Here is a 63,498-nt window from a genome sequence, read left to right as displayed (position 1 = left end):
AGCCTATTTTACACTAGACAAAATTAGCATTAGCATTATTATCACAGCCTATAGACTGTAAATGCACCATGCTAACCAAGCAGATAGCATTAAGGTCAGTTCCACTCTCTAGTCCAAATATGGTCACTCCTGGCTCCAAAAATCAAAGATGGCGAGAATCAAAATGCTTCATAATGGGAGTCCATGAAGCAAGGAGAAGGTGGGTAGTAAGTTGTTGTAACAATTCATAATAAAGTTATTCTTTATTTCTTACTGACAAAGAGTGGCAGAGGTTACAATGATGGGGTTGTTTACTCGCCCATAGGTTTGCCTTTACAATGACATGTGTACAGACATTCAGGGACCACTCAGCAGGATATAGACACAATGAGGCCACAGCCACATGTCTAACCCTAACCCTAACCCTGGAGTCAAAAGACCAAAAGATGAATTTTTCAGAATTATTTTTCAACAGGTATGTCCATGCGTTTTCCTCAGGTCCTTTTTGGAGACTCCAAATGGACACTTGGTTACCAAAGCTGTATAACCGCAATCAAACACCTATAACTTCACATCCCCTTTGCCTACAATCAAACGACGCCATGTTATTATTATTATTATTATTATTATTATTATTACATATAACCATATGTTTTTGTTTGGCCATATCTATCTATCTATCAATCTATCTGTTTATTTTGGTATAAGTCATATGTTAAGTCGAAGAAGAACCAACCGTGTACCAAAATGCCGAGTGCGTTATGATATATGGTTCAACTCTTTTACGCACAGGGCGCACGCCGGTTACGCTTGGAGTTTGTTTATGGACAGCCAAACATGCTAGTTTAGTGTCATACACCGTTGGAAACCTCCGACTATTGGCTAAAAGGTTATCTTCATTTCACCGAATATTTCCATAGGCTAGAACAGCAGTCAATCAAAGCCATGTCGTCATTGTTGTCGGTCACATGTCCTCATTGGCTTTGGAGACATGTACTGCCTAATCCTAAACACCGATTGGCTTGTGTGTGGTGTCGTCAGAAGCAGAAGAGGCTCACGGTCGTAAACATCTAGTCACGTGTACTCTGAGATGGACGCGCAGGTCAGGAAATGACGTAAACGGACCGTATATGGTTTGTTATTTGTGTTATTACATTACGTGTTGGACTAAATACATGTTGACATATTGAGGAAAGTATTTCGGTTTTATGGAAACGGATTTCATATTTCACAAGAATGGATATTTGGCGAGCTGTACAGAAAGTCCTGAGTCATAAGATGATCGTTGTGGATAAAGGGAAGACTTTGAAGGTATGTAGGCATTATAGCTGTTCTCACTTAGCTCAGGGGCTAGCCGAGCTAATCGCTAATACTATTACGGCTGTGAGCAACCATACAAATCGTGAGTGGTCTTGAATGAATCAGGACAATCTAAGCTTTCCAACGATGTACGGCATGAATATATATGTTTAAGGGTTGGTGTTTAAAACATCCAGAAGAACTTGTGGCTACCTCCTAACATCCGTCCCGTCCCATAGACGGAACAGCGTGCGTTAAGTGGTTAAAACTAGAAAAAGATCCAGTCAGTGCCCACAGAGATGATATTGTAGACTATATCAGCTAGAAAAAGTGAACATTTCTGATTTATATGTTTTCTTCGTTATAAGAAATTGAGCAAATATATTTTTGTCACATATCTGAGTCCATGTTACAAACTGAGGGTGTGGAGCTTGAAAGAAATGGACATTTACCATCATCTAAAACACTGTCTGTCTATTCAGTTGCATACAGTTGGATCCATGAATTTTGGGGGACTCATCCTACTAAAATCAAGATATCTCAGCCACTGCTGCTTCGATTTCAATCATCCTGTTTTAAAACTGTAGTACTCCTTTAACATAGTATTTTACTGTATCTGTACAACTCACCTGAAGACAATTCATGATCTCAAATAGCTGGTTGTTTACAGTCAAGTCTTCTTCTACCTACTGAATCCATCCTCGTAGTCGATTGGAAGCAGTCTACTAGGAGGATTACCAGCTCACTAACATGTTTCCAGACAAAGAAATCCCTCCCAGTTTTTCCATTAGTCCACAGTTTAAAGTTATGGCATGTTAATGGAAGAAGCAAGGCGTTAACAAAGACTCACGTCAGATAATCTGTGTTCACCTCTGAGCTGTACATGTGGGTGGCATCTTTTGACCATTGTTTGGCCTACAAAAAAACATGTAGTAATTTGTTCCAGTATACAGTAGTGTGCAGTTTGTCACACACACGCCAGTTGAGAGGAAAAGGCTTTCATTATTAAACAAAGCCCCCCGGCGCCGAACGACTGTATCGTTAGCACTAATTAACAATGCACTTTCCTTCAGGATAAACAGTTTAATAAAGAAATGGAGAGCAGCTGAGTTGGTAGCTCTTGACATAAGGTGAGCATTTAGAGCAGATTTACAACAAGTCTTCCTGTAAAACTCAAACGAGGAAAACTGATGGAGGAGGTTTGCCTTTTTTATGAGCAGTATTTCCTCAATCCACATCTCACGTTAAAGTTTTATGTATCTGTCAGTTTCTGAGAGGTATCGCAGAGTCTGAGCAAATTGAACATTCATCCCGAGGGAATATAAATATCACATCAAAGAATCAGATCCTTTTTATTAAGAATACGTACACTGCCAACTGACAAAGGCATCAATTGTCCCCTGATGGACTTGGAGTTCATGGATTTATGATTTAAAAATGAGCTTTTATATGAAACTTGGCAGGCAGGTGTTTCCCCTGAAACCTCCTGCTGAGTTTTGACATGAAGAAGATAATATGAACGAACCTGTGCTGCTTCTCATTTCCTATTTACCTTTTTCCTTCATTGCTTCCCCTTTCATTAAGCTTTTCCTCTCATATGCTATGTGACATGTTTGCCATTTATTCTTTGATGGTGCAACAGATAAATCTTGAAGTGCATTTTCAAAGCAGGCAGTGTGGGCTCATTGGCCCAGATTTAAATCATAACTAATGGGTGCTTCAAGGTTAAGTGTTCAATCAGATTCTCCACCTTCACCTTGTCTTGTCCTTGTATAGAAATAATTACACAATTGTGCCTCAGTTTCTCATGATAAACCTCTCCAATCAATCACCTGGATTACCTTTGAATACCTATCAGACCGGCAAATAGTAAGACAGAGATCAATCGGTAAATGAATGTGTCACATCACTCAAATGCGGTGGGGATCATCTCTGCTCGTGGTGGACAAATAACTGTCCATTATTTTTCCATCGCTACACTTTCTTCGACAGACTTATTGGCATCATGACCTTCCACAGCCAAAGCAGGCAACCAAAGCCAAAATCACTGTATTCATTTCCGTTTTATTCATTTAAATTCAATTGAACTCTTAAAATGATTACTTATTTGACATAATTCTTTGTAATTTATTCTTAATTGGCTTTTAGAAAGATTGCATTCAGCAGATGCAATAGCACGGTGGTGTTGTGAGTAGAAATGGGCTGAAATGACTCCCTCATTCACTCGCTTACTGCTCTATATAATTGACACTCAATATAAAGCAGTAAAATGAGATTTCAAAGATTTACTAATAATCACCATTTTGGGTAATCAATGTCAGCTGTGGAGTTACACAACAGTAGTTTTCCCATCAATACGATGCGGCACATTGCATAGCAGGATTGTTAGTATAAAAGTAGTGAACATAGGCATAGTGGACACATTTATGCACATTAGACACTCAAATAAAATAGCATACAGTAAATATGATGCACTCTGCAGTTAATAAGGAGTTAAGTTTTTTTTGCTTTATTCCCTCAGTAGTCCTAGGTGCAAATATTTAAACTTGCATTAACTGAAGGAAGGGAAAATAAACTTATATAAGCTTTATTCAAACAATAAAACAATAAAAACATATCACACACTTCCTGTCAACGAGTGGTACAAGTGTTTTACTGTGGCACCATAATACTGATAGCGGTTTTTGAGGACACATTTTTTGGATGCAGGGACTTCAAAAGGTGGACTCTGTTGTCCGTTAAAAGCTTTTTCTGATGACCTTGTACTACCATTAGGAGCTGGTGATGGAGGCCACCTAATTGGGGGGGTGATGTGACGCATAGATTTAAGGTCCATGGTCAATACTCTTATTTTAATTCAGCCCACAATGCAAAAAAATCAATAGAGAATTACAGTGTCTACATTGGCTTCTCCTCAAAGACCACCACTGACTTTATAGGCATCCTCAGACATTTTTAACTTTGCAATTTGCTCTCTGGTGAAGAAAAATATCCAAATAAAACATGAAACTTCAACGTGTCTCTTTAAACATGACATCACCTTTTCTCCGGATTGAGGTATTTATGTATTTAACCATGGAAACAGGAAAAAAACAAACATCCGTTCAGCGCACAATGTTTTGTTTTGGATTCTGGTTTTGGGGCATTCCCTGTCTTATGTGTTTGTCAATGCAAGCATAGCTGCAGCTTCCATGCATGTAGGAACAGGTTAGCGTGCTGCGCTGCTGTCACAGGAGGAAGCTCCCAAATTATGTATCATGATCTCAAATGAAATTATGCATGTGAGTTATGACACATTGGACATGTTTGAGCAATTTTCATTCCTCTCAGGGAGTTGTGTTTACATCTATATCTGATGACATCTGGAGTGTAATGAGGAAAAAAATCCTTTGTTTGCATGCACAGATTCTGTTCAGAATATTGGACAGGTGTTTCCAAGAAGTGGGACTGTTCTCCTTATTGGCCATACTGTGCACACACATGTAAGTCCCTGATGGTTTCCCTCAGGTCTGGTGAATCTCACATAGAGCAGACAGTAATGAGAAAAAGGATAACTGTGTTCCATCAACAGCTGAGCCCTACAGCGCCTGTCAGCATTAAATGCACATATATAGCTGTTGGCCATGCAGTTGCTAAGGAAATGTTGGTATCCAAGCAGGAGTTGGCAGGGAAACATCCCCAAAGTTGATTCAAGAGATTGGATGCCGCTGGAGTTGATTTGGAGCTGCATCCATATTTCATTTATGTATAGCGGCTCTCTAAAGGGAAGCAGGAAAATTACCTGGGCATCTGTAAAAAGGCTGCAGCGTTAAGTGTAGCAGGTCCAACATAAACTCTGGGAACGTCATTACAGGCTTGTAGACATTAAACAACAACTATAGTGGTAGCACAGGACAGTAGCAAGAGTTATGGTCCTGAATGCCCCCAGCTCAAACTTAACTAACAGGTTTCCACATTAATCTAAGTCTACAGGGTCTGCGATTGACCAGAGGGAGGGAAAAAAAATCAGTGACCACCATGACAGTGTTGTTTCCACACCCGGTTACTGCTCTCCAGTTAAAAGCTCTTGAAACCAGACATCCAGTCCTCAGCAGAAGTGCCCCAAAAGTACACTGTAAAACATCGCACAGAAATGTAGTGGAATAAGCTATTATTTATTGAAGGGGACACATTGTGCTCTTTGTGACTTTCTATTAAATTTTATACCATTATGATGTTAGATGTCATAGTCAAAACTTGAGGTGAACATACTCTGAACACTTTGTTTGTTACCTCTAATTCCTCCACACGATGACATCAGAGTTATCAGATTATAATTGTTTCGGTAGCTTCTTTCTTTTTTTGTCTTTCAGAAAGCTTTTAGCCAAATAATACTATTATGGCTGATCTGACAATGGTGTTAGGTGAAGCTCCACTGCTAAAAGCTACTGATGTGTTCAGTGATAAAAGTGTTTCACTGTAGTCAGCTTAAGAACTGTAAAAGTGGTTCCTCCTATACTTACCGAACACCCTTGTTTCTCTCGTTTTAAATTTTAACCAGCTGACAAAGTTTTACAGTGTAATGGCCCACAATGCCTCAATCCAAAGATCATAACTCATTTTCAAAATCTTTTATATCCCACAGTTCCACCTCCCAAGTCTCCCAGACCAGAAATTGTGTCTGGTCTGGACCAATAACCACAGATCTCCATGCTTATACTGCACATGCAACCACAGTCCTCTGACAGAAGAAGCTGCTGATGCCTTATCAAAATATTCATAGAGGCCCACCTACAGCAGCTGAATGAATGTAAGAAATAAATCTGCAGAATTAAAAAGAATGCGTTAGCTGAGGTGAAGAACACCCCCAAATGAAACTGAAGAGGAGAGAAATTCTGGGTGACAGAAGAATGGATCATTCCCTCCTCGTGAATCAGATTTCTGGAGAAGGAGGAGGAGTAGGTGGAGGAGGGGATGCAGCGGTGGCTCCCCTGGCCTACTTTCGTGCATTCACCAACCAGTTCATTCTCCTGGGAACACTGGGAGGTACATTATATTCAGGGAGTTCAGCCACGCTTGGCCTGTCACTGCAAGACAGCGGAGGGTTTGGGGGGAGGAGAGAGAGAGTCAGCACACTTACTGTACATAAAGATGGAGCAAGGGCAAAAATGGTCCAGTCACTCCTTGTTTCCATCTTTACACTCTCCATTTACTCTCGCCCAACAGCCTCGGTGCCACGTGTGTGTGTGTGTGTGTGTGTGTATTTTTTCACTGCCTTGGTTTAAGCCCAGACCCAGCAGATGTTTCTGTTTGTGTGGTATTCCTGTAAAGAATTATCTGGCCAGATTGACACACATCGCTCCTCCACTTTCCCTCCCACTCACCCTCCCGCGCTCATATCTCATATCCTCAGGCTCCTGTCATCAACTGAGCAGCAGCAGGTAGACATCCGTAATTATTAAGGTGGAGGAAAACCTCACACTATTGCCTACAGGTGTTTTTTTTAATGCAGAGGTATGCACACAGAGACAGAATAAAAGTACAAATGAGACAGCGCATAAAGCATAAAAGACACTTCTATAGTGTCCTAAAAGCTTTCTAATTTCAGATTCAGCATGTTAATCCTCTGATTTTCTACTTTACGCCTCTTCTAACTGACTTGTCCAATTACTCCTCTAAACAGCGTTGGAGGCTTGTTGCTAGGTTACAGCCAGGTAACACACACTAATACCAAAGGAGTTGTTAACATGAAAGTGTTTCCAAATAAAGATGATTCATTACCTTTCAGCTTAAAGAGTGAGCCTGTCATGTCTATTGTCGCTGCTTTCCTTTCCACTCTTTCCTTAACTTGGCTATGTGACAGTCGCAGGCTAAGCCAGATGGAGATGCTTGAATTCACTGATGACTTTCTATGAAAACACACTAATTTTAAACGGTGTCTCAAAGAAATTCTTGGGGGAACTTTTTTTTTAAAGGAAGGTTTCTGCTTAAATATCTAGGTTAAGCAAAATACCTTTTCCAAAAGAGGAAGAAAGGTTTTTGTGAAGACAAATCATGCTGAAATTAAACTCTGGAAAACCAAATTATGACTCAGACAATGAAATGGAACATTTAAGGCAAGCCTATTTAGCAGCAGTGTGTAACTGAATGTATGTGGTTTCCCTACAGGGCATCAAGGAGTCTGATGAGTCTTGCCCGTCTACACCCCGTTTCACAATTTGATCCTGGTCCTGGAGTCGTGGAGAGGGCAGGAAGCCATGACGAATGGCACATTTCCCCTGAGCACAGTCTGATGCCCCCTGACAGATTGAGGCTGCAAGGTTGTGTTCAATGTCTCTGTGTGCATCCGCGTTTATGTACGTAGACTGTGTGGCAGAGATGTTACCGTTATCAAAATAATGGGAATCAAAATGGGTATAAGTTGAGGTAAATGTCTCTTTATTGTTTGTTCAGGAAGATAAAATAAAAAATTAAATAAAACAATCATAAGCACTATCATCAATGTTTTGTATCTGATCCTCACACAGTGAGTGAGGATGCCTAATCACTTTCTAATTGCCTTTCTGTGAATGTGAGCCTAATCGAAACAGTGTACAATTAGTCACTGGATCTGCTTCTGATAAATGTAAATTTAAAGCAATATCTTTTAAAATGATAGTTATTTTCTTTCACTCTCATATTAATAAGAAAAGAAATAAGAAATAAATAAATAAGAATCTACAGTCAGCAGCTGGTTAGTTTCATGAAACCAGACAATTAGAGATCTCCACTGATAGAAGTCTGGGGATTTAAATGTACAGTTGCTTGAACAGAGAATGACTACTAACAAACGGCCCTTATATTGTATCAAGAACATGCCTTAGCTTAAGGATAAGGATACATTTATTGATCCCACAGTGGGGAAAATTCATTGTTACAGAAGCTTAAAAAATAGTGATATAGAAAAAAACAAAAAACAAATGTATACAACAATAAAATTAAAAACTAAATGCAATTATAACATTGACTGTAGTTGGAATGAATGACCTGCGGAAACGCCCCCTCTTACACCTGGGGTGTTGGTCTGTCGCTGAAGGAGCTGCTTAAGGCCCTCACAGTCAGATGCTAGACTTGATAGCTTAAAGACTGGTGCCTGAATTTGTGTAGTTTTTTAAAATTATTTACCTGATTGTATAATTTTTGATGTGTCTAGCAGTCAGTTAGCTTAGCTTAGATGACTTTGTTGTGATTTGGCGCTATACAAATAAAGATTGAGATAGAGATTGCTTAAAGTAAAGACTTGAAGAAGGAAAAAACAGCTAGCCTGAGTCTGGGCAAAGATGGGAAAATCCACCTATCAACACTTTAAAGCTCACCAATTAACACCTTCTATCTTGTTTTGTGTAATCCACTTAAAATCCATGTGTAAAAATGATGATTCGCGCCATGTTTAAACTGGGCTATTTCCGGGTTGGAAGAAGTTGCCAGGCAACCAAGCAGAAACTCCAGGACACTACTGGCTGCTCTCAGCCAATAAATAGTCTGACATACATACCCCCTATAAGTCAATGTGTTGTATTATATAAAAGAAATGCAACATGTTAATATGTGAGCTTTAGAGTTGCTGGTATAGGCAGATATTTTTGTTTCCTCTTGTTTCCAGTTTTTATTGATAAGCTCCAAATTTTGAGTAATTCTCAGCAAGAAAGCGAATATGCACTTCCCACAATTTCAAACTATTCCTTTAACAAACGTACACCGCACACTCTGCACGTCTATCAGTAGAAAAGAAGCTGCATTGTTTAAACGGAAGCTTTGATGTCATTTTAAAATTGCACAAAGCCGAGAACCTAAACCATATCTCAACATGAGGGAGAGAGACAGTTTTATCTCTCTGCAACAACCACAGAATGGTGAAATTACTCCTCATGTTTACATGGACTCAATATTTACATATTAAAAAAAACATTTAGAGACAAAACAATCCAGCATCACATTACCACAAATGCAATATTAAATTACAAGCATGCTGTTGCTGGGGAAATTCCTTTAGACTACATCCCCTGTGTGTATGTGTGCGGGTGTGTGTGCACAACAATAAGGCCTAGATTGTGAGAGCTTGTCAAGCATGGCCGTGGCCTGTTTAATGAGATAGCACATGGTATGATGCTATGTGTGAAACTGAAGCGCGGGCTGTGTAAATTGAATTAAATAGGTTTGTGTGCGATAAGAATGTGCATGTGAGGAAACGGCCTGTAAGCTTTCATAGTCCGCCTATCATTGGGTGTATGTGTGTGTGTGTGTGTGTGTGTGTGTGTGCGTGTGTGTGCGTGCGTGTGTTATATGATTAACATGGACACAAGAGTAAATTTGTATTGCCAGCAGCATGGATGGAAGAGGAACAAGTAGACTGAACAGAACACAAAGTCATGCCAGAAAAAAATGGGTTTCAAAGGTTTTTTGTCCACGTAATTCACACAGTGTGCAATCCAGATTCACTATGGTTTAGTTGGAAACTTTTCACTGAAACGTGTTTCCTGTAGCAAAAAAAAAAAAACTTCCATCACCTCATCTGAGTCATTTCAAATGTCATCAATTTTAAAAAATTGCTGGTTTTCTTTTGTGTTTTCTTTTCTTGAATGAATTTAAAATCTCTGAGTCATTCTAAAATGTTCCCTTGAATCAATCTGTTGATTGATGTGGACCATCACCAAAAGGTCAAAACCTGAGGCTGTAAGCAGATTTTGGTTGTCTGTATTGATAGTATTAGTGTACCACATCCTGGGGGGCACTGATCACTACATTTGTTGATCAATCACTGATTAGCCAAGGAAAACAAATAATCAGACCATTGCTTCACTGATCTGTGAGAGTGCTCCACAACACCAGTGAACCATTTGAGCGCTCAAAGAAAGCAGGAGGGGGAGGAGGCTGTTTAGCCAGTGATTCACCTCAGCCTTTCTTTACTCTCTGAGCCCTCTGAAAATACCCAAGAAGCCAAAAAGAAAATACCTCACAGCTGTTCTCTCTGCAGCCAAGTCATTCCTGTGATACTTCTCTTACACAGGAGGCGGCCCGTGTCTGAACCGAGCTCCTGATGAGTCTTTGAAGCCAACCTTTCTATACTCTAATCTCCGACTTGTTTTAAACTTCAATTTAAAGCCGCTGCTTGTCATTTATTCTTGACTTCAAAAATGCACTTAAAATTGCAGCATGGTCCTGAGCGCCAATAAGAAAGGGATCAGGAGAGAACACAAGGAGACCGGGGGTTTGGAGGTATCACGTATGCCACTGGGAATGTCAGTGTCACGACCTCAGAGGAGAAGGCAAAAAGATCAGTCTCCGGAGTGCTTATCTTGCTCTCCATCTGTAGTAGATTTTGTGACACAGAGGGATAGAAACACTTCAGGCCCCCAGTTCGCCCCCTCCAACCCGTAACAAAAGCACTTCTCTTGTTTTCTGGCTGTGAGAGGGGCACACAGCATGAATAATTAACAAGGCACAAACAATAACTATCAGCTGCCTATCTGAGAGTTGCTGTTTTATCTGTTGCTGGCATCAAAAACAGTGTTGAGCTTGTTTTTCAAAGACTCGATACTCATTCTTACAAAAGTAGCTTTGACCCTTAGGATACTCTCAATTATTCATTGTATGATGTACATGTCGGAGAACTGTTGCATTACTTTCACGACTGACTGCATCTTGTATCATCTGTTGGCTTTAAATCAAAATGATAATGATGATGATAATGATGCTGGTATTGACCTTGTCTCTGTGTGTAAATGATCATCAAGACAGATTGTATTATGCCCATGTTTTGCAATCGCTTTTTGACATATATCCTGCTGCCAAGTTTCCACTGAAACTTCAAATAAATGATTGTAAAGGAAAAGAGACTCGTGGGAAAAGAAAGAGATTAGTATCTGAGATTAAAGGGGAATACCACCAAATTCAGAAAGTTCAGTTCAGTCTGCATTAGGAGATCTACTTATCTTGTGAAAAGAGTTGTATTGTAGTGTGTCCTGTAGCACTGTACAATAACAAGATAAAGGATGCAATGTAAAGACGCAGATAAGAAATTAGAGGAGATTAAAACACAAGGAAATATTCATACAATTGCAAAAGATGTGCAGGTAGAGCCAAAAAGCCATCATGTTTTTGGAGAAAAATATCTGCAATCATCACTCGTGTGCTCATCTGTGAACACTAGAATCTGTAAATTGTACAAAATAGAAAGGTAGCCGACTAAAAGTTAAAGGCATTTACTTAAAAAGACATGTAGCAGGCAAAGAGGCTCAAATGGAGAGACCTTGTTAATCCCATTAGAGTAAATGTAGGCTCTAGCATTTTTGGAGCTCGGGCCAATTAAAATGAAGTTATCTAATTTTCTGCTGTTTTGATTTTGACCATTTATCTTTTTAATCTGATTCTGCAAATGTAAATCACTGGGACATCTCTTTAATCTCAGAATACTGCAGATCACAATAGGCCTACTGCAACACTGCAATCAATGAATGAGTTTTAAAATCAAAATTCTGCAATAAAAATAATTATCATGATATTGAAGTCAGATTTTTGAATTCTGAAATCAACAAAATACTTTATTCTCATAATTTTGTCTTTTTGTTTTATAGTAATTTTACTCTCGTGTAGCATTCTGAGATGAATTAATAAACACCATACAGCTTAAAAGTGAAAGATATAGTCTAAATAAACATTTTTAGAAAATTCACAAATAAAAGGTTTTATTTCATCTGCACTGAGTTCATGTTTACCTCTCCAGATAATGCAGGAGAGATAAACCGGAGGCGTGTATGTGGAAGAAGAGTCTCCGCCCTCCGGAGCAGAGCAGCCTGCTGGATGAGCCGCTCAGCTTTCAGTGAGTTCACCAAAGTGTTTGCATACCAATCTCCTCTAACACTGCATGCTTGTCCAAATTGGGATCGCAAATCTCGGAGCGCTGGATTTTACTAGCTGGACGCTGCCGGGCACAATTCACCTCCGCGGACATCCCATCTGAACGGTGTTGTTTGTGGTTTTGTCTGAGTAGGCTACTTCCATCCAGTAGTGCTCACACAGACAGTTTAGTGATATTTTTTCGCCGGGAAACATCTTGTCACAGCCAGAGGTTTCGGGACTGAGCAGCGCTCTGAGGTAAGAAACCGCAAAGTCTTAAAACTTAAATGTTCGGTGTTGGAAATGAGAGATGAATGATCATAATTTAAGTCTCCCTCGCTTGTTTTCGTGACTGCCTTGTTGTTATTGAACGGGTTTATTATTTACAACAGCGCGTCTAATGGGGGGGGGGGGGGGGGGGGGTGTTGTGCGCAGTGTTTGATTCTCTGCTCACTTTGTTGCTGCAAGTTACATTTTCTCCTGAGACGAGCTGAACATGTTGAAAAATCCCTACAAATGCCAAAGGTGCAAATGTCATCCTAATTGTTGAAGTCGTTTTTTTTTTTTTTTGTTTTTTTTTTTGGCTGTTACACCATGTAGACTTGTGTTAACCTCAGGTCAGCTCGCTAATTTCTCCTTTAGGAATAAATCAGACTCATACAGACACACTAAATAGCCTCTGCTGATCTAAATCAATCAGTGAAATGCGGTTCAAATGTATTTTTTTTTAATATAATGTGGTGTGATAGAATATATGGGAAACCTGACAGCAGGGGGGATCCGGAGCGATGTGTGTCAGTCTCCCAAGCTGGCATCCTTCCCACGGGGGTCCAGCCATAACCGAGGACGCTGTCTGCAGAGATGTATGGGGGTCACCAGATGGATGTCTCTGACGGCGCTACCTTTGCTGTAGGGCAGGAGTTCACTGTCAGTTTGCATTTATCAGAGGCATGCATCATCCCAAACCACCTCATCCCTCTGCCTCTGTCTGATTTCCACTGGAGCCAACATGACACATTCAAGAGCTCCGCAAAAAAAAAGAAAAACTCTTTTAAGGACACAAAGAACATGCTTTATAACAATGAATGTAGATTGTGTGTGTGGCTTTTTTTTTACACCAGCAGCTGAAAGAAAGTGCAGATTTTGACTAAGAAAAAAAAAAGTAGTTTCCACTCAGAGACGTGGCTAAAACATTCTTATAGTTACTGCTGGAAATCAGGTCGTAATCAGGTTTCGCCTGAGGAGATTCGCTCTCAGGGACCCATTAACACAAACCAGAGTCCAGGTGAGCGTGCGGTGCTGGACTGCTTTGCCTCAAGTTAAAGTCTCAACCGCTCGCTCTCCGTCTTTCTGTCTCTCCTTGAGGCCAGCACAGTGTGTCAGGAAAGGAAAGGAAAGGAAAGGAAAGGGGAGAGAAGAATCATATCACACCCCACCAGCTCCAACAGACTGACAAATCAGCTCCTGTCATGATTAATGAGCTGAATTACTATACTGCTGCATCATGTAACGATTTCTCTCTTTCTGTGTCTCTTTGTTCTACCCTCTTCTTTTTTTTTATTACCTCAGAATCAAATGATTGGGAGTTAACAATTTGTAAAGAGAGGAGCACACAAACTGGAAACAGAGGCGTGTTTGTTCACCCTGTTGCGGGTGAACATTTGCCTTGTCAAAAAAAAAAAGAAGAAGGGGAAAAAAAAAAAAGAAACAGTAGTATTGATGCTTCTGGAGCAGCTGCCAACACGAATGACTAAACTCCGCCTGAAGCAGCTTTTTTCTCTTCAGCTTGATTCACATGAGTGTTGGGAAATAGTTTTGTTGCTCAGACACAGAAGTGATGTCTGCAGGATAAGTGCAAATGCAAACAATAGGGTTTGTAAACCTACAGTGTAATTTATACAGGGAATAAAGGTTACAAGCAACAATGTATTCGGCTTCCTCGGTGGACTGTGGACGATAGCAATTAGGAGGGAGCATGTTTGAGAGGATTCAAATCTCCACCAAGCCAAGCTGGTATTTATTCCGCCTACAGACACAGAACACCTGGTGTGAAACTTGCCGCTGGTGATCAGTGCATTCATTTTAATAGTGCCTCTAATAATGTGTTGCTCTTAATCACACGTCCATGGTGCCAGTGATGAACAGCAAAAACAACTGAATAGAAAAGAAGAGTGTTAATGTGTGTGTGTGGTGAGTTCACTGCTCTACTGTCATCTAGTCCTTGGCAGAGATAGAAAAGTGTGAATTGCAGTGTATGGCAGCTCCTGCTGAGAGGGCTGGGGTGACTGACTTGGTGCCGCCTGGCCTGGCAGAGCACCGCTCATTAAAAGGCCTGAAATTAATCAATCTGTGCTTCCACATGGTTGGGTGCCTCTGATTTCTGTCTCTCCCCTCCTTCCCTCTCACTCTCACACTTGCACTCTTTCTCTCTTTTCTGAACGTTGGCTGATGTGCTTGTAAATGAGGCGGCTGCCTGTTTTGGCCAGTCATTTGATCACTGGCCCTGATTCACAACAGCCTCCCTCCACCTTCTCTATCCGCCTGCTTCTATATCATCTCATCTGTTGTCATCTGCTTCTTCTTGTCCACATCCATTCTCGGTTCTTCTTTCTTTTCTCCATTTCCTTCCTCATCCAGCCTGCGGAGCACGTCTGTATCCATATCGATGGGTTCAGAGCAGCAAGGCAGAGGGAAAACGAGGTTGGGTCATCACTCTACACTCGCTTTCTCCTGTATCAGCCCCGCTACAGCAGCAGCAGCCCGTAGAGAGCCCGGAACTAAATGGAGTATCTATTGGCTCAATGAGAAAATTGTTTTTTTCGATTGCTAGAGGACCCTTCATTTAATGTGTGTGATGCAGAGGCCTCAGCCAGTAATGGGTTCAGCATCTTTGTTGTCAGGAGACATGAGAAAATGAAATTTGCTTTTTCAGCTGGCAGAAATAATTTACTCTTCATAAAGTGTATTTTTCATCAGCTGTTTAAAAGCCATGAAGGTCTGTGTTATTATATGTCTTCACTGTGTTTTATGAGCAACGGATGTCCTAACACTGTGGTTTGATGTAGTCTGCTGAAGGCGGTTTTTACCGCTAAAGGTCATGTCATATCAAAACCCTGCTTCCTTATAAAACAGCTTGCTGTGGTGTCTGCCTAAAGCTGGATTTATAGTTGTTCTTTAAGGAGTTGCAGTGTAGCTATAAAGCCTATACGCACCAAGCTGTTGGAGGTATGCCGCCGTATGCTACACAATCGTTAAGTTTTGAGTGGTCAGCATGGGCTTTTTTGTTTTCTATTACAATTTTTGATGGCTGTATAGCTTGTTGAGAGGAAAGACAATGTGAGTTGAAGAAAGGCTTGGTTCCCCTTTTGTCAGTAAACCACCATCCTCATTGCAAAACTCCTGATCACCTCAGTCATTACTCTGTCACAGAGGATGAAATAACAAAAAGTAGCAATTACACAAAATAGAACAGCATTACTGTTACTGTGGGGAAAATACTTAAAGCATGATATGGTCTGATCATCTACAATGTAATCCATCTCATGTTGCCGTGAAATGTTACTCCAAAACTATAAATCAAAACATACTCCCCTTGTGTTACTTGTAAACTCAGTTTTAGAGTTTTCTGTGGGTTTAGGGTTGCTTTCCTGCATGAAAATGCTGCATAATCCACTATTATTCACACATTCATGCATTCTTTGGTCCTTGCATGCCTTCATATGTGCCAGGAAGTAGTGACTGACCAAAGCGAGGGGCAGCTGGCAGCCCCAGAGTTCACAGAGAGCAGGAAGCTGAGGGGCCTCTACACTGACGCTTCCTTTTTATCAGGAGGAAGCAGGCCGGCTGTTTGTGCTCAACCCAAGAATTCTTTGTGCTTATCTTGCATTCACCCTATTTCCCTCAATAATGGCTTTGCTGAGCAGGTAATGAGGTAAAAGGTATGTATTTGACAAGCTGGGCCCGGCAGATAGCGGACTCTCCAACGTGCTCACGGCTTGGTAGGCGCTTAGTTGAGGATATACTCAGCCCCGTCTCGGGATGTTCAAATCACATCTATCTCAAAATCCCCCCAGCCATCTATTCCTCCACATAATGTTTTTCAGAACTAATAAAGCGTGTCACTCAGGTGTCCATTAAAGGCTGCTGGTGAGGACCCACTGGTCATTACAGAGAGCGAGCACACTCACTAAATCCCTGTGCTTTCGCCCGGAGGTTTCTTCATCACCCTGTGCTCTTTTCATCCTTCAGATGTAGTCAAAGCTCAGAGAGGGGCTTAGGCTGGCCAGGGAGTCTGGCACTGATAGGTATGTGACACGGGGCAAACGTGTGGGGAGATTACCTGCCTGACTTCAGAGAGACTGGAGCACAGTGCTGATCCACTGAAAGATGCTGAAGTATAAGCACTCTGCTGCCTGAGAGAACAAGGAACAAAAGATATCTCACAGCTTTCTGTGCATAAAATGGAGTAATTTATTTGCCGGATGAACAACTAGTTCTTTGGGTAAATCCACACAATGCTGATGTGTTGACTCACTTTAAGTTCAGTGTTGGCACACTGGGCAAGAGGAAGCTGGGTGCTAATCAAGTAGTACCAGGGTGGAAGAGCTCATTTTTATGGATGTGTGATTGTTCTCACTGGAGCTTTTCACTAAAATGATATTTTGTGCCAGTTTAAACATATAGATAAGGAACTCTTGTCAGACTTGCTCTGTGCCTTGTTTCTTGCCCAAATGACTTGGTTCCTGTTAACGATTTTGATAAAGACTCTGTGTTCAGAGGAAAAATGTATCAACACAATTGAAGGTTTGTTCACTGTTTCTGAACCAGAGAAGATGCGTGGTGGATTAAGAATAACGCAGTTGTCTTAGTTGATCTTGTTCATCTTGGGACTGGTATAAGCATGCAAGCGAAAGCGCACGAGTCTTACTCTGAGACACTGTTTTCTATTATACTTTACAGATTTGGGGGTATGATAACACTAATATGTCTGGTTCTGTTCCAGCATCTGTTTCAAACAGACCTCGGGACCAGAGGTTTGTTTTTAAACCTGAAGACTGAACAAAACATGGTTGAGATATTGGAGATGTATTGATATCTCCACTGTGAGCCTTTGTGATCTATGGTTACCAATAACAGCCTAACCTGCATAGATCTACAGTATACGGCTTTTCAAAAAAGTCAAGTTCAAACAAATGCAAACTTACATGTAATTAGTTTGAATTAATTTGAACACAACCCACATAGCATAATCCTAACCTGCAGAATTGACAATATTTGGTTCATTTACAGTGCCTCTGCTGTCTCACTTAAATGAACCGCTGACTCTAGATTTAATGGTGCTGTAATGTAACTATGAGGCAGGTGCATTTTTACAAGTCAACAGACAGTTTTACCTCTGTCTAAAATGCTTTAATTTGTTTTCCACACATTACTTCTAAAATGATTTGCACAGCACATCTCGCCCATCTTGCGTTAATGAAAAGAAAAACAATTGTCTAGTTTCTTGAGGGCAACAGGCCATGAAATAGATCAGTGACAGTGCATTTTACAAAACGCCCCTGCTGGAGTTAAGGACACAGCCTGTTGCATTTATAAACTGTTAACTGTGAATTCAGACAGATGATTTCAAATCACGGGATCACATTCAAACTGTTGCACTTCATTTAGGGTGACTGTTCTACTGTTCTTTGGCTGTTTTTCGGAGATGGTACTGTGAGCCGAGCTCAGCCCAGATCTGTTTTTACAGCCTCTCCCTGTGACTCATTGGGCCTAATGGTTCTCTCATCTCCTGACTCAGGCATTTTTCTGATGAAATGGGACTCTCTCCCGCCTTCTGGTCTTTCTCTCTTTCAGTTGCCTCAGCCGCAACTGTGTCCCAAATCTTTTCTACTCCACCCCTCTCTCCTCTCTCCCTCTCTATTCCCTGGTTCTCCTCCTCGAGTGCGCCTGCTCTTTCCATCCAAGTTATGGAATAAGAGAATATAGCTTTACAAGAATACCCTCATTAGTCATCTGTTTTTTTTGTTTTTTTTAATGTGCCCTATTTTATTACATATTCAGCTCTGCATGTTTTATTTCCTCTGCCTAAAGGGGATCTAAGCCCTTAAATATCCTGTTTATTTTTAATCACTGATGATTGGCTACACAGTATAATGTGGTATGATAATTGTTACTCCCAAATACACACAGTTGCTCTCACCACAAATTGACTTGGTAATTTAGAGTGCATGAATTATTGTAACGATGGACAGTGGGTTGTTAAGGATGACCCAGATAATTAGCCTATTATCGTTTTAAACAAATTAATTGCGTGTCAGGTATTTGAGCTAGATGTTAGCTCATTAACGCATATTCTCTTGTTTAGGTTATGATTAGGAGTCGTGATATGAAGCAGAGATGCTGCAGTTAAATCAGATTTATGGATACAGGCAGGACTGTGAGTCGGTATATATGACGTAGTCTTCTTGCTGCTGTTTCGGCTTTTCCAGTGTAGCTGAATTATAGAGTACGTCCCAAGAGATTTATTTTGAGCGTGATTTGGGTTTTCATTGCAGTCTGCTAATAATGCTTTGCCGTTCCAGTCAGTGATAACCATGCAAACCTCAAATACACAAACACAAACGTACATGAGGCTCTCCCACACACACACCCCTGCAGCCTGGGTGCTGTTGGCAGAACTCAACTGGAAATGGGGTTGTTTTATATTTACTGTATATAGACCTCGTATCTCTTTGAATCTAGGCTAAATGTTTTGCGTTCAACTCGTAAACATGGCACAGAAAAACCCTAGCTAAGCAGAGACTTCTATATTTTGACTTGGAAGTGAATATTGTAAACTTTAGTAGGCGTAACTGGGCTAATGTGATTCTGCTTCTCCCTTCCGCAATCTTATTATGTGCATTTGTATTCAAATATCATGCCAGTAAGAGAGTAAGCACCTTTTTAAAAAGCCCCACTATTTTTCTTTCTGCTATGCTGGCTGCTTTTTGCAGCCTTTGAAGCCCACACACCTTGTCCACAGCGTTACTCCCTGCAGGTCCTGTGGGATAACAGCAATGTTACAGTCCCTCCCACAGGGTGAGTGTCGCCACAGGTCTATTAGACATATGGGTTCCTTGTCAGCCTCCACAGCGTCAGGGGGACAGATCAGTGTTGATTATAAAAAATCCACAGTGGGTTTCAACTTCTACCTGGGGTAACTGAGGGAGAACGGCCAGCTAATGGTCTCTCTCCTGCTAAGATCACAAGCCTCTAAGAAATGCGCTTCACCTTGTTAAAGAACAGCAACTTCAAATATTTACAGCTTCTAAATAGTGGTGGTGTAGTTGAGGGCCATCTGTCTGTTTGCATTTAGAACCTCTCCTGTGGTTTGCCATGTTATCGCACCAGTGGTTGAGAGACGTAAAGTCATCTTGTGTTAGAGTGTGATACAGGTGTGAAGCTTTTTTTCTGCTAATGGTTCTCCAGTGTCATCCTGCTTATTGCCCACAATAACACCATTAAACCACATGTGGTTTAAAACTAAAGCAAAAAGGGGTCTTGAACTGTTGCAGTTCAAGTGTAACCATAAAGCCAATTGAGGTCATTCAAGCGACAACGGCATACTTCAGTGATCCAGGCTACTTTGTGTGAAGATGGTTCTTTAGCTTGCTGGAGGATGACTGCTGCATGCATCTTATATGGATGAATTTATTCGTCTGACCAGCAAATGCATGACTGACTAAGTAACAGTCTTTGCTTTTTAACAGCAGATCAAATGTGCATGCTGTAGATAGTTATTTTTACTCCTCAAAGGGGAAAAACAATTAGACAGCAAAGACTGAGCGCCTCGCTGCCTCATGATTTTTTGATGCTGCTTTATGAAAATTTTAGCCCACCACCACTTTAAAAGTGTGCTACTGCAGACAGCATTCATGGGTCACTGCTCTAAAACACGGCCTCTGTCCTCTGGGCATACAGTCGGTCAATGCCAGCCTGTGTGTTACAGCCACAAGCAAACCACACTACCATTACTGTGGAGGGAATGTGCTGCATTTAATAAACTCAGTGGATCAACTTCCACAGGGAATTCTTCCGTAGCTACTGTAGGTTCTCTAAGAAGAGCAGAGCAAAAATAGTTATCTCTGTGAGTTGAGGAGGTATTTTTTCTCACTGTAAAATTTCATTGCTAATAGTTAAGGGTAAACACATGCACACCATGAAGCATAATTCCTTTTTTCTTTAATCCTTGCCTTGCTGCATCTTCCTTTCTTTGAAGCTTAGGCAAAATGAGAATCCACTGCACAGGGAAGCTAGCCACTGTTTAACCATTTGAAGTTTGATATTTTCATGAAAATGTATTTCAGTCCTAACGTTTCTGACAGCTGAATCCAGGGATCACCTTTGCATGTGTTTGTCAGAGATAGCACAGGCACTGCAGGTGTCTCTACTTTGTGAAATTAAATTGGCTGCACCGCTCATTGATTTAAGTGTTTAAAATAAACAAAGTGACTCTCTGAGGGTTGGGTTCTTTTTTTCAGTGGAACATCAGGTGATCTTGGGTGTCTTCCCACTGATTTGGCACTTGTCCCACATCGGGACTGTAGGCCAGCAGCAGCAAAGTCATCCAACCCTATCTTGACCACCTGGGTGTGACGTGAAGGCTCAAAACTGTGAAGTGTATAACAAAAAAGAAAAAAACACACAAAAAGCTCAGGCATTTCTCCAATTGTTCACACCCCGGAGAGACAGACCCAGATCATCTTTCCTGATAACACTTGGCAGGAGACACGTCCCACGTGAAATGCTTCAGTACCAGTGTTGAAGCCAAAGTAATTTTGGGGCTGTTTTTGAAAACCCCTGGATGTGCAGAGGTTATTTTGACTTTATCTGTCAAGTCATATTATATATAAAAATGCATCTGTCTGTCTGCCATAAATGCCCTGAACCTGAATGCCAGAAATGTACAAATCGGCGATTGGACAGTTTATAAAACAGAATTTATAGAGATAGAACAACTTTAATATTCATATATTATGCTGTTTAATACTCAACTAAAATTTAGTTCTAGTCAATAACCGGAGATGATCTCACTTGATATCACCACATTAAAATGATGCACAAAATAAACAACGACGAGCAGAGAGCCAATGTTTTGAGCAATTACCAAAACCACTTTCCCTTATCTCTGTAGGCAGTTTGAAATTGGACGGGCTGCCTTTTACTTAATAAGGAACAGATGTCCACCCTTTTCCTCCTCAAACATTTCTATGTCAGCTTTCCATACATTTGCCACATCTAGAAGAACCTCCCATCCCACCCTACCCGCCTCTCTGTACTGCAAGCTTTCAAAACACCACCTTCAAATGTTTGGCTGGCTCTCTTTGTGTATACATATTTATTCTGTTTCTTTTGGCCTGAACTAAGCAGACTGAGACTTTGCAGACAGCTGGAAATTTTGAAAGTTAAAAAACAAAACCGTTTAATATCTTCTACTAAACCTCTGCAGCTCATTATATTGAATCTCTTCTGTAATCTCCTTCTGCTTTGCTCATATTTTCACCATTTGGCTTGTATCGACATAAGTCTCACGCAGATTATGGAAGGCTGGAAGACTATATACCAGAACTCCTGATGAGATAGTTTGTATTTGTATAAACTTCTTTAAACAATCTGCAACATTCATCTGTGACAATTTTATGAATGCAGCTTTAGTCACCTCCACAGGTGATTATCACAGGACAGCTGTAGGTGTATCTCCCAGACAAATGGAGAATAGCTTTTTTTTTTCGCAGTGTTTAGTTTTTAAATGTAAAGTCACAAGCTAATGTTTAAATAAGCAGATGAACACCATACATATCCCAGCTGTGGCCCTGTTACAGTAGTGAGGAGCTCTAAATGGGCTGTTTATTTATAACTTAGGCTGTGGTGGGCTGATGGAGATTTGTAACGCTGCTAAAGCTGCAGTGCACGCTTGGTTGCATTACTCACAATTTCATCACTACCCCCAATTAATACTCAAGGCAGCATCAGCACCATCTGCTCAAGCACGACAGTTGTCATTGGTTCCCCAGAGTTGAGAAAGTTGAAAGTAAGCTCAGTTGTGGTGTTATTACTATTCTGAACTTGTTATCTGCATGTTCTCCATGAGCAGGTTCATCGAGAAGCCTCTGCATTACAATTATGGCTGCTTTCATGATGTGTGTGTTTTCAGTCTTAAATCAAAACCTATAATTTTAGGCAGGTTTGACCTCATAGTGTTGCCTGTGTTTCTCTGACCACATTCATCCCCACACAATTGTCTCAGATTCATCATGTTTTGTGGTGTAAACCTATTGACTTGTGTTTCTACAGGGACCTAATCTTGGACCGCCTCCAAGCAGCTCAGTTTCCATCCTTTCCCCATCTTTCCTCTGTCGTCCATAAATCAATGTGATGTAATTGCATAAACTCCCTTTCCCACAGCTAGGGGCTTGCAGGCAGAGTATTCTCAGAGAGAAAGTGTTTCAGTGTGGCCAGTTAACCTTAACCCCCTGATTCCCAGAACTGCGATGTCCCTGGCTTGTGAAAGTTTTATTTTGGCCTTTTAAATATTTCTGTTTTCAGAGTTTCTTTCATTGATAGTGTTTGATGTTTTATGCATTGTTTTTTTCGTGCAGCAGCAATGTGGAAGTTAACTTTCTCACAGTTGGCACCCACTGTTTACATCTGGCTAATACACTCTAAGCTCAGCAGATTAAATCTCATTTCTCTGAGTGCTTTTTGTGTTGAGCCAAGCATAATTTCTCCTGACATCTCCCCGCTTGTGGCTTCCTCAGCCTATCGAAGGAATGCTTCTTAAAGCACTCCTGCATTTTCACGAGTTTGGACCGTGGAAAATGTCCAACTCCTTTTTCCACCTCTCAGTCCCCTCTGCCTTTCTCTTGGGATTCAGACAGAGGCTGGATATCTCCTCAAAGGACATCTTTCAACTCTTTGTCCTGGAAATACCGAGCTTAGAGTGAACCAGTATGGAAAGGAGTGCAACTGAAGGTTTTTGGAGTAGGCAGTAAAAGCCTTACTCACACAGTTCATAGCTCAGCTTTATCCTGGTTTCATCTCCAGTAATCCTTCTGCCTTCAGTCTCTGTCTCTTATGCCAAAGAACACGGTTGATAAAAACGTTTTTTCACCATCATGCAGGAACACATTTTCAGGCTGTTTGGCCATTAGTAGTAAATTAGCATATTTGACAGTGAGAGAGAGACAAAATCATGAGTCATTATCAATGCTCGCTCACTGTGATGTGTGTGTGTATGTGTTTGTCACAGCTTGTTACCTGCTATCACCACAGCCACCACATACAGGCTGAAATAGAAGGATTTGGGTTTCTTCGGCACATGTGCAGCTTTATGAGGGGGTCCCAGTATGGAGCCCCTCTGGGCCGAGGAAATGATCCAGATGCAAAGCTTCTGGCTCTCATAACCCAGTGGGACACCTGCCTTGCTGCTCCTGTACAGCCATTGCAAAATCCACAAAGACACAGACTACCATCTCTCTGTGAGCAGGATTTTTGCCATAATGTGCTCTTGCATACTTTCCTACGCAGCTTGTACAATATGTGAATTGACTTTTATTTTTAAAGTGAAGCTTTGTGCTGTTCAATAGAGCATAATTACTGCTAAGCTCAATTCAAATATTGTTTGCACTCAAACAGTCTGTTGCCTCAGTTACTCCCACCATAAATTCACCTGGATGTAAACTCTTACGAAATCCCATGCTATGCTAGGTATTACTACAGTTTAAATTGTTTCATCAAATATTAGTTAGTTTTGAAATAGACAAAGACATATCTCTTTGCTGCAGCAGGGGTCTGACAGATGAGGAAACCTTCTGGAGGACACAAAATGCAGCACAATATGTTATGTTATGTTATATGTCTGTGACACAAAATCACTGAATTGGTGAAGAAAAAAACAACCACAATTGTATCTAGCTTGCATCATCTGTAGGTACTATTGTCTATATTAAATATATGTCAGGTTAGTTATGCCTGCATTAGCCTATATTATTTGTGTTGCATAAATTGAGACGATTAATTAGGGCTTCTTTGTTGCTCAGTAAACTGGGGCACAAGCAATTGTTTTAACATACAGCACATACAGTACAGTAATTGTCTGCATAAGATCAAAACATTATTGTCTCATTTAGTTTATGGTCATTCTACAGTCAGCTGGTTACACATACCTCTAATTGGGATTGGAAGCAGCAGGGAGCCTCATGGATTTATATGGTGTGATATAATATGATAAGATTTATAGACTTTAAAAAAAAGAATGGATGTAGTTACCATGATACCACCCATTGGTCTGTGGACTGATATTTTGAAACCTTGAGTTTAGCGTACTGACCATTATCAACTTGGATTTGTCAATCACCATCTTTGATTTTTGGAGAGAGGAGACTCTATTTGGACAAGTGCCAGCTGCTGGCTTTGTTGGCACGGTGCATTTACAGTCTATAGTTAATTCTGATAATCCAAATTTAAAACCATGAAAACAAAATATACTTAATGGAAAAACTGTCCAGACCAAACAACCAAACACAGATTGAGACTTTTTTAGGCAACTAAAATGTTACAATTAACTTTCATGAACTGAAAACACACTGTGAAATAGCTATGCCTATACTCTGTGAATCTATGGTTACACCATGCTTACGTTGTGTAATCAACATTTTTATTGTGGTAGTGACTTGTTGTTAATCACAAGGTAGCCATGCCCTAAAGTATACCCCGCTTTATTGTCTATTTACTTATTTCAATTTACAAAATAAACATTGTCTTGTATTGAAGTAGACTTGAAACTAGCAATTTAGACCATAAAATCATAAGGAAACTATTTACTGGAGTGACTAATAAAGTGAGAAGTAGGGTCCGTTTTTCATTTAAATTTCTTTTTTGGAGCTGTGGAGTCGCCCCCTGTTGGTCATTAGAAACAAAGCAGTTTGAGGCACTTCCACATTAGCTTCACTTTTCAGTCTGGGACATACAGATGTGGATTTATTATATGATATGATATTGATTCGTAAGTTGATGAAATTCAGTATTTCAGTTTGTTTCTGGTTAATTTATGAACACTTAGTTTGCAACAGTTGGCTGATTTTTTTCAGTGACACTCTTTAAGTAGGATGTTGGATAAGAGAGGGAAAGGGAAAGTTTTCCAGGAAGTTGTTTAATGAATGTGGTAAGCCACCCAGATCTCGACACATTGCCATGACAGAGTTGTGAAATAAAATAGCACAAGACCTTGGATATAAACTGGCCATCTTTCTCCATATTTGTTTATACATCTGTCTTCTAATGCAACCCACATGTTTGTGCTTGTAAACAAAGGAAGTCAGTACGTTGTTTTAGCAAGGCCTTGTTTTACCTTGTCTGAACATTGGTTAGAAACAACTGTTTGCCTCAAATGTGCCAAATACAAATATTTGTCCTGGAATCAATCAATCAGTCAATCACACATACAAACCATCATTTGACTTTCAGAGTGATGTGTGAACATAGTAGTATGATTTTCTGGGTGTGCTCAGTAAGGTATGCAGTGAAAACCATCGGAAATGTTATCCAGACACGCTGGGCCTCAGATTTGGGGCTGCACCAATTTCGTAACTCCCAGGCAGTCATCCAAGTGTCCCTCAGCCCATTTTTTGGATTATATTTTCCTTCTTTTTTCTTTTCATATTTAATACTAATCCCAGTTTTGTAAGTGTTTTTGTTTTTTAGTTGGACTGCAATGAAATGAAGAAGCAATTGCCAAGAAGAGCAAGAATTAAGTTAACAAAAGCAAAACAAACACTGCTCTGGTGTAGCATATGCATATGAGCAAAATGGCTATTTCAGAAAAGGAGGTGTGCTTCTGGTGAAGTCCTAACTCAAATGCCTTCCACTGGTTTTAATTATCAAATTAAGTTGCATCTGGTCCTATTGAGCAAAGAATCTGTTTCAACTTCCTTTGTGTCTTCTGCATTGATATATTTACCGCATTGTTTGTCAGCGCACTAAACAGCTTCATGAGTCTCAAACTGGCAGGAGGGTCGAGGTGAGGGCATATTAAGGACAGATACTCCGAGTAACAGGTAGCATGACCGGTAAAGGGCATTTCTCTCTGCTGAGGTGGTGACCAAGGCTATGATGTTCTTTGCTATAGGATCTGACTTTGACAAATTTACAGAACCTACTGCTTTATGGTATTTTAGCAAGATTTAAATGAGGCCTAGAAATGGTTACCAGATGTGTTCTTAACACATGTTTAAGTGGCTGGTTTGACTTATAGGATAAGAGTGGATGCATATTTCTACATTCAATGTCTTGTGGAAAATGTAACACAGGACACCATTTGTTTTAGTACAAAATACCATGGATTCCCAATGGATTCCATGTTTCAGGTGTTGCAACAGTAATCATTTCTTATTCTACAAGTGTTGTCATACCACCATACACTAGTAACTGTAGCTCTTTTTATAGTAAATAGGATAAGATCTTAGTGTGTAGATTGAGCATCAATCCATCACTTCACTGGTTTTCTTTTCATAAAAATATTTGACTTTTTTGACTGAAATCTGGTGTGTTGTCTTCTGTGCACAAGTCATATTTTTTAGCTGTGGAAAACATCCTGAGGGAAGACTATGCAAACTTCCTCTGTGTGCAGGATTTTTATCTCCGTTCCTGTCTGTGAGCGACGAGCTGCATGATTCTCAAGCTTTACTGAGCTTTAGGATTTAACGGCGATGGAAATGGTTATCATGCGGCCGTTCGTCAGCTCACAAGGCTGTGGGTGGGGGGGAATCCATGAACAAACTGGTGAGAGTTTAACAGCCCCAGCCCCCTCTGTGTATGTAGTAATGAACTCTTACCTTGGCTTGGAAGGCTGCACTGCTGGTATCCTTGCTGTGTTTTTGTAACCCTCACTAAAAAAGCCTTGCTCTTAATTGTGTCCCATGGGCCCGGGCTCTCAGTATTCACAGTCTTTCCTGTCCCTCGGATCCTCCCCCTCCTCCAACCTTAGCCCCGTCATCCCAATTCGACAGGTCTTTCCTCTTTAATCGCCCGACTTCAAAGCAGTGTTGTGATGCCCCCCAGGCCCCTGGCTCCTCAGAGACATGGGGCCTAGCCTTGGGTGAAAGTTTGGTGGTGGTGTATGAGGCAGTTAGTTAAGTTAGACAGGCATGGGTTAAAGAAAATAACAACAAGTAGTTTGGTTGCTGTTCTTCATCATGGTGTCACCAGGGAGAAGTTGGTGTAAGTATAGTAGCAGATTACAGTTGTTTGAAAAGGTCTGTGTAAGACACTCATCAGTCTTTGAAGCCATCTTTGTAAAGGTGAAAGATACGGGCTGCTGCCTTCAAGAACCTGCTGCAAAGAGAAGAAGCCTGGCTAATGTTTTCCTCTGACTTACCAAAGAGGTGGACAGAGTGTCAGCTTTCATCAGCATCAAAATATCACCCTTCGAACACATTTTCAGGGGCCGCATTCTTATCAGGTTTCCATTTAGTCCAAAATGATTTACACTGAGAGAACAGAGGTCTGCTTAATGAGTTCAATCTGCATCTTTTGGCTGAAATAATTGTGTATTCTAAATGAGAGAATACACTTGCCCGTTGTGTAACCCCCAGAGCAGCTAATGTAGCAGGAAGAACAAAGAAAACTGTGGGTTAGCCGCATCCAGAGAGGGAGGAGAGTGAGTGATTAGATGTGTGATGCCCTCTGATCAGAGTGGGGATTGTTTCTCCATCGTGGTGGTTTATCTTTATCTCTGGTGGTTGACTTACACTGTTAGATCGATAAATCCAGATGGGGTAAGGCGATAATTCTGTCTCAGCACTGCCCTCATTAAAGCGGACATTCAGGAGATATATGGTTGCTGGCCATTGCCCTCTTTTTCATTTCTATAATATTAGAGCATGATGTATATGGACTCTGTCAGAAGTTGGCTAGGGACGTCAGGGGAGAGTTGACATCAACAGCTGTGGATCTTTCCTTTCATTAAGTGTGTTTATGAAGGTTTCCCTATAGGTCATTTGGAGTCGTTTCTAAAGCTTTTGTCAACATTGGTGAGAAACTGAGGTCAAGCCCAGCTGCGAGGTGTAGATGGAAGAATAGTCACTTCCTCCTTCATTTTCGCGTCCACTTCCTGTCCCCAGAGGAAGAGGCGCTAGTCAAACTCCTTGCTGTTCTCTGACCTCTGACAGCATGTCAAGGTTGCCAGCCTGACTGGCAGGATGAAGTAACTTATGGAGGATGAATGAAGAGGAAGCACAAATGACGTAACCTTAGCCAATAGCAAACATATAGTAAGGGCTGGATTTTGCTCAAAGTCAACTTGATTTTTATTTATATAACCCAACATATATCATACATCACACATTTTATTCAAGGTGCTTAATAATCTATACAGCACACAACATGCTCTATCCTTGGCATTGTTGGGCAAATTGCTTGAAAATGATATTACATCAAAGTTCCCTTTTTAGACAACTCAAAATCATCCACAGCCAGACTTTGCATCTTTTGTATTTAACACATGTAGATGCAGAAAATGAGATGTTAATGATTTAACAAGAAGCACATAGCACTCCAGAAGGCCCAACCTCACCCCAATCAAACTCCAGAAAACAATATGTAACAATCTGCAGTGTCAGCCTTGTCTTTTCTATATGAATTAAACTACTTTTTGCAGCTGTCTGTAGGCAAAACTCTTACTAGCTGTTGCAAAGAGTCATACTTAATGGTAGGTTAAAAAGCTTGCAAGGGGCAAGAATCATATAAATTGGCTTGTCATATTTATTCTTAAAGACAGTGTCTTAAGACATGTTTGTGGATATGCTTGTCAGATTGTTGCAACGGAAAATTGTTGAATACAACCCCCGCAAGCTTGCAAGCTTGCAAGCATGGCAAGTAGGGGTTTCAGATGCTGCTTGACAACAACAAGCACTTTGTGTGAAGCATACTGACCCTTTTCCTTTAAGACTAATACAGTTTCTGCTGCTGTCTATTGTGGCTTGAACTGTAAGGGATACTGTATGTACTCGTTTTTAATGTGCTACTGTCTTACACACAAGATAAATGTTGGTGATGCAATAATATTGTCAGAGCTTGAAATACCAGCAGAGTCTAATCAATTAGTGGCTGCCTTGATGTTTAAATTGCCCACAGTGTTCGTGAGCTTAAATGTCAATGAATAGTTGGCGAGAGAGATTTATTTAAAAGGAAAGCCATTGAGCGGATGTAGATGAAACCTTTTCTCTAGTGTTGAGTCTCTCCCCGCTTTGTCGGACCCTCAGTGGCCTGGCCTTTCTAGTCTCCCTTGAGGGTTGGCTCTATTGTTGTGCTTTCTCAGCCGTCTGCGCTGATCTCTCATCTCACCCCCATAACCGATTCAATGAGGCTCTGCGATCCTATTGGTGCTCCACTTTCCCATGGAAAGGTTTCCATGGTAACCAAAAAATAATGCAGACCCTCACCACTGTTGCTCTCCACCAGCTAATAGCTCTCTAAACAGGGGTTCAGGAGAGACTACCTCTGCAACAGGCATTCAGGATATAATTTGACCACTATTCTCATGAGACATGATATTGTCTTATGCACCTACCTGCTGCTGTTCTAAGACACTGAAACAACAGGGAAAGGGAGTACTATGTTGTATTGCTTGGGTTGTATGTTAGCTAAACCATATGGTGAATATTTTATAAATGACTCTTTTACACAAGCGCTACATCCTTAGGCTCCCCATGCGTGTGTAGCCACTGTGGATATGTTATTGATTCCCTGAGCATATGCTTTGTAATGTCTGAATTCAAGTGATAAGAGAGTGTATCATTCCAGTGCATCTCCTCACTTTTCAGATTTGTCCGTTTTTCCTCTCTCAGGCTCTGATTGCCTTTTCCAGATGCAATCAGAGCCCTGTATTCTGTATGGGGGATGGTGTGTTGCTTCCACTGTCAGTTGGGTTCTGCATCCTGGTGAATCTGATGTCTGCCGGCAATATGGTGTGTCGGCGGGATGATGTGGCTGGCTCTATCAGCCAGAATACTCCTGGGATATTCTCCATCCCCAGCCCCTGTCAGAATGAGAGTACCCTGCCTGTATTTCAGCATCTAATGTGGCAAGAGCTGCATGCTGTTCGTGCCTCCGTCGGCAGCTCTCGCCATATTTGATGCTGTAGTTGTCAGTGCCAGTGCTTTGAAACCAGCTCCAAAGTATTGTCAGTCAAAACTGTGCTGCTGACTATTTTTGCACGTCGAGGCTGGAATACCAGCAGTTTAATTGGCTCTCATTGCTATATCGTTATTTTCAGCTGGGAGACACTTGTGGCAAAGCAGTTTAGAAACAGGAAAAAGTTTAAAGCATTTATGCTCATTAGACACAGTTGGTTGGAGACGAATTGTACATTGACAGTTAAAGCCAGCAACGTGTGGTAAGAAAGGTATTCTGCTTTCAGTGAATAATGCATGAGTTCAGATGCTCATCAAGGTCACGTCTGAACCTGTGTGAGGAGACTCTGGTGTTGGGTCGTCTAATAAAGGGTAATTAAGCAAGTGAGAAGGTATACAGACTCTTATACCTGAAGGCAGATATTAAAATTTTACCTTCCCAGAACACAGACCTGGACTTCTACTATTAAAGGCAGTATATTTTTTACTCTGTCCCTTTTAATTTTGCCTTCCAGCTGAAAAGTGAAATATTCTCACAGATAAAACACAGTTGCAGTCTTAGATTAGTTCACTGCCTGGAGCAAGTGCCTCATACATAATAAATGCAAACTCGGTCATTTTAAGTGTCCTAGAATTTTATTTTCTGTGGGGTTTTTTTCAAGCTTCCCAGACTTATTCTGTTAAAATGAATTACACACACCAAGACAAATGTGCCATTTTTCTGTCTTATTGCTCAAGCCTCACTGTTTATTCATCTCATTAGCTCAGTCTTGACCTCTGCTTCTTTCCTTGTGCTTCTGTCCAACAGTCCATGAAAACAGGAGAGGAGCAAAAACCAAGAGAAGAAGTCAACTTCACCTGAACAAGGACACAAGCATATACACATGGTATGGTAACATTTTATCTATTACTGAAGCACACATTGCCTTAAAATAAAACACAACTTTTATCTTTATCTTAAGACCATTCCATATGTGAAAAATATGTCAGCCCTTTGCTCCTCTAAGGCATATGTAATGTGGGGGTGTTGCCATGGGTGATTTCCGCTAAATCCAGCATCAAATCCTCTCCAGCATACACATGTTAAATCAGTGAGAGAAACGGCAGAAAGAGCTTGTTGACAGAGTCCTTTCAGTAAGATGCTGACAGCACAGGCAAAAAGCCATTGTTACCATCAACAGGAGGCGCGGTGCTGGCGAGAGTCAGTGTGTGAAGCCGGTCCTGTGAACAAGCAGACAAGTGCTTTTGTCCCTCACCATCACAGCAGGCCAAAACTGGTCTTTGTTAGCCTTAGATTTGCATTGGCATTTGTGGCATTAGTATTCCAACCACGGCTGAGCAGCAGACGTGTATAGATTAAGAGGTTAAAGGGGAGTTTAGACCCAGACACATCAGCTGTAATCAGTCATAGCACATAACCATAAAAGCAACCAACCAGACAAACACATGGGTGTGCTACGTGTTCAAGTGACATGTATGATTATAACCAGACTCTTGAGCCATTTTCAGGTTTACAAGTATTGGGTTGAAGGAGTATTCTAGTTTGTTTAGGTTTTATCTTCTGAGTTATGTTCACTTTTATTGTGATGATAAGATACTGTACTGTAATGAATTACTGAGTATTGCCAGGTGTAAAAAAGTCGATGTGATGTAAAAAGACAGATATCCTGGTTCAACTAAGGCCATACTTACTTTAGTTGTGCATGTAGTTTTCCTCTACAATTAAGGATTTTAGCAAAGTTTTTGGTGTTTACTTTTAGTTTTAGTGCCAAAAGAGGTTTAGGCTTCATTGAGACTAAATTCAAGGAGCTAGTTTGTTGTGTTGTTTAAGGCAGTCTACTAGTGAGACTACAACATGCATTTAAAGGCTCATCTGGCGCAAACATACTGTGCAAAGGTCACAGACATGATTTTAGTACACTGGTAACTGTTATATCTTTCATTGTGACAATGGTCAGGTAAACAGCCAAAATACAGCATTCACATTACAAAGTAGTCTAATAAGGAATGTGCACTTGCAGATATGGGACTGGCCAATTTGCACGTTATGTTGGGTTGCAGCAAAACTGAAGCCCGGTTCAACGTTTTTGTAAGATGAGTTTTGCTGATCCTTCAACATGGGCACCCCTGCTGCATCATTTGACATGCCCACATTCAAATCAAATGGGAAGGTTGCAGTTTTTCATGCAGATTTCATGTCGGACTGAATGCCACCTCCCTGTACACAATCTGCCTTTAAAGTTGACTTATTTACAACATGTCTGATTGGTCAACTAAAGTTCAGATTCACAATGAGACAAGTTGAAACTTGCAAGTACTTGCACTGCGCTTGTCTGCAAAACCTACTGGTGACTTGATAAGCTGAGCTTCAGGCTGAAGTCAAGCTGAGATGGACCAGTTTACACCACTACAACTTTTCCCTGCTTTGTTTTAAAAGAGTTTTGTCTCATTGTGAATCATTGGCCTGAACTGGGCTTAAGTTACAGTGTAGGGATATCATTGTATTCCCAGATCTCAGCAATTACTTAATTTACAATGAACCAGCGTTATCATAATTGGTATAAAAGACAGCCAGGTCTAAAAAAAATGAAACCCAAGTTATAATTAACCGAAATTAAGCACTCCTGAGTCTCACAGTCACAGTCACATTAATAACCACATACAGTACATGGTGCTTCTGTTGCAGCCCATGTTAGATTAAAGAAACATGAATTCTTCTACAGTGTTCATGTACAGGCATTAAAGCAATTTTTGGTTTATTTCTATGAACGTGTTACTTGCAATGGGTCCCTATGTTACTATCTCTTTCATCTTAGGCTCCCACAATAACACAAACATTTACACACTTTTTCCTCAAGGTTTTGTTTTGATCTTTGCATCGCGCTTGAAACCCCAGCCTGTAACACAAATTAGGTTACACTGTTCTTTCTGCTGTTTTGCAATTCTTTTGTTGAACTTTAGCTATGTGTGTGAAGGTTAAGATGTGCATGTGTGCTACATAGAGTCAAAAGTGATATAACAGCTTTTAGGCGTTCTACGCTGGGGAGCTAGCAGTATTCGAACTACCATATGGCCTTGCAACAGGGTGTGAGTGATCGCTCATTAGACAAATGGCTGGCCAAGCTGTCCCCTTGTTGTAAAGTGCTCAGCTCTGCTCCCCTTTGTTTTCTAACAGGAACTAGTGCTAAGTGGAGATGCCAAACACTGCTCTGCAGACAAAGGCCACTCTCATCCCATATCCGGGTTGCCGTGGAGACCAGCGCCCTTATTGGAAGGCTGGAAAGATTCCAACATGTGCTAAAAACAAACCAAACGGATTTCACAAAATTGTGTATTTGAGGTCAAAGAAAATCACAACTCATTGCAGTGTATATCCAGTAGCTATTTCTGCTCTACATCAGGACTTGATGACATATGAGCACTTCTGTGTAAAAGCCAGTGTGTATTTTGTGTTCCTGTGCATGTTTATACTCCTAAAAGTGTCCTTTGTGTTTGGTCCCCTGAGGCTGAAAGAGAGTTGTCTTTCCTTAAATAGCCCATTGTTTACTTCTGGTGAGGCCGTATGTGATATAACTCACTTATATGGAGAAAAACCTCGACCCGAACAGTACGCGCGGAGATAACATCAAGAACATTTAAATTGTCTCTTGCCTTGGAGTCAAACACAGGTCAAAGTACAGTTGAGGGGTGAGATCATTGATTGGATTTGTCAAACTTTTGTCAAGAAAGGAGCTGACTGTAAATCTGAAAAACCGAAGAAAAGAATATGGAAGAAGGCAGATGTTATAGTAGAAGTGCAGAGAAATAATTTCCCCTGTTGTCGTCACAGTAATAATTGGGCATTTACTTTTGAATTGAGTTATAACTCATTTTTGTGGAAAGCCCCAACAGCAATGTGTCATCCTCCAAAGTACCCTGTGGGAAAAGCCCAAGCTGAGTCCTAACAGGCGGCAGTGCAGAAGTGTTTATGTGTTCATTGTGTGCTGCTACCACATGCCCTCACTGCCAGACAACCAGTGGACAAGAGCTGGAGCTCCAGGGGATCAATGCTTCATTGACCATGTGCCTGGGCCTTGTATTGATCCAGCCCCGCACAGCCAGTTTGTATCCTCACTCAGCCAGATAGAGGTGCCGACAAAATTAAGTCAGAGTCTCTGCTTAATTGTGATCACACAAACACTAGTGTTCAGTAGAAGCCAAAATCTGCTCATCTCAATCACATGTCCTCTGCTCAAGTGAGGTAAGAAGCTATCAATGCCCTTCCCCCTTCCAATCTTTCTTATCTAAGGAGCTGTAGAATCGATTTCACTGTAGGAGTATGAGCAACTGTTAACACTGAACTAACAGCTGGATGTTCGCCCAGTTGATATGTAAAGAATGTGTCCTGCAGTGCTGTTGACAACACATGGTCAGTCTGTTTCTGTGCATTTGTTCATTCTGGGAGTCGTCTCTAGTTAATCAGCCTGTTGTTCAGCAGTGTGTCAGCTGCCTGGTGAGAGGACTTATGCCCTCGGGGATTCACACAATCTCATTTCCAAACTGAACGGGTCAGGAGAGCGCCACTCACAGGTTCAGATAAGAACTGGTTTAGATTCTCAGCACGTATTGGAACAATGGACTGAAATGATAAATGGCTTTTTGAGGTGGAGTGAATTCATCAGACTGTCTGCTTTTTGTGGTGAACTAACAATGCCCATAATGTGCAGAAGCTGATAATGTTCACCAGTACTATATGTGTACTGTGAAAAAACTCATTAAGCTGAGCTAGCCTGAGGGTAGAGTATTTGTATATCTCCACCTGCATTAGGACCTTTGATACGAGTTTGCCAGTTCCCTGAACTTCCTAACCCAGCTGAGTTTCTACACTCTGCTCTCTGTGTGCGCTACACCCACACACTCTGTGTGCTGGGTTGCCTTTGAGCTACTTTTGTACACTTTCTCTCGGTGGTTGTTCCCTGTTGTCTGCAAGCTCTATGCCCTCTAAAGGAATATACAGTGCTATAGCTGCTTAGCATTCAGTACACTTCAAAGCTCCTCAGTGTGACAGCACAGCCCAGGGCTCATTCTCTCCTAATTGGAGGTTCATTAAGGGACATGGAGCGCCTCAGGGGAGCCCTGCTCACTGCCAGAGGAGCCTGTCTTTATTCGGATTTTGGGGTGTTTACTTGCTGCCGCTGATTTAGGAAGTCATGGAGAAATATGAAAATGGGTTTTTAATTGAGATAAAGGGTGATGCGGCATGTGTGTGGTCCCTTAGTGTCATTGTCAGAGGTTATTAACACACCGCAGAGAGAGCTTTAGAGTGGCACACAGTAGGTTGAAAAACACACCTGCTCCAGCTGCATCCGGGAGCCAGAAGACGATGTGTGTTGTCCCAAGGGTTCAATTACAGGTAATCATTTAAAGGGTCAATGACATTTAAAGAGGTCAAATTCTAACCCTTATAATCTCAGCAGGGTTTCACTATTAATGATTATTTGTTATGCAGGCTCATGCTCAAGATGAAGTGAACTGGCTGGTTATCGGGGGGTTGGAGGATGACGACAGTTTGTCGGGGAGCAGACACAGTGTCCTTGTCATGCTGATCCATTTGTCCGTGGTGGTGGTTGGTGGAGCAGGGGAATATGGACTCACTTCATTAATCGTTCTGAAAGTGTCAACTTCAAGGAGAACCACCCAAGGGTGTGCTATTTATATATGGAGCACTCTCAATGTGGGTCTATGTCTTCCTTATCTTTTAATTACAGTGAGTTGACATGACCATCATGGATGACTGTGTAGATGCCAGCCAGACAGACCTCTGGTTTTCTGAGTTAAGCATGAAGGAAAGCCTGTAGCAATGTTTCAAAATTCCTTATCCTCATACCAAGAAGAATGTAGGTCAGATGGGTTTGCCCTCATTACAGAGCTCTGGCTTCTGTCGGTACTGTGAAGTTAGTTTAGGATCGGTTCTCATTTATCCTCCATCAAACTCAACCATGCTGAGCTCCACAGCCCAAGCTGACTGTGGATAAGTTCTCACCAAAAGTAAACAAAGGGATCTTAGCGCCGTGTGGCATTTCATGATGTCAGTAACGCGAGACACAACAGACGTACTGTAGACAGAGTTGGCATTTACTGGATACCTCAGGATAGACTAGATTGTCAGATTGAGGACATACATACAGTATTTCCTGCTAACAAACCTATTGCCTGCAATGATAACCATGCAGTATTCCTTACTACTGTGTGTGTCATGTTTGTTTATAATGGGTGGTTCTTTTCTTTGTGTAAACAAACACAATGCCACATAACTATTCATCTTGACACATTGCTAGCTTTGCAATGCCACACACCTGAGGAGGATCTGCCTTTTAATCTGGTAGTAATTTCTCAATGTTGCTGCAAGACTGCAGCTCCTGGGGTGTGAACCACGTTTTGCTTGTCTATATAATGTAGCCGGCAGAATATTCAAAGAGACTTAGTGGTCTGATCTCTATGGCTGGGCTGTGATCGATGAGGACCTGTGATCCCAAGGGAGTCATGGGAAAGACCAGTTTGTTTACTCTGCACTTTCTCCGGGGTTTCTGTGGCAGTTTGATTTACTGTATACTATGCTGGTGTGCAACATAAGCTTGTTATTTGGACACCAGCTAGGTCCATATAGCCCACTTCATTCTTAAACATTCAATACATTTTAATGCACAAAAGAAAATTGGCTCCAGATCTGACAGTTGGTTTGACCCTGAGATAGAAGTGTAGAGCAAACGGGTGAAGCTGGAAGAGAAATCAGACATTTTGTTTGGAGAATGAGATGTGAGCTGAGCCCTGAGAGTTTTTCCAGCCAACCCCTTCCTCCCCCTCCTCGTTCCGCCTCTTCATCCCCTGCTCATATAAATACAGTTTGCACTCTTCATAGGGGCCCAGGGCTGACAGTGGAGAGCAGGAGGGATGGGAGAGGGCCCTTTCTGTTGCTTTTTGTGTGAGACTGTAATATATGTAAATCTCAATTAAGACCTCCTGTGCCCTCATTAGGCCTTTCAGGGGGCTTAGGCAAGGGAGGGGTTAATTAAAACCTGTCTCAGGCATTGAGGCTGTTGGTTGCTCTCAAAGCACCACTAGGAGAGTGATCAATACCTAAGCATATCATTATGATTTAGAGGAGGTGTTTAACCATAGCTCTAAATCAATTTCCCTGGGTCTGGAGAGGAAAAAGAGGAGAAGAAAAAATAAGCCCTCAGGCTGGTGAGGGGAGGAAATGTTCTCATTCTGTGTTAACTCGCTCCTACAGCAGACAAAGACTGCCTTCATATCTTTACCATTGTTCAATTTCATTCTTACAGCAAGTAACACAGGTCTACAGTGAGACAAAAAATCTTTCTCTGGAGCTCACAGCACATTATAAATAGGAGCCAAGTGACAAACAACCCATTGCAAGCACTACACAATAAAAGTAAAACAGATATAGAGAACACTGGAAAAGATATGGGTAACAACTTTCTAATTCACACAATTGTCACAATTCGCTTCTGTGTGAAATAATTCAGTGGTTTAACAGTGGTTTGAGATTATGGTTTATTTCACTCGAAAACATGAACTTCTGAGTCGATTGTGTACAGGTTAGGGATCAAAGGGTCATGGCTAAGTCACATTTGAGCAACAGCAGAGCCCCTTCGAAGACAGACAGGAATCAGAGCCAGTGTCAGTCATAACCCCACCTTCACCGCTGTGGAAAGACTGCCTGAAGATTATGAGATTACCTCTGATGGATGTGCTGCAAAGTACAGATGAAAGAAGTAGAAAGCATTTAACTTTTTTATTTCACTTTAGAGGTGGCAGTATGTTGTTGCCTAGTTGCGTAAATCTATTTACAAATCCTCAGAGAAATCGTTTTTTAATCCGCTTGTTACCCAACCTCAATCCTGACTATCACTATGGGAGAGCAAATTAATAATCACAACTACAAAGCAAAGAGTGCCGGTTCATTTCTACCAAATAATTAATTTTCTTCTTTCACTGAGACTGCAATTATAGCTGCCCCACAGATTGGTTCCATTTCAGTGTTTGCAGAATATGTAGAGATGATTCCTTAGACAATTTGTCTTCTCCCTGAGGGGAAAACTCTTGGTCGTTTGCAGCTTGTAGGTTAAATAAATGCTTCAATGAAGGCTTTGTGCATCAGATATATAGGTGTGCAGGGTCATGGATGCTGAGACACCCATGTCGTTTCCTAATGCAAGAGAGGCATTCTTCATTAACCAGGAGTGCTTCCACAACAGCCCTCATCAGGGAAAGTGTGTTTGTGTCCGATAGAAGGTTGGCTGATGGGAGCACAGGGCTCCTGACTCTCATTACATTAAGAAGAAGAAGATGCTCCATAGTAAAGGCCATACGTAGTGCATGGAGCCCCAGTAGGTACTCATATTCTTAAAATGTTCTTAGACTCTGGGATAGACAGCCCCTTTAGTCATACTAAACCCAGGGACCCCATCTGTCCAAAGATAAGAAGTGCTGATAGGCAATCAGGCCATCAGACTGTGAAAGCACATATAAAAATTACATATGTTGTCACAGTATGTGATGAAATGAGTTGTGTCAGGTTGGGTTGACAGTGTGTAGCCCACACTTGTAGTTACTTAAGGATTACTGAGAAACTGTAGCTGGTAGTAAAGTGTAGTTGCTGCCTGAGGGGATAATACTAGGATTTTCTGCTGGAATTTGACCAAATGAGCTGACAGGCCTGTGTGTGTATTGTCTGTTTGACTGGCAGAACTCATTAAATATATGAGCAGGTTTTTGCAGAGTATTATTTTCTTGGCATTTTCATTTGAATGCCCGTCCAGAGTGCAGGAGAGTGGGAATAATGTGAGCACTTGGCAGGATTCATTAAGTGGCACGTTTTATGTTGTGTGTTTTATGTTGTTTACTCTCAGGGGCAGGGAGAGGCTTCAGCACGAGGGACGACCATGGAGGGTGACTGTCTCAGCTGCATCAAGTACCTCATGTTTGTCTTCAATTTCCTCATCTTCGTAAGTATTTTTCATCTCCCTATCCCTAAGTCACTTAATCTGGCTATCTCTGAAGTTAGTGTCAGTCTAATGATTTAAGATGGGCTGCCCCCTGCCAGGCTGACTAATGGAGCCACATTTGCATTTCATTAGATGGAGGCAATCTTGATTCTATCAAATTCTCTTTTGATTAGATTTTAGTGTGCTGACACACATCTGAGGCACACTGTGCCATGTGGAGTTTGTGACTGGCACCTGAGTTTATCAGTCTTGATCAGACAATCAAGGATAATCCTGTTAGTCTGAGTCAGTAGAAGGGGGAGGGGTCTTAGTAAGAAGGTTTACCTCTTTTCCTGCTTTATTAAGCACAACCAAACCGTTTAGAGGCTCTACTTAGACGTGGTTGTTCAAGGCTGGGGTAATAATGCAGCCAGCAGAGCAAAGAATGAACTTGGGTTTTAGGATCACTCAATAACAACCACTGTTTTTTACTGCCATGCCTTTGGTGTTTTTCAAGGGCCGTTTAACACTCATGTAACACAACAGCATTTTTCAAGCCCAATGAGCTTTCAAAATGGCTACCTCCTCCTACCACAACCTTTACCTCTGAGCTAATGTGGCATTCATTTGCAGGTGCCCAGGTCTCTCCTTGTGACAGGAAGAAGGGGATTGTAGTGGAAGTGTTTAAGGCTCAGATCTCCCCCCTACCTCCATACCTTCTTTTCTTAATCACATGAGTCACCCCACAGTGACTGCAGATAGGGTTTTAGTGAAAGGGAGGATGGGAGAGGATGGAGGCGGCAGTGCAGTGCATTTCTTTAGCAGGTTGGGGGGTTAGTTGAAACAGAGTAGATGCCCCCACCCCCACTAGGGCATTATGGCTCTGTAGATATCCAGCCTTTTATCTCTCCCTCAACTCTCACCCCAACCTCTCAGAGATTTGCATTACCAGCATGTTGTCCTGGAAAAAAAGCCTAAATTTATTTTTCCATTATATGACATCTCCTTGAATGTTTCGTGTCCACTGGGGACACTGAGCTATCCACTGAGTTCCCATTAATTTTTCAAATGCAGCCAATTTCTGTTTTGTCTAACTAGTGACTTTTTTCCTTTTCCATCAGCTGGGGGGTTCTTTCCTCCTAGGAGTGGGAGTGTGGGTACTGGTGGACCCCACAGGATTCAGGGAAATTGTAGCAGCCAACCCCCTGCTATTCACTGGTGTCTACATCATCTTGGGCATGGGAGGCATGCTCTTCCTTCTGGGGTTCCTGGGCTGCTGTGGAGCCATCCGTGAAAACAAGTGTCTACTCCTCTTCGTGAGTCAGCTGACAAATTATAAATGTAGTTCTGTTACTGATCTTGTTTGTGTGCATGTGTGTTGATTATTCTGTCTGTCAGTTTTTTGGACACCCATGCCTTGAACAGACAGCCAAAAGAGCAAAATGCCCTCCTATTTGCTTTGAGCCTCCAGCTTCATTCATAGTTAATGCTGAGTGAAGCAGATGCAGCCAGAATTTGATTTTTAGTGACTGATGTGCACTTTGGCTGACACTCAACCACCTTGTTCAACTCCGTCTCACACTTCGCTTTTTTCCTTTTGTTTTTTGCAGTTCTTCATGCTCATCCTCCTCATCTTCTTAGCAGAGCTGGCTGCTGCCATCCTTGCCTTCATATTCCGGGAGCATGTAAGTTGCCAAAGTATTTGCTCCATCTTTGATCACCAGTTTGCAGTGAACAAACTAATATTATCCCTGTGGTAACACTTGCCTATCCTCTTGCGGGCTGTCATTTTAGCTGACCAGAGAGTACTTCACCAAGGAGCTGAAGAAACATTATCAGGGCTACAACAACACTGACGTGTTCACCTCCACATGGAATGCCATCATGACTACAGTAAGGCCACAGGACACATGGCAAAGAGCTTACATACTGTAGCTTTCACCAAGTAATGACATCCATCAACTGTCTGTGGAAACAGGAGGGTTTGCAGCCTGGTGTCAGGAGGCTATAAGCCTGGCATCCGGGTGCTCTGGTTTCCTCCCATTGTCAAAAAAAGTGTAATAGGTTAGTTCTCCTGTTGGTGCCCGTGACGAAGGCACTGACATAGATCTGGAGATGGTCCCTGGGCGCTTTACAATGGCTGCCCACTGCTCCTAGTACTTAGGATGGGTTAAATGCAGAGACTGAATTTCACTGTACAACTATATGTGTAACAAATAAAGTACCTTAATATCATTTTGAATTTTATAGATAAAATCCTAGACATTTAGGTCAATATTCATGCTGGATTGGTGCACGAACACAGTGGACCACAGGCCAGTGCACAAATATGCACTCAGCAATAAGGGCTTCTTCTTTTCCTATTTTCTCCTTTCCTCCCTTCAGTTTGACTGCTGTGGGGTGAACAGCCCAGAGGATTTTAAGGACAGCCTGTTCACAGTGATCAACCAAAACCATATTGTGCCAGCAGCCTGCTGCAAGCGTGATACCGGGGAGTTGGCTCATATCAGCAAGGACCAGTGCTTAATAGGCAGTATGATGTTCCGCAATAACAAGGTAACTTCCGACATGTACCATGTCAACCTCTTCCTCTCTCTTTACTTCTTTCTCCCTCTTTTTCCCTCTTTCCAAACCACCTCCAGGCTTAATTAGAGCAGAAGACAGTTGAGGGGTGACACCCAGGGACTAGCTGAGTCCTCCATGGCTGATTAGTGCTTTTCCATGTTTCAGTGTCATGGGAGGCCATCTGATTCTGTAGTATAGTGTGGAGACACCAGTGAGGTGAAAGTGTATCCATATACAGCATGTATGTATCAGAGTTTGTGTGTGCACGTGTGCATACTTTTTAGGGGTAATTTTGAGTTTGTGAAGAGCATACCTGTGTGCAAAAAACAGATGATTATAAGTATTTGAGTATGTGAAAATGATGTGCTTCACAGTTACACACACATGTCGCACTTTTGTTTTTGTGTGTGTAAAGGAAGCCTTAAAGTGAAATGTAATTACTGAAAACTGATAGGAAGGTAGTTTTTACTGTGCTCTCCACCTGTTTTTCATGCTATTAGAACAATGTGAGATGTCCACAATGTGTCTCTCCCTGTTTATTCACACAAAGAGCCCTCATTAAAAGGCAGTGAGGCAGGAAGCCCTTCTTCCCGCGCATTCAGTCAGGCCTTTGTTCAAAGTCTCACTCGATTAAAGCTGTGATGTTACTGTGTCTCTGTAATTCTTCACGTTTACAGCCTATTGATTCTCTGTTGGGTGTTACATCTTTGTGTGTCCACAGGGCTGTTACTCTGCAGTAGTTGATTACTTTGAACTGTACATCTATGTGGCTGGAGCGCTGGCCATTGTGGTGCTGACCATTGAGGTATGATGATATTTTTTATATTTTAGTCAAATCATTACATATGAAGCTTTTTCTTTGCATCTCCAGTGATGTGAATATTAGTTTCTGAAATGTACAATTAAGCTGAAGATATTTGTGTAGTGAAATGTGAGAGATGGGCAAGATCTATGTATGGCAAGATCTCCATCTAGTGGTGAGACTTGGTATTACAGAAACACCACCTTGTAAACTGGTATAATCCACAGTTTGAGTAGTATACTGCAGCTGTTTAATTATGTTTGTCATAATTGTATTGATAAAATCATCTTGAATGTTTCCATGTTGTAAAAATGTTTTTCTTCGTCCTTTCCTCAGCTGTTTGCTATGGTCTTCGCAATGTGTCTCTTCAGGGGGATCCAGTAGATCTGCTCCATCTGTGAACTTTACAAAAAAACAAAACAAAAGGGAATTCAGGAGAAAAGAACAAAACGGACACTTGTTGTAAATTTGTTGATCTCTTTTTCTATTGGCTAATTGGTAGAAATACAAACTCTCAAACGCTTGTACTTCACAGCTGGACTTTTGAGGTACTGGGTGGCAAAAAAACACACACACGCATATGCATACACACAAACCATAGAAAAAGTGGGAGATCAGAAACAAAACTGATGTAAAAAAGATTTGTGTGTAAAGTGGAAACACTAATTTGTGGACCAGGTCTAGCACAGACTGGGTGTAAAGTGGACCGGGCATGAGAACCAGGTAAAGCCTGAGCAGAAGGCACTGCACTGACTTTTGGATGAAGAATATTTATATTAAGTAAAGTTGGCTTAACTGTAAAAAATGTGTTTTATGTACACTTTGGCTGTTACCCTTTCATAATGTATACTGTAACACACTCCGTCCTTCCACATGCCTTTTTACAGCCACTCTTCTTTAATGCTGTATTATATTAAGCTGTGTGTGTGTGTGTGTGTGTGTGTGTGTGTGTGTGTGTGTGTGTGTGTGTGTGTGTGTGTGTGTGTGTGTGTGTGTGTGTACATATTGGATGCTCTTTTTGAATGTGTATAAACTAGTTTGTGAGCATGTGAGCTTGTGAGCTTGTGGCTCCTCATGACCCCTCCCAAGCTTGAAAGCCAACCTCTGATCTGATCCTTTTTCTATTTGTATGGTGATGTTTATTGCATTAGTGGTCATATGTGGTTTTAGGTGGTGAAATGTATGTGTATGCATTTGTATTAGATTCTTGGAAAGTCAATGACATAAATGGCATTCTAAACGACTGTCTTTGTGTGTTTTCTTCAACAAGTTGCATCATTTAATGTCTTTTTTAAATTAAAAAAAAAGAATTAACTATTGTTTGTAGCGTTTTGCTGATTAACTAAAACATCAACATTTTTATTAAATATTTACAGTTAGAGTTTCATAAGAAAGAGATGAGATGTTGATTTCGTATATTTTTCATCAGGCCCCATGATAAAATACATATTGTAGATAAAATGCTGTCTTTGGATACTTGTCAGAAATGACAGGAATACATTTTCTGCTGCAGCCTTGTAAGATGGATGATTGGCCTCTTTTAATAAATTCATTAATCTTTGCGACACCTTTTTGGCATTTGAAATATTGAAACATAAAGGATTGTCTCATTTACTGTTGCATCAAAGCACACTAAAACACTCTTGGTGTTATTGTGATTGTGACATTGATTTCACTATATACACATTTGTCTATTGATTTGTTTTTCCGGGAAGAAACTGAGACAGTGAGAGTAAATAAGGTTCTGTGCAAATGGAGCCACTGCAGCAGTAAGTGACAACAGAACACAGCAAAACCTGAAGCCAATAATGAGTATAAACGATTACAATTACAGCATTAAAAAAGCTCTGATAAAAGGAAAATATTAATAACACCATTTGTGCAATTCACATGTACTGAATTTTGGAACAAATTACATGAAAATAGACAAAAACAGCTAATATGAAAATGCTATGAACAAAGAGGTACCCATGGCTGACTCACACAGGTGTTTTTGCTTATTTTCCATGATTAGAAATGGACACCTCCCATACTAATGATAGGCCTTTTTCAAGGAAGATATTTTGACACGCAACGGTTGGAAAAGCACAACTGTAAATGTTAAAAGTAATCATGCCTATATATCCCATTTAGCTGCTTTCATGGCCCTGGTAATGTGTATGCTGGCTCACTGTCAATGCTTACTGGGACACTTGAATAAAACAGAGCCATTGTTAATGCTATATATGCATATTAATAACTCCACGTCAAACATTCCTGGTATGAGAAAGGCCTACTGTTTTTTTGCACCCATGTGAGGCAGTTTTTCTGTCATTTTTATTAGCCCTGCCAGACTTCAACTTATAGGTCTAAGCTTTCAAAATAGCTGAACACACCCTGTTTAACCCTGTATTAGTGTTGCAGAACATAATAGAATGTAGAAACATGTTTTCAAGCAGAAAATATGCCCTATATTCCCCTTAATTAAGTATGGTTTAACAAAGGACAGACTGTGGTTGGGGGGGAGGGGCATTGCAAAAAGATGTGAATAGTGATAAAAACATTCAAAAATAACAAGTGTAAGTAAAGTTGATAGTCGTTGGCAATGGTTTGGAAGGGAGTAAGAGGACACAGTGCTGATTTCACACTACACTAAGTCATTTAATTTCATGTTAATGTAAAAAATTATGGTTTTACTGACCAGTGCTACTTGTTCATCTTGACTGAAATATACACACAGCATATATAAATATCGACAGACTGAGTTAATGATCATAATAGCTACATCACAGCAACTACAATCAGCCATCACAGATCATGATTCTCATCAGACATCAGCTGTGAGCTTTGTGAAGCAGATAAGATGATAATGTAGTGCTAAATTAATCTATCAGTCAAGTACATAAGTAATTTCCAACAATTTTGATCATCAATGAATCCCTTAATTCACTTACCAAACATTCCCAGCTTCCACCTGTTTTTTCCTGTTTATATGATTATAATTTCAATATTTTGAGGGTTTGGGACTGTTGGTTGGACAAAACACACAATTTGAGGATGCCATTTTAGAATCTGCAAAAATGTCATGGGCATTTTTCACTTTTTTCCTGACTTTTTATAGTTTAAATGACTAATCCGTTATTTTAAAAATAACAGATTAATTGACAATGTGTTGCATCTTTAATTGTCTGTTATTAATGTCCTGATATTTGTATTGGAGGGTTACCTGAATTCCTTTATCAGGGGTCTAATGTGCAGCTTTATCAGCATCTGTCATGTACCACATTACTTCCTCCATCCTCTGTAGTCAATGTAAACATCAGAGCATCCATTCTTCAGCAAAGAGCGCCCTCATCAGGCTGAAGATTGCCCTGAAAATGTACAGTGTTTAACATTTGATGTACTGTACCAGAGTAAGGTTATGGCTAATTTTCATCTGCAGTCCCATCAGTTGTTTGATATTAAAACATATAACAGCAAAATAACAAACAGGACAAAGCAAAAAACACACAAGACACATACAAAATACAAAGCTACAAACCATAGCACATCACATACATTGTACATTGTAGAGTCAGTGGTTATAGAGCTGGGAGTAACGTGAGGTAGCTGACTGGAGCTGTATGTTCTCACCACAGTTTAGGTGCCTATCCTCTGTGGTGCCTCCCAGCTCTCTGCTTTCTGGTGAGAGACAGATGAAAAGTACTACTATAAGACCGACCTTTTGTGCTGGGGAGGACGTATTTTGACTGAAAAGCACTGTCACGCTTGTTGAAATGCAGGTGTTACTCATTCACTCTTTCCTGGTTGCCCTCCATCATTTGTCCTGGCTGCATACAGTTAGAAATTTTGCCATCTTTCTCCACATTTCCCTTACACTGTTCTGTTTGAACTGAGTTTTCACTCATCTCTTTGTGTGCACTCTCTGCATCTTTAATTTTATTCAGCTCTCTCTGAGGCTGGTTTCTCAAAGGCACACAGTGAGTCTGGCCTAGATCTAACAATCACAAAGACTTAGATATATATCTAAGTTCAAAAGTTGAACAAAGCTGTCCAGTTCTTGGCTATATCAAGTATATCTAATTTGCTATGCATTCTGGGTTTCCAGACTTTAGTTTCCATCTGATAAATTAAGAAATAGCAGAAAAGAATTTCAAGGGATTACTGAGGTCTGTAATAACTCTTCCTATTCCCTTTGTCTGATCCGCGACATTGTTAGTAAACCATACATTGAGCTGTTTTTGTGTTTATTTGTCAGCAGGTGACTGCTTGTTGCAATGGAAACAATGCTGTTGTTTCTGAGGTGGCTTGGTGTATGGGTGACATTGTAGACTTTCAGTTTCAATTAGTAATTTTAATAATCATTATTTTGTGGAGCTGTCAAACCTACATTAGACCGGTGTAAGAACAAAACAAAACGCGTTCTTCTACAGTTGACAAACTTACCTTGAGGAACCCCAGGCATGTAGTTCAGGTTCTAAAAAGTGAAGCCACGATGCATTTTCTGTAATAACCAGCAGGGAGCTCCATAAAGAAGACTGGTATGGAAGTCTACGAGAAAATGACTCAGCTTCTCACTTAACCTCAGTAAACTATTTCCCTACAGAGTTTATCGTCTTAATCAGTAATCTCAAATATTCGTTCAAAGCAGCATGATGTTCATCTTGTAAATTATGGTCCCATTCAATTTAAATTTGACGATAAAGCAGCGTATGTGTTTAGGGCGTGGCCATGTTGTGATTGACAAGCCGCTACCATGGCGACAACGTTTGGCAACGTAAACATGGCGTAGCCTCCGTGGTAACCGCACACGAGTCATGAGCATAGGTCTCGAGTAAAGGCCTAGCGTCGCTATTTCAGTGTGTTTTCAGTTCATGAAATAAACTGTAACATTTTCATCGCTTAAAAGTCTTTTTTAGCAATTGGTTGGACTAGATCGGGGTCGGATGTTCAGTTTTTCTGGTAAGTAAATTTTCTTTTAACAGGTTTGTTTTTTGGTATAAATTAACATTAGCAATTAGCATTGCCATAGACAGTGCTAACCACGCTAGCGGCTAACGTAAAGGGTCATGCATGCATCCATGCACTCTGGCTCCAAAAAGTCAAGATGGCGATGGCGAAACTGCCAAACTTGAGGCTTAAAAACCAGTTCAAAACGGTGGCTACGTCCATTACTTGTATACGGTCTATGGCGAAACCATGGGTTTAAGCTATTGTAAGAGCTTTTATAATGATATAATAATGTTTGATCTCTTATAATACATCCATGGATGAAACCAGACCTGACATTTTACAGCCATCTTGTCGCATTTGATTGTTCCAGCTATTCTGCTGCAGGAAAAGTGAATAGCATCTTTTATTAACTACATCTCAGTCAGTGAAAATAAATTGCAGAGATGTCCCGTGTTCTTTTACAATCATATAATTTTGTTTTGTATGGCTGTGTCAGGCATGTTAAAATATAAAAATCTTCAATCCATAAACACACATCAGCCCTCTAGTAGTTCACCTATAAAATAACACAACTGTATTTTCCAAGTACATCCATCAACACTGTATTGTCATTACATTTATTGCTCTGGGATTGTATTTTATTTTCATCATAATTTTAAATAATTGGAAGCATTATAAAACTGGATGATAAAACTATAAAAATGACAAAAAAAACTTCTCAAACAATTTGCACAACAGAACATATGATTACAATCTTACTGCCAGGCGTATTAACAAACGCGCTGTTGGACTTTGGAAATGTATGAATAGTTAAGTTCAAGGTGAGCCAAACAACAGCCAGCTGTTCTTTTAGTCTGTCTGCCTCATTAACAAATACTGGAGCCCATTACAGTCTCAGCAAATCAAATGTGCAGCTCTGTTGCTTGTGCCATACTGTATACCATGCCAGCTAAATTATAATATACAATTTCTGTACAGCATCTCACAAAACAATATCCTTTTGAACTGTTCAGACACTTAATAATAATATGCATTAGTTTGTTGTCTTGGCTTTTATTATAATTGATAAAACATGTGACATAAATGACTTACTTCTTATACCTGGTTGCTTGGATGTTAACCTTATTGTACAATGTAAGGACATCCAACAATTGTATAAAAATCTGCTAAATTCAGCCCAGGTTGCATCTCTTTTCTTCTTTTAGTTTCGTGGCCAGCGTTGAATGTAAGAGCCAACAATTATATCATTCATCACATGAGGGCAGTAGTATTCCTACTACCACTCCTCCTCCATCCACTGCTTGTAAATTTAAATGTATATTTTCCCTCTTAGCATTAACAAGATAGGACTTTTTTTTATTTTCTTTTTTTAACGGAGACAGTGACATAACGACATCCCTTATTATTGTATACTGTGTGTTTTTAGATTATTTTAAAAGATCTTAAAGTGAATTATTTTAACTTTCGTAGATTAGAAAGTAGAAGTTAACATTGCTGCTTGGCACATTACACACTAAATTACTGTAACACTCTGTATGCAAATGGTGTTCTTTCATTACTTCCGCAAATATTATCTCCAATACTCCAGCTCTCAAGAGGGATGATTTTTCTTTTTTTCTTTTTTTTTTCTTTCTTTTGTCTTTTTTTTTTTTGCTTACAAATTCGAGAACTGACTGAAGCAAATTTGACATGACTATAAGGCTGGACCCTCAAATTAAAACAGTGTGTCTTTGGTATTTTAGGCACATTTTGTGTTTGACCTGCTGATCAGAAAGTAAGCACCAGTAGCAGTCAGTGTGTCAAAGTACCCCCCCCCCACACACACCCCCATCACACACACACCCCTCTCTTCCCTCCCATTTGAAGTGTCTGCTTTGGTTCAGGTCAAGATCTTACTGAGAATTTAACAGCTGCTAAGTGTTACTGGTGGTCAGTACGAGCAGCTCCTGATTCTGGCGGTTTACTCTCTCCAGTGTGCTCGGGTCACATCACATATGAGCAGCATTAACGCAGACGGGCCTGAGGTGTGCACCCCTCCTGGTGGCATCATAGCAGACAGTGTACTGTAACAGCTGTTTTGTAAATGGTGCTTCTTCTTCTGTGAGCATCACATTTGAGCCAATGAAAGCTGAATGAATTTAAAAATCTGGCAAAAGTCAACTTGATATAAATGTTTGTGGACGCACTATGCTGACTTTGTAAACATTAAAGACCATTTAACTGAATAATAGAATAAATAATTTACTCTGCTTTGAATTTGTGACGACCTGTGGTGAAACGTTACGTCAGCATCTTAACTGTGGCCACCAGAACATTGTTGTAAATGCTTTTGGATCTTCTCTGTAACAAATGTTAACAAAAGAAAAAATACAGTAAAATGAACATACTTTTTTTCTTCTTCTTTAGGTAATCATTTAAGGTGGAATTTCTAAACCTTTGACTGCTGTTAGACAGACTTGTGTAAAAGCCCTTAAAATAATGTATGATTTCTTTTTTTTTTTTAATAAACTTTGGGGTCATCGCTAAGGATTGATGTTGAAGTATTTACCTCTTTGCTCTAGTTTAGTCTTGCACCACTACATCTCTTCTTTCCTCATAAAAATTCCTACCAGGAAAAAGGGAGAAGAGAACGAAGGATGGGGAAGAGGAGGGGCAGGGGCTGCTCCGTGTTCAGTTTGTTTTAGCCCCCTGTTTGGAGAGGAAACTTTCATTGCTTGATGATTTATGAGTGGTTAGACTCCCAATGGAATTAGAGGGTCCCTTTTCCTGCATGTAATAACCCACCCTCTAACATAAAACGTGCGTTTCTCCTTTGTGTTGTGTTTATCCAGTGTGAAAGGTGTTAGGTCCGGTGGGGAGTTGAAGGGCCCGGAGAAGCCCCTGAGGACCGTTCAACAGAAACCATACCAGGGCAGACACTTCACATCTGCTGCGATGAGACCACAAAACCCATCGTGAAAATGTGAGAATCTGCACACACAAAAAAAACCCACTCAGCAACACAGTTTGATACACAGGACGTGACAATACTCCCAAAAAAATGCTGCCCCGTGTAACAGTCTGGATGCAAGCCTTGTTGTTGTGAATGAATTGTCCCACACGCTGCTGAGTCCCACAGAACCAGTGGCCTCAGACTCGACCGGGCAACCTTTATGACGCACAGTGTGGTGCCCACGGCCCAGCATGAAACAGGAAGTGAGCTGGGAAGGCCAGGATATTAGTCTGTTGGGATGGGTCGTTTCTCAGGCTGAGCATCACCACTGTCTTCAGAGATCTCTTGTTCTGTGTGACTCACTTGCAGAGCATGTGTTTTTGGTCCACAGTTCTTGGGTTTAGTTGATGACTACAAATAGATGGCCCCAGCTATCCCATGTGAGAAGACCGCAAAGTGCTCTATGGTTACAAAGGAGTAATCTTCAGCGGCCAGCCATCAGCCGAATGATAGTGGCTGTATGAGGTCACTTCATTTTTCCTCGTTAGTTATCTCTTTGTTTTGCATAGTTTTTCACTTTCTTGGTCTTGATTCTCACTACGTTTCTGTGGTTTCTGTGCCACAAAGTTTCCTCACAGCTGGAGGCTAATGCAGTGCTTAGCTCCTCGTTGCACACCAGATTTTCTCACCCTGTGGCCTTCACTGTTGAGTCTTCACTCGGCCTGTCAATCAGGTCCGGAGTGACCCGGTGCACATGAGTCCACGAGAGGTCAACTGTTGTGTATTTCTGACCTTTGAGCTCTGCAGCAGGAGGGCCTCTGGTGCAAATGCACCGAACAAGGCTGGACTTGAGTGCACAATAAATCAAAAGGATGCTTCACCGCCCCCATATTCACAAGATTGATAATTGGAAGCATATTGCAGAGAGCAGAGACAAAATGCTTCTCTGGAATAAAGAGGTTGAGAGGGTTAGAAACACAACCTGATAACAAACTTGAAGGGAGTTTAGATGGAAACAGTGGACAGCCTGCTTATTTTAATGTGTTGACTCTTTTTAAGGTGCTGCACACAGGCAGAGAAGAAACTAGAGGAATCTAAAAGGGTGAGTCATTTGCAGCTGTCCTCTGACAGTTGAAGCATGTTTTATCAGTCATATTATTTATTTACTAGCATATGCACCTTGTAAATACTGAAAGAAAACTGCTTTTATAAAATTAGCCAATCTAGTCTCATATGTAATGATTCTGCAAATATGCACTTTTATATATTTTCCTGTATAAAATGCTGAGTGCTGATTTAACCCACTAACCTAGCAGTTAGATCCACACCGTTCACCTTTTTCTTTTCTTTTTTTTTTTGCCTTGCCCAAGCCTGCACCCATGTGTCAGTACCACTTTAAATCCTTTCCCTCTCTGTTTATGTTAGCATGTCAAAAAGCCACACTAGACATTTCCACACTCTAATAAACAGGAGTTTTATTAGTGGGAGTCAGTGAATGATGTGAGCAGTCGTGAGGCTGTCTCCACGGTTACAGACCACAGAGATCCCCGTCAGGCAGCTGGCAGGCCGTTGGCTGTTTGGTGACCACTGTCGGTTGATGGGAAAATAGGGGAAGAGGCTGGATACCAACCGCAGATTAACAAAACATGCTAATACCTTCATGGGACATGGGAAGATGCTCGTTTGGATACTCTCATTCAGAGCTTGATTTAAGTTTTTTAATCTAGCCTTGCACAGTTACCGCTAATTGCATCAGTAGGCCCACTTTGTATTTGGTATGTAAACCCAATTCTCCCCAACCTTATAATAACAGTTTCATTATAGACAGAAAGGTAACACAAAAAAGCCTTGATACATGATAGAAACTAAATTTAACTTTATTTACTCTGTATTTCATTGTGGTTATTTACCTAATTAAAAAATACAGATAAGACGCCTTAGTGACATTCACATAATCGCCTCTCAAGGATTTCTTCCACTGCTGAATGCTGATAGGTACTGACGATGGACTGGCTACCTTGCATACCTACTTTAATTCAAAATCAGTGTATTGCTGCTGGGTTATGACAGGCAATGATAAGCAAAAATGCAGCACAGGCAAACTTGCCAATTTCAAGGAAACTTACTCAAAATAACTATAATAGCTGACAGAGATATATCATTATTATTATTAGACTTTTCTTTTTGTCAAATCATATTGTTTCCTTGCTACTGGTAGCCAATGATTTGAGGCTGTAGTTGTCAGTGCGCTGCAGATTGGGAGCCTCTATTTTAAACAGTTCGTCCTTAAGGCAGCTGAATCTTAAGTGAGGAAGAAGAGTGTCTTTTACTTACAAGTACCCCATCTCATAAAAAACAAGCACACACATTTTTGAAGCATCCATCAGATGTGACAGCAGACTTTTCAAAATGTATGACACTGATCATCAAAATAGATGAAACTGATCTGATTGATATAGTTGAGTTGTAGATAAGATGATAGGAAAAGTTTGGCCAAGAGCCAGAGACCCCATTAGAAGACACTGAGGGGAAGTGAGATATTCATGCGCCTCTCTCAGTAAACCTGCACCTCCTGTTATATCACCCCCGAGCCAAGTCTTCCTCCTACACTTACTTCCTATTGCAGACACAGTCACATGCAAATACACACTCTGGGTTTGATTTATTTCTGTCCTCAAATGTGCATTCTATGTCCCCGCAAGAATCACTTCAATAAAAACATTTTTAGCTCATGCTGTACCATCCTGTCTCTTGTTAATGCTTTTTTCTTATTTTTTTTATTGTTTTTGCTTCTTTACTTGGTTGGCAAACGTCGCTAAAAACAGATGTTGCTACTTTTAGATCAGTGGTATATCGAAGCTGTTTGGCGATTGGTTTCTTATGTGTGTCAAAAGCTTAGCTAAATGTGAGCTGTTTACTGGCATTCTCAGCTTGTAATGAGGGACGTTTTACTGGACAAAGTGATGTATGTTGTGTTCCTTCCTCTTCAGCCGCCTGCTCCTCTCCACAAAGCCGTACTGAGTGGCTGCAGTGCTGACTTATGGCCACAGCAGGAGACTGCTCTGTCTTTTATGTCCCTTAGGACAGCATCAATATATCAAGCTTCCACTGGCTCTTTATGATTTACGACAAGATGTCACTTGAAGTTATTTGAATGAGGTAGACTTTGGTTTCATAGTAGCAAACATGGCCTGTGTGAATTTACATGTCTGAGTATGTTGGGAGAGTTTTTTTTAATACTGGTCGGAGTGGTTGTCATTTTCCTTTGGCTCCAGTCCTTTACAGTTCATATGAGTCTCTTCATTGGCCCAGAAGTGCGTGCAGATTAACTGTGCATGCACCAGCGTCATTTTCAAACCAAAGGGATCATTTAACAGTGTAAGCCCAAAGTGTCAGCTCTAAAATATGACCTATAAGATTTTTTTTTTGGTGAAAGCTGATATAAGCACTGATTTACAGCTTTGGCCTTGCTAACGATGGCCCTTAATGAGCGGCTCAAGCATCCACTTGTTTATGGAGCAGGCTGACTGACAGGCCAAACCGATGAAAAAATAAAGTAGTGAATGAGGAATTGGATCTGTCCTCTCTCTGCCATATCAGCAGAGCCTTAATGTAGTGGGGTGAACTTTGAAGTGCCCTAATGGTCTTCATGGTCCCTTAACCATGCAGGCTTCTATTAAGGGTGTCAGTGGAGCCTGGCTGGAGCAGCGTGACCTATTAGGTTTAATGAGTACTGTTCAGGGCAAAGTGGGCTGCTCTTCTTCCTCTCCGTGAGTGTTTATTTATCTCATCTACCCATGTTTTAGACTGAAAGGGAGTCTGGGAGAGCGTCTCTTTAACTAGTGCTACATTTTGTCGTTTGGGTCTCTTGATTTTTATCAGTCTGTGTCAGCGAGATGTCTCAGCAGGGTCATGATTAGCACCTAAAACTCTCAATTTATTTAGTTTGGATATATTGTGCTATTAATGGTAAACCTGGTGATATTCTGTATTTTTCTTCTCAACTAATCCCACAAAATGACCCAAACCATCAATGAATTGATCCTAATGAGTCTTGTCATCAGTGAGTTGTCCCCAATGAGTATAATTTACTAAAAACTAAATGGCTTTGCTGTTTTAGGAAATTACTTGGCTTTTTGTTAAAAAAATAACTTTATATTTGTGACAGATTAACGGCTTCAAGTAGGAACAAATGAGTTCGGGGCCGAGTGCCACAGACGGACTTGGAAGTCAATAAGTGTTGAGAGACGGACTAGCACATTGTTGGTTTTGGTCTTGTCCTAGCATTTGTTGCTAATAAGAAAAATACAGAATGTCACTTTGTCCTTAAACAGTGTGTTGTAAGTGCACTGTAAAAACCTTTTAATGCTTTGAAGAGTTTCTATTACGATTATTATTAACATTTAGAGGACATAAAACATGAAATGGCTTCAGTCTGATAAGTATTACATCTGACATGTCTAAGCCTGCACTGGAGCTGCTTCTCTTCTATTCTGCCATTGCAGTCCTATTGATAATATCCAGTTCCTAGACTAAAGAGCTGGAGGCATTAGTGGGTGACAGCAGGCTTCTCATGAATGTCCCATTCTCGTGCGATCAGATCACTTCAGTGAGGCTCTTGCACAACTATGGAAAAGACAGCAATTGTTGCTGGGAGCAAGCAGAAATGGGAGAGCTCCAACATTCCTCCCAGGGCAAAGACCACAGCGATGGTAAGATGTGAACTGGCACAGGTTGTTTGTTTCTTTTTCTTTTTCTTTTCTGGCCGTGCTTTGCCTTTGTCTTACGTGAGAATTGCCCTAAGTGGCTGTGCCTTCTGTGGAATATCTTCAACAATAAAGAGGTGGATTGATCACAGGCATAGTTTTTGTTGTGTAGGCAACGAGTCTCTGAAGCACTTACAAAAATGTTTTTCTGAGGACTGTTTTGTTGCATGATTGAAATTGTATTGCACAAACAAAGAACATCTGTGTAAAATGATGCAGCGTACTGTATTGCATGACAGCTTTTTTTTGCTCTGGCCGTAGCTAGACTATCAGCCAAAGACCACCTGGAGGTATTTAAGGCCCATTCAAACTATTAGGCTTAACTTTGGGCCTAATGGCTCGGGCAGAACACCCCATCTGGAAGCTGCTGATGCGGGAAAAAGAGTGGGATCACATATCTTCCACCTTCAACCACACACGCACACAATCTACTTCAGCTCCCAGCACAAATGCCACTTTCATAGATGTGAGATCTCTATCCTGTAAACTTTAATTTTAAATGACTTTATTTCATAAATTAATTGTATTTTATTTTATTTCATGTTGTTAACTGAATCTTGGCGCCAAGTTAACCATCATAACCAACTTTCTGGACTGCAGCCTCCACTCTGTGATTGTTTCAACCAGTTCAGGGTCAGTGATGATGTGATGGTGGCCTGGTGAGTGTTTATAGGATAAATTTCCTTCTTTTGAAGTTCACTTTTAAAGTTGGTGGTCTCCATCTGATCATATTTGCTATCATCACCCTCACAAAACCAACTGGCAACTTTTAGCAGAATTTTTTATCCACCCTTTTTATAAACGATGACAGAGTTATTCTTTGTGGTGATTTTAATATCCATGTTGACTACCCCATTAATCTTCATACTAGTGATTTAAAAAAAAAAACATTGCTAAGTTAAAAAAAAAAAACTTTCAACAGTATGCGTGCGGACAAACGTATAACCGGCGTAACTGGCAGAGACGCCAACAGGAAACAGGGAAAGAAAGAGAGGGGCATGACCCGCAGCACAGGTCCCCAGCCGGATTCAAACCAAGGACACCGTGACCACGTGGCATGGGCTCCAACCACTCGACCACCAGAGCGCTCCACAAATATATAGTTTTTTACTGTGAGTCACCAGTTATTAAAACTATCTCACTTCGTTCTTTGTGCACCTGTGTCTTCAATGCAGAGAGTCACAAAGTTCTGTGCATTGTTTGATAGTCAATGCCCAGACCTGTCAGAATATTTCCACACCAATAAACTGGCTAATTATTTCCATTCGATCTGCTTGTCTTCACTAAACATTATTGGACCTCCTTAAGGTTAGGTCTAAGTTCTCAGAACGAAAGCAGCCTTGGATAAATGACAATATCTGCAGCTGTAAAAGGGAATGTAGTAAAGTAAAGTGCAGGAAAAACCCTGTCTCCAAGTGCATTACAATATTTTGAGTTATTACACTATACTGTAACAATATTGTTAAGGATGTGAGAAAATACTATGTTTCAGAACTTATTTCTATCCATTAACATAGCCCTAGATTTTTATGGGAAATGTTTTTATCTCATTTTGCTGATAACATGGAGCCAATTACAGCCTGTTTTACCCCCAGTGACACTTAATCTGATGTCCTTCACCTGCAACAAGATAGTTTATCCCATTACCTTGTCTGAACTCTTAGAAACAGAATCATATATCAAGTTCAAGTTTATTTTCATATATTTTTAAATAGTACAATCATACATTCAAATGCAATGGAATGTCCTGGCTCTCTCAACCCCTTAAAACTATGTATGAGAAATAAACAAAACACAAAAAGTAAGAAATCCCACAAATAATGGATCACTGTGAGTTATGTAAACACTTACTGTGGGGTAAAAACTGTCTTACTGAATGAATGAGAACAGACCATGTGCTGGGTGGCTGCTGTGTCCTCCATAATAATTACAGCCGTCCTTCTGCAGCGGGGGGGATGTAAATTTCCTGAATCTATGGCAGTGATGTTCCTATGATTTTTGTTTGTTTGTGGTTTTGTACTGTCAGGTTGCCAAACCACACCAGTATGCCTCCAGTAAGGATGTTCTGTTTGGTAGCCCAACAGAAATTGACCAGGGATTTTGTGGACTTTCCATGTTTATTAAGGAATTGTAGTCTCTGTTGTTTCTTCGTCACAACTAGTGTGTGGAGACCAGGAGAGGGAGTCTGGCATCTGAATGACTACGAATCGGAAGTTATTCAACAGGGACATTGTTGATGTAAACTGATGGCTGAACAGTTTTTCTCACCCTTACCTCCTTCTTGTTGGCACTGTCATTGTTGCCATTTATCAGTCCACAGTGGTGTTATCTGCGAATTTCACAATGCCGTTATTATGATATTTGGCAACACAGTCATGTGTGAACAGACCTTCAGAATAAAGGACTGAGGCAACAACCCTGCGGTGCTCCTGTGTAAAAACTATGATAGATTAGCTGGCATCTACTCACACTGACTGAGGTCTGCCTGTCATGAAGTCATATAACCACTTACAGATGGAATTACAAAGACCAGAGTCCCTAATCTTTAACATCAATTTAGATGATACAATGATATTAAATGTAGTCAATAAACAATATTCTTACATAGGAGTTTTTACCTTTAAGATGTTTTGACACAGTATGCAGAGCCAGTGATTCAACATAATCCACATATCCATTTGACCGATAAGCAAACTGTAGCAGATCAATGTTGTCTGGAATGTGAAAATGTATGCATGAATTTTTTCATTTTTCAAAGCATTTCATTATTAATGAGGTTAAAACAACATGTCTGTAGTCTGGATATGGATTTCTTTAGGGGGGGATAGGCACAATAAAGGTTTCCTAAAACAGAACACGCCATAATCCATCATGTCCCATTGTGAGCTAATATGGCAGTAGAGTTCATCTAGCTTGATGACAACAGATTGTACGTTGGCTAACAAAAAGCTAGGGATGGCAGGCCAAGTAGCCCAGGACCCCGCCTCATCTTCCAAGTTTTTGTCTGTAATGTCGGTGGCTGGTGTGCAGGGTTGTAAATAATATCTATCAGTATCTTCGGACTCTTCGGTCTCCTAGCAACTGAGATGACCGGCTGGTTTCACTTAGCAGCTCCACACATCTCCAAAAACGTTGGAGCAAATTTCCACGTAGGCGTTATTTGGATAAAGTGACCACATATTGGGAATCTGAATGGTTACTTTCTCACCTGAAAAAATATTAAAACCTAATACACTTAAATTACATATTAACACCTCTAGAGCAAAAACCACAACAGCTTTTAGCCTTGCTCAAAATCTCCACCATTGCTGCCAGTTGGTGCATAAAGCATTCTGGGATACTTGGCTGTCCCAAGTCCATACAAGTCAGCTCCTGATGTGTCCCTGATAAAAAGGGTGGAGCAAGTATGCGTCCGGGCCTCTGGACTGTACTTGGCTGGATGTGGACTATGAATTGGAACAGTATTTGGGCTGCGACTAATGAAATTCACAAGTACACAAGATCACAAGTACAGACAAGAACACAGATTGAGAAAGGCCTCATTTGGAGGAGAGTGGAGCTGGCCCTAGCTCTAGCTGCTAGCTTGGATAGCATATTACATTTACAGTCTATGGCTGTGTCCGAAATCACTCCCTATTTACAATAAAGTGCAATAGATTTACCCTCTGCCATTTTATTTGAGTGTCTGAATGTTGAGTGTGTAAATATAACCACTGCATAGTGCCATCAAATATTCCACCATGGAATGAAAAAAAGTAGCGTCCATGGCATCTAAAATGTTTTCTGCTAACAATCCCACAATGCAATGCACCACATTTTAAAGACTTGAAAACTACCATCCCATGACTCTATAACTGATGGTGATGACACAGTTATGATGATAAGTTAATGTCCAAAATATTGACTTCTCACTATTGAGTGAATGAGTGTTTATTACATAGAGAGTAGTGAATAAGTGAATAAGGGGAAGGGAGTGATGTTTCACTGTGATAATGCTAATATTGATGCTTATTTTTTGCTAGCGAACAACAGGCTTAAAACCATTAAAACAAAATACACTTACCAGGAAAAAATGAACAGCCGACTCCTTAGATGGTCTTTCAATATGACTAAATGCTGAAGAAGACTTTTAGGTGATTGACCCTGTTGCTGTGGTAGTGGCATGTTAATCACAAGGTTGCCACGCCCTAAAGCATACCCCGCTTTATTATCTGTTTTATTTTAAATTGGACCTTGAATTTGCTAAATGCTGTATTGAAGAAGACTTGTCACTTTTTTTCCAGCTGAGCACAGCCCTCTTTACACCAGTGAAAACAGCACAAATAAAAACAATTACAGATATCCCTTATGTGAAATAACCAAATGTTTCAACTTTGGCCTAGAAACAAGAAACTACCTGCAGTCATTCAGCTGTGTTGGAGATTCATTTATTTCATAAACACTTCAAAACCATCATCAACAGTAACAGCAAGTCACCTCTGTACAAACAAATGTCCAGCACCTTGAGCAGATCTCAGTGATTCTAGTCATGGTGCCAAATATGGATGGGTTCAGGAGATAGTTCTTGACTGTCGGGACACAAAACCACATGCCTCAGGCTTTGGCAAAGACACCTCCCAGTGGAAGTAAAAAAACAAAACAAAACAAAAAAAACTCTCCAAACTGTAAGTGCAATAACTTATTGCAATGGCACATTATAGAAAATCACAATCAGAAGTAGAAATACTTGATTAATATACAAAAAGCAGCTTAAAGCCATAAGAAAATTAGAAAGCAATTTCAACTTCAGAAAAGTCCAGAGCAACTCTTCAGAACAACACACAACATAATTTTACACTTCTTGGCAATATTACTGTAATACTTCATTGGTTTGTCTCTGGAGGTCCATTATTTGACAAATAAGCAAAAAAAATGTACAAGCAAAAGAACAACATTATCTATATCATTCATATTCACACAATACAACTTTATAATCATGAATTTCAATTGCTTTATTTCAGTAGTATCAACATGGACGGAGCTGCAGAGGAGTGGAGCACTGAGGGAGGACCAGCGACAAGACAAACTACAGTCCGCTCGACAAAGTAGGAATTCAGTCACACATGCATACGTTTATTTTGACCACATCCTGTTTTTATCTTAAAATTTTGAAGATAATGTTATCGCCTTCATTGACAGTACATTGACACTTGTGTCAAAGTTTTTTTAAGTATTTTTTTACCTGGTGTACTTGGAAAGGGTTCAATTTTAGGGCAACAATAATCTATAGTAGCAGTCAAAAGTTTGACAGGTACTGTATTTTGTCACTAAAGGAATTTGGATCCAATTATTAAATGTTTTTCCTTTCTATTTAAAAAAAGAAATATTTATAATTCTTTCAATGGTTTAAGGCACTAAACTCAAACAGTAGAGCTGTAATAAGAACTCGTATTTTACAATGACCAACCAGCCGTGAGTAGCAGATCCAACCTATCCTGCCTTCATCCACACAAGGGAAAGAAAAAGGATATGTAGCCCTGCGGACGTCATAGAGAGATCAGCCAAAAGACTAATGAAGCCTGTCTCTAGCCTCAGCCTCCAGCCCGGCTCTGGTGACAAGCGTATTCCGGCGGGGTAACACACAGAGACACCCCTGCAATCACTGGACATACTCACCGCATTCCTGCAGTCCAGCTATAATGTCATCACATTACCTAAACATTACAGAATTCTCTTCAGGACAATTAGGGCCACTGATTTGGCTTGCAGTCTCTGGCATGTGACGGATTCTGTGAACAAGTTTCAGATCCAGGCGTCATCTCTGCTGAGCTTACGTCTAACAACGAATTGATTATTACAGTGTGTGTTGCAGTATGTCCTCACCATGTACGCCGTGATGTACTCTGGTGTTTGCGGGGCTTGACGGCTCACTTTGATGCTAATTAAGTGTGTCTAGTCCTGTTGGTTGCAGATTGAAGCTGGCGTGGTTTGTTGGTGTTGAAGGCTGCTGCTGTGCATTGCTGCGCCTTGTCTGCCAGTGGAAGAAAGTGTTTCCTGTAACCTGAGGACTGGCCTTAGCAGGGGAACCTTTGGAGGTAGCCCTGGGGGAGGAAATGACACGTTGGTTTGAAATTGCTGCCAATGCAATGGCTGCCCTCCTCCCATACTAAATTGGCACAGGCCTCGTCTGCTCTCTCTCAGAGTCTGTTCACTTATTGCATTGAACCTTTGTCCCTCTTTGCGGGGACACGACTACCCACTGCAGGCTACAACTAAATTAACGTTTTCTTTCATAACCAATTATTGTTTGCTTTGATGTACAGTTTGCACTGGAAAGTGACAGAAAAGAAACTCTCAGCATCTGAACTTGTTTTCACTGGATGGCCTCGTTTTTTAAAAATTGCTTTAAAAATACAAATATCGTACGTTTAGAAATGGACTTGAACTGAAATGTACAGTATGGGAGACAAAGTGGTAGTCGTGTAAACATTGTGAGTTGGGCAGGATGGACAGCATTAAAAAAAATACGGTAAATGAAGTAAATAATGTGAATCAAGCTTAAAATACACTAAAATGTGATATTGCTGTATTTGGCACTGGATTTCCTGTGTTCTTTGTAAACCATATTTATGATATTGCTTAATTTACTGAAACTTATCACTAACTATGATACCCAGTTTATTAGGGACTAAACCCCGTATTTCAATTAGACCTGAGAGATTAAGGAACCAAGAATGAACACGTCTAAGTAACATCTAAGTTCTCTGTATTTATCTAAGACCTCTGTATTTCTCTCACTTTCAGCATCTGCTGATTGTCACAGTCACAGTTGTTATCTTGGTTGTGTTGGCCGCTGTTATCTCCACAGTCTCTCCCTGTTCATTTGACCTGTGTTATCATTAGTGCTCTCAGGAAAACTCCCTCCTCCCCCACAGTGCTTGCTGATGGCTGCTCCAGAGAGGGGGCCATATGGGGGCAGGGTGGAACTGGGCTGGGACATCATGTAGCCCAAGAGATGGCTGCACTGTGTTCCTTGGCCTTCATACGCAGCGCAGCTATGCTGGAGGACTTGCGGTCTGGATCAACATTGATATCATAGCCATTGATCCCCCCGCCCATTGCGGGTCCCCCAAAAAGGCTGCCCATATGTGTCTGTCCCATGTGGCTGCTCCCTGGACTGGGCACACCCAGGAAGTCAGAGACGCCTCCATGACCATGAGGGTGAGGGGGCATGCAGGAGGGGACAGAGTCACAAGGCACGACGCAGCCCGGCACTGGAGATGCTCCACTGCTGCTCCCGATCCACGAAGGGTTCTGGATCTGAAGGAGAAGAGCAGGGGTGATGAGACAATGATAAATCTTTCGGATTAATTATTGAAAATTCTGCTTTCACAGCCATTTATTAGTCTGATACCTGTGCATAGTTCTCGGGCCGAGTAAGAAGAGGCAGCTCATAAGCAGTAGAGAAGTGTGTCCGGACCTGTTGCATCTGGCCAAAACGCTCTCTCTTCCTCCACTTGGCTCTGCGATTTTGGAACCACACCTGCAAAGAAAACAGCACATAAGGAAAATATCTCAGAAATACAGACCAAGCACCACCAAACAAAACCTGAAAATCATTTTAAACATTGCTCTCATAGCTCTCACATCACCTACAACCCTCAGTACTGTTTTGCAGAAAACGAGGTCATCCTCTCCGCTCAGCAAGACAAAGTAAAACTGAACCACATAAAATGAAGATAGTGCAGCAAATAAATTCTGCAGCACATGAAAGTCCAGGCCCAGGTTTTAAGACTTGACGTGTCTTTAAAGTACTGTCCACACAGGGCTATTGATGTGAAAATGGTGAGTCTCCCCTGGTGCTGCACATTTCAGCTCCTCCCTTTGATACACGGGCGTCTGCCTCCCTTCATGCTGCCAGCGTCGACAGATCCACATCTGGGCCTGTAGCCATTCATAAATCACTCTAAGAAAGGTGCGCTCTCCCCCACATGTCAGCACAGTGGGATCGAGAGGGGAATCCCTCTGCATAATCCATGAAACTAAAGTTCAACTTTTGACCAAGAGTGTATTTTTTGTCTGACTTTGAGTTTATTAAGTATGGGATGCAATGGATGTAGGATTTTCTTGGTAATTTCCCCTCATGAGATTGAATGAGATTGATAGTAGCTGCTTTTCAGAAAGGGTGTGTTTTCAGAACCTGCTGACAGACCAAGAGCAGGGTACTTAGCCCACT

At 40.9% G+C, this 63,498-nt stretch overlaps 2 protein-coding genes across 2 annotated transcripts in view; one reads left to right on the top strand and one right to left on the bottom strand.

Annotated features, from left to right (window-relative positions):
• The first annotated feature begins 12,236 nt into the window (after positions 1-12,236).
• Positions 12,237-43,887, top strand: tspan18b (tetraspanin 18b). The gene is made up of 9 exons (XM_053319025.1): positions 12,237-12,390; positions 31,108-31,186; positions 39,212-39,307; positions 40,408-40,602; positions 40,897-40,971; positions 41,081-41,179; positions 41,672-41,842; positions 42,573-42,656; positions 42,990-43,887. Exons 2-9 carry the CDS (start codon positions 31,184-31,186, stop codon positions 43,035-43,037), a joined length of 771 nt encoding a protein of 256 aa, XP_053175000.1. The 5' UTR covers positions 12,237-12,390; positions 31,108-31,183; the 3' UTR covers positions 43,038-43,887.
• Positions 43,888-62,261: 18,374 nt separating this feature from the next.
• LOC128358969 (homeobox protein aristaless-like 4) overlaps positions 62,262-63,498 on the bottom strand; it is a 13,861-nt gene continuing 12,624 nt past the window's right edge. The window contains exons 3-4 of the mRNA XM_053319375.1: positions 62,677-62,805; positions 62,262-62,582 (exon numbers count right to left, since the gene is read on the bottom strand). Coding sequence (XP_053175350.1) covers positions 62,262-62,582; positions 62,677-62,805 — 450 coding nt within the window. The remainder of the gene's footprint in view (positions 62,583-62,676; positions 62,806-63,498) is intronic.

The sequence above is a fragment of the Scomber japonicus genome, chromosome 5, assembly GCF_027409825.1.
Source record: "Scomber japonicus isolate fScoJap1 chromosome 5, fScoJap1.pri, whole genome shotgun sequence".
Lineage (NCBI taxonomy): Eukaryota > Metazoa > Chordata > Actinopteri > Scombriformes > Scombridae > Scomber > Scomber japonicus.
Note: the sequence above shows the minus strand (reverse complement) of the source record. Positions and strands in the feature narration are given on the sequence as shown.

Coding starts and splice junctions, on each gene's coding strand:
- tspan18b (XM_053319025.1), top strand. Junction 39,308..40,407: donor TCTTCAATTTCCTCATCTTC/GTAAGTATTTTT, acceptor CTTTTCCATCAG/CTGGGGGGTTCTTTCCTCCT. Junction 40,972..41,080: donor CCTTCATATTCCGGGAGCAT/GTAAGTTGCCAA, acceptor CTGTCATTTTAG/CTGACCAGAGAGTACTTCAC.